This window comes from Muscardinus avellanarius (genome assembly GCF_963383645.1).
Source record: "Muscardinus avellanarius genome assembly, chromosome: 1".
NCBI classification, from domain to species: Eukaryota; Metazoa; Chordata; class Mammalia; order Rodentia; family Gliridae; genus Muscardinus; species Muscardinus avellanarius.
Window position 1 is genome coordinate 30,656,809 of NC_137786.1, and position 72,089 is coordinate 30,728,897.

At 39.9% G+C, this 72,089-nt stretch overlaps 1 protein-coding gene across 2 annotated transcripts; it reads right to left on the reverse strand.

Moving 5' to 3' along the window:
* Positions 1-3,449: 3,449 nt before the first annotated feature.
* PRLR (prolactin receptor) lies at positions 3,450-48,628 on the reverse strand (the record flags this gene model as incomplete). Of its 2 annotated transcripts, XM_080700721.1 has the most annotated exons (9): positions 3,450-4,472; positions 6,430-6,499; positions 6,979-7,078; positions 8,275-8,416; positions 10,873-11,042; positions 15,360-15,529; positions 17,136-17,268; positions 20,071-20,183; positions 48,586-48,628. In XM_080700721.1, 8 exons carry the CDS (start codon positions 20,138-20,140, stop codon positions 3,450-3,452), a joined length of 1,878 nt encoding a protein of 625 aa, XP_080556847.1. The 2 variants fall into 2 exon arrangements, with proteins under 2 accessions (XP_080556847.1, XP_080556848.1); XM_080700722.1 differs by lacking the exons at positions 15,360-15,529; positions 17,136-17,268; positions 48,586-48,628 and having other exon boundaries at positions 20,071-20,140.
* Between the last annotated feature and the right edge of the window lie 23,461 nt (positions 48,629-72,089).

The following is a 72,089-nucleotide window of genomic DNA, read 5'->3' on the forward strand; positions in this document are numbered from 1 at the left end:
ATTTGTTCAAACTGACCAGAGAACATTTTGCTGTTTGAGTCATAAGCTTCTGTAAATTACCTATTGACTGTTTCCATGTGCTTTGGAACTTGATTATTTAGATATTTGTTTATAAAGTATGACTTTTTAAAACTCAGAGCACAAGGCTGTGTGAGCCACCTGGGCAATGATCATTCACAAACTATCACGAGAAGAAAAAAGATAAAAAAGCCAGATAAGAAAAGAGATTTGGGACTGTTTACTCAGCTAGGAATGAACATGGCTACATTTAGTAAAACATTATTTTTCTAAAGATGAGTGCCTCCTTCAATATGTCTCTTTTCTTATACCTCTTGTCTCTACACATGGATTTTCATGTAATCTTAAGACCATTATTCCTGATCTATATGACATAAAACTTATGTGCAATCCATGTAGATCCACTGAGGCTGACGATTTAAGAAGTGAAGTATGATAAGCACATTGCCGAAGATGACTTTGGATTCTATAATTAATGAAAAGCAATTATTTGATAGCTTAATTAAGATATAGGGCATTGCTTCAAATGATCTTTGTAGGAAAATATTCAGTGAGTCATGGAATTAAGAAGTCACAGTTTAAAAGGGCTTAGAAATTATTTGGTCCAACATTTTCAGAGAAAATTGAGATCCCAAGAAAGGAATTTTGGTCTCTCCAAAGCAAAACAGATGGGACTAGAACTCAGGTCTTTTGGTCCCAAGTATTGGTTGTTCCATTCTAATAGATGTCTAATTCATAGAAGTTTTGTTAGGTCATGAAAAAGTCAAGTAAAGAGGGATAACTGATTGTAAGATTATAGTTTTGACTTTATTTAACGAGTGCCATGAGTGCTAACTGGGGATTTTTAGGGATTTAGTTCAAGTCTTTAGCCAGCCATAACACTTTTCATTTATATATAAAATTATATGTCAAAAGCAGATTTTTATGTCTTCAAAGTAGTGATTTATATATACTTATATCAAATTTGTCAGTCATACTTTCATGAACAAATATATATGTGCATATGTATAAATATCACACATATATGCACACACATATATGTTGGAGAAAAAATGGACTATACAGGGAGAGACTTAGACTATAGTAGCTTTGGCGATCACTGTCTTTGGTCAATGTCTTTCAAGGTGGACCATACTCCCTGGTCCCCTTGCCTATACTTGTGCAGGCATTCTCTTATTTGAATTCATTTAAGATTCCCCATTCTGTGAGAATCTTAAACCACTAACAGATTTCTTTTTTTGGCCTTCTTTTTATATACACTATTGTTCATTGTAGGTTAAACAGACTTGATCTGTACTTTCTAAGTGGAAGTTGTTTTGATGCATGAAAATAACCTTCAGTGACCATGGTCAGCTAGGCCAGTGCTTCTCAAATTTCAGTGTCCACATGAATCATCTTGGGATCTTAGTAAAAAGGAGATTCTGATTCCATAGTTCTGGGCTGGGGACAGAACAGAATTTTCAAACAGTACCTGGGGGATGTTAATATAGTTGGTCCTCAGGCAGTGAGTATTGAGCTGTGGGGGACTGAGTGAGCTTCCCTTGCTCACAAGAAGTTGTTTGCACATTGGGAAAATTCTAGACCTTCATATCTATAATTTTTTTCAGTTCTGAAAGAACTGGCAGTGTGTTCGCTTTCAATCATCAGGGAGCCTCTGAATCCTGTTGCTATCAATATGGGCTTGCTGGGGTGGAATATTTAATTAACTGGACGTGAGCTGAGTTCTCTACGTCCAATTAGTGAATGGGTAGAGAATGATTTGCCAAGGTGAAATGAAAAATAGAGAAAGGCAGTTTGCTCAGTAGAGGAATCAGGGACATTCCCATTGAAGTGGAGATCCAAGTGTTTGATCCCTCTCAGGAAAACTGACCTTGGAACTGATGTGTAGATTCTCACCACCGTATCCTGACCTTTGGAGTTGTTCCTAACTCCCTGCAGATGCCTGGTTTTCTAGAACTTTTATTTGCGCACCCCTGATATGAAAGCACTTTCTGCCTCTGCCAAAATTTTGCATATGGATCTATTCCAGAGAGATACTAACTCCTGGTTTTACTTAAAAGTCTTTTTTGTCCAAGATTGCTCAGAAAAACAAAACAAAAACAAGCCTCTGTCTTTGAAACAACATGGTTAAAAACCATGCTTTCTCATAATAGATTTATGAAGTTCCAGAAACAGCAGAGTAACCCTAAACTCATAGAAGAAATAATAATTTGTTGTCTGTGGAGAGTTCTAAAACCCTGTGTTGTTGTTAGTGGTTTCTCAAAGTATCCTAGAGATAAAAAGAACAAGAGAAATTATACTCCATTGTGTAGGAAACTGAATTTTGTCATTTACTTCATATTCCTTAATGAGCTTTGGATTGGTATGGCATTTTACTCCACAAACCGGAGTGTGTATTCTACTATGTCCTGTAAATACTCTTTATAACCTTGTATCAGAAAATACTGTACCCACTGAATACATAAACAGCAGTACTGGGAAAATAGAAAATAGTCTTTTATTTTACCTAAGTGATAGAAAAATAGTCTTCAAAAATACATTGCTAAACTTATGGGTTTGTATTAAAGTAGACTCCATATGTACAGTAAGGCAGTGTTTCTCTTAGCATCCTGCTGTGATTATCTTTTAAATTAGTCTTTTGGGATTTTTTTTTTTTCACTAAGGAAAGACTAAGGTACATACATAATACATGATCTGTCCTACTGCAACAAAGCAGGACAACATTCTAAAAGGATTCTCTGCATGAAATTCATTGGCCTTTTGGGCAAGAAAATGTTACTTTCCCAGATTATCTTCTCTAGAGACTTTGGAATGAAATAAAATTTAGGGGGAGAAATCCATGCTTTACATATTCCAGCTATGTTAAGGAAACTCGGAGGCATTATTTTGCTTGCATGTTGCAATGGAAGGTATAGGAGCTGATGCAAACAACCTGCTAGGTGTTGTGGATTGCACACTTCCTTGAAATGTGTTCTATTTAGTTCACCCTGATAAAGGGAGAGAGGAGTGTAAAGACCAAAAACAATTGTTTTCCAAAAGTGGTTTTCATGGAGTTTTCCACAGATTTGTCACCTTCCCATGCTAAGCTCTTATGACCGTTTCATTTCCTCTGTCACCTACTGAACCATGAAAGGCACTCCCGGAGGATGGACCGTCTCGGCACCGTCCCTCAAGAATACTAAGCGATGTGCTTTGATTTCATTGAACACAATTTTTATGACTACTAGCACAAAGTAAATCTACAAATCACAGGAGACAAAAGGACTGGTTCTGGAAATCAGCTATTGGAGAAAGAGGCCAGTGGTGGGACATTCGAGTGTGAAAAAGGGCCGAGTAGTGCCATTCCAGCCACGCTTGCCAGCGTCACACGTCACTCTGTAGTGCTACCTGAAGAAAAATCGCATGTTACCCATCATTCCATGAGTCAGAGCTCAATGAAAGGAGTGCATGAAGCACGCAGGATCCAGGTAATCCAACCCGCCCTGTCGGAGTCTGCAGCTGCTTGGTGTCATAGTGAAGCAGGCCAGGTCTCTCTCCGCTCCATTCTGTTGAAGTGACGATGATGGAGCCTCTTTGACCGATTCTTCAAACAAAGTCAGGCTTTGTGTGCGCGGATCCGACACCAACACCAGGACGTTGTTGTCCATGATGCTGGACACCTTGGCATACTCCTTACTGGCTTCAGGAGCCCCAGGCTTCTCTGTCAGGTCGCTGTCCTCTTTGTGTTTTGGGAGCAGGGCTAGTGCTCCATCTGCGTTGACCTTGTGAATCTCCACATAATCCAGGGGTTTAGTGGAGATAAAGGGGTTTTTCTCCTGGGGCAGCAGCCATGTTGTGTCTTCCTCAGTCTTGGAAGGGAAGCTTTCCATCTCCCTCTGCTCGGCTGCTGTTTCTTCCCCTCCAGTCTCAATGGTTTTAGAGGATTTTAAAGCATCTTTGCTTGCTTTGTCCAACAAGGAGGCCAGTGCCCCTGCAGGGCCCACAGCCAGCTTGCACATGTCAGCGAGGCTGTGGTATGGAGACCTAGGGTTGTGCTGGCTGGCCTGTGGCAAAGGCCACGTTGAAGATTTGGATCCATCGGCATGAAAGTAGTGGATTTTGCCTTCCGCACTTGTGTTCTGCGGGTCGCAGGTACAGGTATTATTTGCATCAGGATTCTCTAGCTTCTCAATGACCTCAAGAGTGTGGAAAGTGGAGGGATTGGCTTGGAATTCCTCACACTTTTCAGACAAAAGCGAAGGGCTGTCACAGCTTCCCCGGCCAGAGTCCCTGTCGGGATCTAGGTATGTGGGTTTCATGCCTTGACCTGGGTGTTCTTTCAAATGGGTAGGCATTAGCTGCTGGTCCTCGCTGTCATCCACTTCTAAGAACTCCACCAGCAAGTCCTCGCAGTCAGAAGTGGGGGGAAAGTCTTGGCACCCCAAGGCACTCAGGAGTTCTTCAGACTTGCCTTTCTGTTGAAACAGACACAAACAAGGGAGACAGCTGTTAAGCTTCTTGCCTGCCCAGTCGACATCACGGCTGAGTGCAGTCTGCTCATTACGGCCATCAGGTGGGGCATGGGAAGGGGTCACAGACTTTCCCAACCCCCAGGTATCTTTGTGCCTGCCCCCCTGCTGTCACTTTCTGGAGATTACTCATTGAATGCTTTTCTGTGAGTCAACTCACAATTTTAACTTACTCTCTTTAAGCAAAAATGAATGTTAGTTTAGTGGTATATACATATCATAAACATAAAGCTATTAAATAAAAAAAGCCTGCAAAACATCTAAAGCCACAGTGTTCTTGCATGTGCCAGCACTTCAGTACTCACTGGAAGAACCATTTTGAGGTCATCCTCGCTGGCCCCTGACCTCCTCCACTACTTTCTAGAGTGTAGCCAGAGTAAATCCATTCTTGTCTCTTCCTTCTATTCTTCTTCCCTTTCTCCCTCCTCTGCTTCCTAGTTCTTTCCCCTCCACCTCTCTCTTCCTATCCCGTTTTTCCCGCCCCTTCTAACCTGTTTATTCTCCCTCGTCTTCCTCCCCTCTTCTTCCGACTGCACCTCCTTCCACTTCTCTGATTCACCTCCCCTCCTCTTTCTCTCACGTTCTCCTCCCACTTCTCCCTCTTCTTCCTGATCCTCTGATCCTCTGGCTCCAATCAGGTACTGGTGCCCGAGCCTTGGCTGTACCACTTCTAAGGGCTATATGACTTTGAACAAGCTATTCTCTTAACCTCAGTGTCTCCATTTAAACAATGGGCATAATACTGTCTATATGGGAGTGGAGGATTAGAGATAAGGTAAGAAATGAGATAAAAAAATTTAGCCCTGAAAGTAACTACATCATCATTAAGTCTCTGTGGCTGGCAGTTTGAGTTGGGAGCTAGTCAGGAGTCGGTTTAGTTAGCCAAGACAATCATGCTAGTTCTTTAAAGACTGAATAATGGGCCAAACTCTTGGGCTCTTATTTGTGTTCTGATATTTGTAACTAAAGAGAACGTGGACAAGAAAAATTCTCTGGTATTCACTTTACATATTGCACCATCAGCCACAATAACCGGGGCAAGTGGCATTTGCTTTTATATATAGGTAATGACTTTTGCATTCATTACTGTTAAAGTTAAGGTAAAAATGAAACTATATATTACAACCCCAGAGAGAAGTTAAAAATGTTCTAAACTCTCTTTTCATTCCAGAACACAGTTATGTATTTATTTATTTATTGGTATTGGGTATTGAACCCTAAGCATTCAACCTCTAAGCTATATCTCCAGCCCTTTTTATTTTGAAACAGGATCCCACTAAATTGCTGAAGGTCTCACTAAATTACTAAGGTTGGCTTTAAACCTGTGATCCTACTGTGTCAGCCTCCCAAGTACTGGGATTACAGGTGTGCACCACCATGCCCACCTGAATGCTATTTAATTCTCTCTTGAATCACTCTCAATGTGACCTGAAAAACCCCAACAACCATTGTACAGATTTAGAATTCAAATGACTACTCAAACTGAGCAACAGAGACAATAGAAATTTCCATGACTCTGGGCTCTGTAAAGAAATTAAATGGAAGCTTTTACTGATTTCTTATGAAGGTGGTAGTGGTGATCTTTGCTTTGTATTAATCCAAATATTCATCCTCTTTCCAAATTGATTTGAATGAGACAATTATCTCTGTGTTTCTAAGCAGCCTTGTTTTACCATAAGTTTTTACATTTTCTTGGCTTTCTTTCCTTGCCTTCTGACTATCAGTATCTGATAGTTATCACCCTCATCCCTCACATTCTTTCTGTTAACACACATGCTGACCAGGAGGAACAATTGGAGAAGGATGACCGAGGTGACCAGGCTGCATTGATGCTGTGTGCATGTGTGAAGTTAATTATTACAGCACAGTGAATTATACTACAGTCTCTGCCTCTGGCACTTACCTCCAGCAGATGAGAATCAAATCCTTTTATTTTTGGCCCAGGAACTGGTGGAAAGATGCAGATCATCATGCTAGAAAATAATTTGTGAGATAGGATAAATCACTCATTTTCTCACTTTTTAATTTTGAAAGATTATTTCTATCTTCAAGTAGCTGCTACAGGTACTGTAAGAGCTATTGTTCTGGGCTACATGTAACTAACAATAAGTAATAATGATAATAATTACATATAACTACATTAAAATTTTCTCTGGCTACTTTAGAAGGCTGATTTCAAAGCTAATGGGTTATTTGAACTATCTGCTTTTCTTAATTTTAGCTGCTCTGACAGATTTTTACTTTTTCATAATCATGAGCACCTGCTTCAGATGAACTCAGTCTTATACTTTATTTTAGTATTTACATTTTTAAATGGGCAGAAATACTGTAATTAGTGGCTAAAATAAGGTGTTGGATCATCTGTAGGATTCCATCATCTCTGTATATTTTTATGTTTAGCCATTTTCCCAACAACCATATTTGAGAGAAGGTCTGAGAGAGGGTAAAGTACCTATATCCCTTCAAAGCCACTACCCAGACCACAATCAAACAGATGACAGCAGAAAGAACAGCCACGAAGATCCAAACGGTGGTATCTTTCACTGTGAAGTCTAGAAAACAAACAGCCAGAAAGCTTTGATCATCTATAGGATCATTACAAACCAACAAGCCAACCTAATGCATGAAACTTCTCTTTTGACTTGAAGACAATCCAAAGTAGCATCAATGACAGGCTTGATTTTCCCCCAATATTATTAATACTTTTTGTTGTGTATGTTTTACAATACTTTATACAATTTAAAATCTTCTCACATATTCTTTTATTTGATTTTTAAAGAGGAAATCTATGGTCAGTTGTACTACTAATAAAACTAAACTTGTTAAGTTCTTACTAAAGGCCATCAATTACATCAAGCTCTTTGCATATATTGCCTCATTTTATAGATGGGGAAACAGATTCAAAGAGAAACTCACTTGTGGTCATGTCAGGATAGAGTTACAGCCTGGAGCTGAACCCATGCCTTCTGCCTGTAGACCCTGGGCTTTTAGTTACTATAGGTTAGATAACGATGGAATAGATTGGAATCTTTGCTCATAATTCAGTGCTCTTCTGGTATGCCGAGCTAAAATGAAGTTCTCAGGCATTGGCAAGTTGTCAGAAGAGCTATACTTTGTACTATGATTCTGGGAAGACTCCCCAATTTCACTGCATTTCAGTTTTTTTTACTCCTAGTGGAAATTATATTCTCTTTGAATACATGAGGGCTGGGAGCAACAAACTGTGTAGAGACACTGTAAACTGATAAGTACTTTAGGAATGCAAGATCAAGTATTCACCTGTAGACTATAAGACTATATAATATTTAATGGCACTTGGTTAGAACTGAGGAAAGTCTCATAAACTGTTTTATAGCTAAGAGACCAACATATGGTCCTTACCAGAGATTAGCCATCAGTTCATGTCTTTGGGATGTGATACCATGCTACAAATTCTTGGAGAACTAGAGGATGGTTTCACTGGACCTTTGAAATGATAGCAATGAGGCAGATGGAGAAGGAAGAATGACTCATCATTAAGCCTTCTAAGACACATGTCTGCAGTCTTATTCTAGAGGTCTTCACTGACTGTCATCTAGGGAGCAATGCACTCTTCCAAGTATGTTTGTATTGGGTAAAGAGACTATAAACTAATTATACTTATTTTCCTGAATAAGGTTTAAAGTAGTTTCTATTAGTAGTCATTACGTGCAAATTTACCATTTAAAATATTCAGAAATAAAAGCAGACGTATAGTCAACACACTTACCACTAGGTATCTTCACGGAGCTCTCTTGGCTCCACTCACTCCAGTATCCATGGTCTGGCTTGCAGCGAACTTGAACAAGGTATTTCTGTCCTGGATACAAACTGAGAATCTTAAACTGTGTCTGCTGTCCTGCAAAATGTGTCTAAGGGGGAACAAAGAAAAGTGGAGTCACTCTGATTCTCTTTATGAAGAAAAAGACTTTCCCCATAAATGATAAACTATCAGAAGGCTTAGGTTGGATGATCACTGTTAGAGGACACTCTGTTATCACCATTCCATTTTATATTTTCAGATTCATTTTTTCCTCCTCTTAAAAACTGCTCACACAAGCCGGATATGGTGGCATGGGCCTGTAATCCCAGTACTCTGGAGGCTAAAATAGGAGAATTATAGATTTAAGGCTAGCCTCATAATTTAGAAAGGTCCTCCACAACCTTGTTTCAAATAAAAAAACAAAAAGGGATGGGGATGTAGCTCAGAAGTAGCTACAACTGAGTGTATGACCCTGAGTTCAACCCCCCAAAAAATCTCACACAAAAATTCAGCTTGTTTTCTATCTCAGCATTTGGAGCTCTACTTCAGAAAGACAAACATTCCATACTCCTTTGTTTCTAATTTATGAAAGACAGAATAAATACTAATAAATTAACATTATAAATGGAGAAGGATAATAAAATTGGAAAATATATAAGCTCCAGGGAAGTAACAGATTTAAGGATTATTAATTGATGTTTAAAGCCATGTGTTGGAAGAAAACTGGATCTTCATTGAAGCCATTGTGCTCCAATTAAGTATAATTTTATAATTAAGAGATCATGTTGTCATTTCCTCAGAGGTCAGTTTAAGCATCAGTTATGGTGGGTTGACCAGATGGCTGTGTCTCCTGATAATGATGCATTGTGAAGCACAAATTATCAGTACACTGGCCAAAGACTCTTCAGTATGAATTTAATGAAATCTTTAGATCTAATGTCTGGTTGTAGGAAATACAGAAGCAGAAAAATTAACTAAATGACCCCATAGAAGACTAATCAGACAAACGAAGAAGGTGGGATATTCTGAGACAGTGGCCCAGTTTCCTAAGTGCACTGAAACTGAAGGGATATAATAGCAAGGTCCTATGTGTGATCCTCGAATGGATTCTGGTTTGGACAAACCTGATGTTAAAAGATATTTTTGAAATAACTGGGGAAATTAAATTATGGACGTTATTATATGTTGTTGTTGTTGTTGTTATTATTATTATTATTATTATTATTATTATTATTATTATTATTTGGTGGTACTGGGGTTCCTGGAAGCCCTTCTACCTCTGGGCTACACTCCCAGACCTATTTTATACTTTTTTATTTTTGGAAACAGGGTCTCTTAAACCAGCATGGCTGGCTTCGAACCTGCGTGATCCTCCTGTCTCTGCCTCCCAAGGGTGGGGATTACAAGCGTGCACCACCACGCCCGGCTATTATATATTATTAAGGAATTTAAATTAATTTTTCCTCTGGGCGATGCTTTCATTTTGGCTATATTGAAAAATGTTCTTCTTCTTCCTTTTTTTTTTTTTTTTTTTTTTTTTTTGTACTGGGGTTCCTGGAAACCCTTCTACCTCCAGGCTGCACTCCCAGACCTATTTTTTTTTTAATTTTTATTTTTTTAAATTTGGAAACAGGGTCTCTTAAGCCAGCATGGCTGGCTTCAAACCTGCGCGATCCTCCTGTCTCCGTCTCCCAAGCGTGGGGATTACAAGCGTGCGCCACCACACCTAGCTGAAAAATGTTCTTTTTAAGAAAGAGAGAGCCAGGCGTGGTGGCGCATGCTTGTAATCCCCGCGCTTGGGAGGCAGAGACAGGAGGATTGCGCTGGCTTAAGAGACCCTGTTTTTAAAAAAAAAATAAAATAAAATAGGTCTGGGAGTATAGCCTGGAGGTAGAAGGGCTTCCAGAAACCCCAGTGCCACCACCAAAAAAAAAAAAAAGGAGACATATACTAAAATAATTAAGAGCAGAATATCATATGCCTGTAATTTACTATATCATTTCTTTTTGAAATATGAATACATATTTTAATTATTTTTCCAAAATATTGAATGATACTTCCTCATTGGTATATAAGTTCTCTATATAAAATAATTAAATTAATTCCTTATCATAACATGTAAATATATTTCTTTAAAAATTTTATCGGTGCATTGTAATTGTACGTGACAGTGAGGTTCCTAGTGATGAATTTTAAGCAGACTAAGTAATGTTAAAGCATTATTTATTTACATTGAAGACTATTATTTATTTACAAACATAGCCATTGATCATGGACATATTACACTAAGATTTCCCTCTACCTCCTACCCAGCATAATTTACATATTTTCAAAGTTTTAAGATATACTTAGGAGGGTGGTTTGGGGAATTGGGGTAGAAATCTGTTTAGTGCAAGGAACTCCCAGAGAGCAGTGAAAATAAACCCTTCTCAATACCAATAGAGAAGAGAAGGCTTTTCCACATCTGTGTGGGTCATGTCTGTATGGGGAAGCTAACATGGTGCCCCACTAATTGGAGAAAAAATCTGTTCTTGGTTGTGAGGGGTTCACTCCTGTTTGACTTACCTCCCACTCAGCTGCTTTCTCAGGTTTTAATCTAATTTCGTATTGTAGTGTGAGCCAACCAGATCTTACATCAACCAGTGTGGGTGGAAGCCATTTTATCCACAGATATGGTCTTCTGTCTTCTGGCTGTTTTAATTCCAGAGTCAGGTTCTCAGGAGGGTCTGGTTCAACTGTAGATATATATAAAACAATTCTAGCTGCATTAATCACTTTCACCTTTTATTTTCTATCATGACAAATACCTCTTCTTTTTCCATCATGAACTGTATTTTCTACGAATCAGCCCATGCTTCTCAGAATATTCTAAGTCCCTGGGAGATAAGGGTGATACTGTCTCTGTCTTAGTGTGTGATCAGTCATGTTTGTGCTTGAAGATGGAGGTTTGGAGGGTAAAAATAACAAGCAGCCAAGATGTCATTCCTAATATGTTTTTCACTTTCCACAAGCCAAGATCAGATAGATTTTCACAATGGCAAGGACCAGGTGATAGAGATTAGGCTAAAATTTTCAAGTGGAAATTGGGATGAAGGATTATTGGGGGGGGTATTTGAAGCCATTTTCCTCAGTTGGGAGGAAGATTCTCCTTGATGATGTACATGATTTTTGTGAAGCATCCATTCATATTTATAACTTTATAGGTAACAAGTTTATAGATTCCACTTCTGCTTCCTCAATTACAGTTCACATTCAAACATACACAGTACTCCGTGGTGAGTGGAATCCATTCTTTTAGATATTAAATTATTAATTTGTATAGAGGTTGGTAATGATACCTTAAGCAACTCCATAACAGCCTGTTGGCTCATTTACTCATTGAGCAAATGTCTCCCGAATTCCCACTAGCAAAATGATCACTAAAGTTTCCTATGCTTCCTGAATTCCAACTCTGCCTAAAAGGTTCTTCCTGCATCATTTTATTTACTGAATTCAACAACTCTATAACGTGTTAATACTGGGCCCATTCTGCAGAAGAGAAAGCAAGCTTAAAGGAGGAAAAAATTACTTTCCAGAGTTTGCATATTTGATAGAAATGATAATTGAACCATAAACTCCATGACCTAGAATCGTTTCTTTTAGCCATTTCTCTCCACCATGGTTGTGAGACACTCTGTGTTTGATGGTGGGTACTGGTAAGCAGGGTTGGAGTTTGACTGAGACAAGTGAGATGCAGAAGGTGCAGCATTAAGGCACAAATGGCCAAAAGCACATGCAAAGATGTTCAATGTCATTATTTTTAGTCTTCTTGGAAATACAAATAAAAACCACAGTGAGATACTATTTTATACCTACCCAGAAGGCTAGAATGAAAAAAAGTGAAAAATGAGTGTTGCTGAGTATATGGAAAGGGTGGAGCCCTCATGCATTACTGTTGGGAATGTAAACTGGTGCAACTGGTGTGGAAAACAGCCTGAAAGTTCCCAAAATAGTTAAATATAGAAGTATCATGTTGCTCCTCAATTCTACTCCTAGATATATAACCACTCAAAACTGAAAACAGATTTTCAGGTTAAAATTGTATCTGAATGTTCATATCAGCACTATTCATAATAACCAAGAGGTGGGAACACACCAACGTCCATCACTAATAAATGAATATACAAATGTGGCACAACTAGGTATTGTATCATTCTATACATATGAAATATCCAGGCAAACTCTTGGGGATGGAAAGCAGGTTAACATCATGGCGAGTTGGGAGAATAAAGAATGGGAGTAACTCCTTAGTGCAGTGGAGTTTTCATTTAGAGTGATGGGCTTTTTAAGGAAACAATTTTAAACAGCTTGCTCCCTCAGCTGGAAGCTGGAACTAGGTAATGGTTCCATAACATTGTCAATGAACTAATGCTTCAGGGTTTCAATTTAAAATGGTTAATTTTATTATGTGTATTGTGTCATAATAAAATAAATGAAGGAGCCATTAGCTCAGATTTCTCTAAGTACAGGTATGAGAACACCTCTGTGAGAGTGAAGTGCCTAAGGTACTGGCTTGCCTCATCTTAGTCTCACACCTATTGGTCAGTTGCATTTTTTTGCATTTTCTCCATTCATTTATTCCCTCCTCAAATTAGTGTCTATACCACATGGAAAAAGAGTGCATATAACTATCATGTACTGAGAATCGTGGCCTACATTTGCATAAAAATGAAATTTAGCAAATTTTCCATGAATCCTAACTTTAATACCGAAAGATTATTGTGTATACTTCCTAAAATATCACTTAGTAGAATTTTTAAGTTAGATATATATTGAGTAATGCCTTTGATTAAAAAATGCCTGCACAGAAGTCCAAGTAAAATGAGAATGAATCCTTTAAAGCAAGGTTTCTGAAGCTCAGTGCTACTGGCATTGTAGAATAGATGGTCATTTTAGTGTGAGGCTGTGTTATGTACCTGTGTTACCAAATGTCCTGTAGGAGGAAGAACATCTCCCAGCTGGGACCTCTACTTTTTTTTTTTTTTTTTTTTTTTTTTGCAGTGCTGGGGATGGAACCCAGGGACATTCTACCTCCGAGCTACGCCCCCCGCCCTATTTTTTATTCTTTATATTTAAAAAGGGTTTCACTGAGTCGCACAGGAACTCACTAAGTAGCTGAGGCTGTCCACAAACCCAAATCCTCTTGCCTCACCCACTCGAATGCTGGAATTGTAAGCATGCACCACCATGCCTGGCTACCACTACTTTCAAGAGTCCTTAACATAGCTAAATATTACCCCGCAACAACAATCATGAAGTAAATTACTTCTGTGCAATTTTCTGCCAATGTGTAGGTTCTCACTGGATGAGAGTCAAGCTGATGGAGAATGTTCTGTGGTGAAAATTAATTTTTAAGTGAACTTCCATGGTCTATTACCAATACTATGTGCTAGCAATGTTACATGAGAGTTCCATGAACACTTATTTCTTTTATTATTTTGAAAAAAAAAACATGGTTCAATACACATTCTTTTACCAAAGAATGTTTATCAGAGTCAATGCAAATTTTACACATTCTTGTTGATTTCAGTTTTAAAACATGTGACTTTTCTTTAATGAGCCACTTGTCTTATGGATCACCTTCACTGAAATAGTTTCTCATTTAAGAATTTCTTTTCATTGTTCTTCCCCCACATTTTATGACATTTGAAGGCAAGGCAATTAAGAAAGAGCCCACAAAAATTGAAATGCCATTTATCATCTTAAAGACTTTATATCTCAGATGAATTTATCGGATCAGAATTTACTTTATTCTTACTTGTCAATGAGTTTGCCTTTCTGATTTTCTTAAGCTGAGATCAAGTTGAGCTTTTATGACAATGTTCATTACAATGATTTGTTGGAGAATAAAATAAAATATTAAATATTAAAGTGTGTCAGTCAGTTGGTACTGTTTTTCTAGGGTTTTTTTTTTGTGTGTGTGATATTGGGGGTGGAACCCAGAGGCTTTCTACCTCTGGGCTATACTCCCAGACCTATTTCCTATTTTCTTTGGAAACAGGGTCTCACTAAGTTGCTGGGAGCCTCACTAAGTAGCTGAGGCTGGCTTTGAACCTGTGCGATCCTCCTGTTTCAGCCTCCCAAGCCTGGGGATTACAAGTGTGCACCATCACACTGGCCTAAGTTTTTCTAGTTTTTAAAGATCAACCATGAATAACTTGCTTCTGGTGTGATGGGCAAGTGAATAATTGTCTTACTTTTTCTTTGGGTAGTATTATGTAAACTAGAAAGACTTGATCTTAGTTAGCAACTTAATAAATTATTACCCAAGATGAGGAATTATCCTGGTCCTGGCCAAGCCATCTCTTGTCCCAGAATTTCTTTAATTGTCCTGGCTAAACCAGAAGAGCCACTGATGCTCAAATGCCCTGAAGCTTATTTTTGATCATGCAAAGTAAGGGATATCTCCCAGGTTGACTTTGTTCTACTTTGTTAATGGCTTCTCCAAACATTGCATCTATGATCTTAGCCTTCAGCCTGTTGCTCAGATAACACTATTTATTGCCCAATGTTTTACGCATAAAATAAAAGTTCAGGCTGTCAAGAATTATAGATGTTGAGAGCTGAGTTTAGGGCAAAGCAATTGGAGAAATTCCTGTGGATGCAGAACCAGATGAAACCCTTCTAAGAGCTGCTTCTCCATGGAGTAGCTTTGTCTTCCATAAGGAAAAGAAAGGATATTCCAGTCTGTCAAGGAAGAAGGGGATATGGCTTGCAGGGGAGGGCAGGAGAAAACAACTGACAAAGGACACATACATGGAACATTCATGCTGGGTACAAGAGGATGGGAAATAGGGTAAGAGGAAAACACAAGAACACCAAGATCCCAAGTGTTAAACTTACTGCCTTGAAAGACTGAAAATTAATTTGAAATGCTCAGTCAGGATGTTGTGAATTTTCTCATCTTTCTTGTCAGGAATCCATCCATAAGCCAGTAAGACTTCAACAGAGTTTGACTATTGTTAATTATACAATGGAGTAACTGTTTCGTGGCCTCAGCCCTTTCCCCTTACCTATGTAAGTCACATCCACATACAGGGGGTCTGAGGCACTGCTTCCCAGCTGGTTAGTGGCGTTGACCGTCATGACATAGAGTGTCCATATGGAGGTATGCTTCTTGCTAAAGTAGCAGGAGTTGGGGCCACCGGTTTTGTAGTCCGGACATTCATGGATGATGGTCTCTCTGCAATGAGTAATGTGTTAGGATTAGTTAAAAAAGTAATAACAAGTCTGTTTTTTTTCTTCATAGATTAATACCCCTGGTTTTTGGAGATCAGGCATTCCAAGCACAAAACCCAGAGTAGAAGAATAGCTCTCTGTGCTTCTATGTTCTGCCCTTGTCAGCTGGGAGCAAGAAAGAGAAGAGTGCTGGAGAGAGGGGTGCAAAGGATATTTTAGGGCCTCAGTTACCATGCTTCTCATCAACCCTTCCTTCCTGCAGGTGTTTTTGTGAGCTTTGTGATATGTATACCCTGCCAATGAACCCCAAGCTGTCACTAGCCCAGAGACTGCCAAACCCAGGCACTACCAGTGGGGCACCTTAGGAAATTGGGGCTTTTACCTGCCCCTGCTACACACAGTGGGGCCATTCATAGTGTAGCATTTATTGCACATACATGTAGAATTACATTTGAAAAATAAAAAGGATTTAGGAGGATAAAGCTGATGTCAATACACTTCAGATGGTACCATTTCAGCAGCAGAGTGAAGCAACTTTGAAAGGAGAAATTTTAGCCTGAAGTGGCTGAGTAGGCTTCTCATATTTTGACATATTAGCTGCAATATCAGACATATCACACAGGTATGGTGGCTTATTTCATTTTGGTTGCAAGTTTGAGTTTCTAAAATCTGTTTATGACTGGAAATGGGCAAGCTATTACTCTACCAGTATTACATATTGTTTTCTTTACAGGGGCAAGATACAGCTTTCCCAGGAGGGTGTCACTGTGAATTTAACAAAATTCTCATCCAGAGATGCTCTAGTTCAGTTGCCATTTCAACATTATACCCAAATATGCCCTCTAGGGGACCTTGAGTTCTGGATTGGTAACTTGCTAAAGAAAATTTCTCACCTTTTACTTACAAGTATGTATGTATGTATGTATGTATGTTTGTTTATTTATTCATTTATTTATTTATTTACTATTTATACTGGGTGTGGAACCCAGGGGGATTCTACCTCTGAGCTATAGCCCTACCCTTGTTTTATTCTTTTATTTTGAAAAAAGTTTCACTAAATTGCAAAGGCTGTCCTCAAACCTGTGATTCTCCTGTCTCAGTCTCCCAACTATTGGGATTACAAGTGTGTACCATCATACCCAGCTCAGGGTTCTTTATTTTCTTGGATAAGAAATTTGAACAATGTACTACATTTGTCAAAGATTACATGATGCCAATTTATATAATCTCCTTATAGTGCAAAAGTGAACATGTATACTAAAAAATGATGAATGGCACAAGCTTTATAGATAAACATCTAAGATTAATTGCCACTTAGGAAATACTTAGAGCCTTGGGCTGCAATCTAAGCTTGTGACAGGAAATTTGAAACATTGCTAGTATTGTGTTGCCACTGTGGCCGAGATACAGGTATGTAGATTGAGAGAACTCATAAAGAACTTTAACAGGAGAAAGCGGGCCAAGACATTAGACTCCCTTTCCCTAGTGGTAAGAGCTCTCTTGATGTAAATCTAGAAAGGTGGTAATTCTAACTCAGAACCAGTACTACTATGACCTAGAGGGTATGAATACTCTTGATGGGTTTGATAGGAGAGAGGAGAACTTTTTACCCTTCCTTGTGATAAGTCAGTGTGTAATTGGTAGGAAGTCCTCCATCTTTCCCAGGCTTCCACCAGCAAGTGAACGTTTCTTTCTCAGGAGAACGACATCTAAAGATCTCAGGTTTGCCTGGAGGTAATTCTCCTAAAAAAAAAAAGGCACAAACCATTAGAGTCAATATTGAGGTCAATTTAATCATTTGATTATTCTTCTGGCAACAGGGACAGATTGAGTTTACTGAGACCAGTGACTGATGAGGCCTCTGTGACGTCAGTAGTGAGCAGGCCAAGGGCTGCAGTGCTGGGAACCAGCATCCAGTGAGCTGATGCACTATTCTGGTGTTGATAGGTCACTTAGAGAGCTTTGTGTGGTGGTGGTGGTGGCAGCTGAGATTGGAATTGTAGTAGCATATGAGGGACCAGTGACTATCTGGGATATTTCAATGGAGAGTGAGGCTGTGGAACAAGGGGATGAGTATGGACTGAAGAGTGTGGGGCCTTCCTCCCCTGGAGACTAGAAATATGACATTCTCTCACATATGGTCTCTTAAAGCACAAGGGTGACCATACAAAGGATTCTTCCTCAGGGGCAAACATCCCTGTGCACCCCTTGACAATACACTACTCTCTGGCACGTCTCTTAGCTTGTCAATTTCCATCCTTCTATCATCCCCACACTATTAACTCCAGCTCTGTCTATATCTTTAGTTTATTATGTCACTGATGTCCCCTTTATCTGGACATTACCATATCCCCCTCCTTCCTTCTTCTCTTTCCATTGATTCTCTTCTGCTTTGACCTAATGTCCAGTCTTACTGTCTCTCTCTCCATCCTCCCTGTTTCCATTTATGACCCTTGGGTTTTAGTTCCTATTTTTTAATATTTTCTCCCTCTTTCCCTAGGTCCTTTTGTGGTGAGGTGGCAAAGGGTTCCTTATAATTCTATGGATATTTTGAGGGTAGAGGGCACAGCAAAGTGTAGGACAATGGGCAGGTCCTCCTTGAGCTGCTATGGTTATCTAAGAGATGTATCCATTCTCAGGCTAGCAGTTGGAAGGTCAGCATGAAGTGATATGGAAAATACAATGTCAAGGGGACAGGAGTTTTTTAGTGACCTAATACCCAAAGCCCTTTGATGACTGGTTCCCATTTTTTTTTGGCTTGGCTATTATATCCAAAGAGGAAAAGAGTAACCCTAGGTGTTTTCTATGATGCTGCTGGGCTAGAGAGGCCACCTATATAACTGTCTGTACCACTGCAGTCGCTCCTTCTTGTCCAGCCCAAGGGCCCAGGGCTTGTTTTGAGAAAACAGAAGCAGAGAAGAGTTGTCAGAGCTGAATTCAGCAGATCAGGGGGTTCTCCTGTTTTCTACTACAACCATTACTCTATTCCTCATGCAGGCTCCTAGGCCAGAACTCCAGGCTGAGCACCAGATCAGAAAGAGCAGGTCAGGAGAGCTTGGCCAGGGAACATGGAGGGAAGGGGATCTCCAGGTAACCTGGCCAGAAGAAGAATTTAACGGGATGGTATGATATGGTACCCAGGAAGGAGCCAGAGACACCCTGCTGGTCATGCTGATGGGAGCCAAGCTATGCACCAGCTCACAGATCCTGCTGAAACAGTCTGTCAGTGTGGTGCAGTTCTGCCAATATTTGTAATAGTGCTCATTCTCTAGGGAAGATTTCTTCAGGATAATGTTATTGAGAATCATGGCAATAATGCAGAGTTTCTTTGGTTTTTGTTAAGGGTAAGGAAGGTGTGTCATAGAAAGAAAAGCTTATTGAAAAATCCCCAAAGTCTATAGCTTAGTAATGAGCATACTCAAAGCCAGTCAGGGCAATTTTTGAATATTTGAATACTTAGAGTTTCCCTTATGGAGTATTTCGACCTCTGCTTTCCATTTTTTCTCAAAACCTTATCTCTTTCACATTTTTTCTAGTTATTAATAGTACTTTTAGGCAATTCAAGAGAAGAGGATAAAATTGTGAAATTATAATTAGTCATATGTTCCTGCATCCACTTTAGAGAAAATAGTTAATCTTAATGGACTCTCTCAATACACAGACACACAGGAAGGGACAACCACACAGGTACCATACCTACAGGTATGTAGACACAGGGCTGCACACCCACACAGACCCCACATCTGAAATGTACACACACACACACACACACACACACACACACACTACATACACACTTATAATAAATACACAGAGAAATATATACAGGGGCTAACTTATGGCAGTATACTCTGGTATACATACACTCACAGAAGTAGACACCTGTGGAAATTCTCAGAGTACACACAGGCATAAGTCCACACACGTATGCCCACACAGGTACACACAGAGAAGCATTTGAAATGAGTTAGTATAAAGAGTTAATACATACACAGGTACATACAGAAATTTGCACACCCAGAAATGCACTAGGGTTGACACACAGCAATGTACATAGACAGGCACACACCTCGTTTAGCTGTGGACTTTATTTCTCCTACTAGTAAAGGTAATAGAGCCCCCCGCCCTGTGATAACAATCTCTTACGTCCCCTTGTGGTTTTTCAAAGATTATTCACATACGTTATTTCATGTGAGATGGAGGAAAATCATTATCCTTGCTTTGAAAAACTGGAAAGCCAGAGAGATGAAGCAATTGACTCAGGGTCACACAGCTAGCAACTGGCAGAATCTGGATTGGAACTCAGGTCTTGTCATCCTCAGAGCTGTTTCATTGCACCCCCAAGCATGAGGATGGAAAGCAGAAAGCACAATGACAACATTTCACATTAATTTTTTTGCAAAAATGTTGCACATAATTTAATAGCAGTGTGACACAAATATTTTTATCTCTAATAATGGCATTGCAGGAAGATTATGATGGCTTCTCCACCCTCTTGACAAACACCCCAGGCAATGAGAGAGAGCAGGACAGTCTCTTACTTACCGTTCAGAAGTCTGCTGTTGAGAAAAAGTAGCAGAATGAAAACAATTGTGGATGCCACATTTTCCTTCATGTTGGCTCCCTTTTCTTGTTACAGGAAATGTATCAGAGATTCCCTGAAAGAAAAAGCACCACACGACCCTTTGAAATGATCGCCTGGTCAGGAACATGCAGCACTTTATTCTGGGTGTTTGCAACTGATTCTTGTTCCTTGCTTAACGTGAATGACAAAACAGGAGGAAGGGAATGTAGGAAAATGTTGCATGGGTTGGCTTGGCTCAGAAGCATTGATTCACATATGCTGGGAAAAATTCCACCACCAGAGGTCATCAGATGACAGTGGAGAGAGTTCAGGAGTAGCCACAGAAGTTCACTCCTTTGCACATATCCCGCAAGGAAAAAAATTGCTCTCTTTCCACTCCATAGTCATCTAACACTAAATCATCCATTTTATGTGACATAGATTGTGTGCCCTACAAGAGAGTTACTCCGGGAGGGCTCTGGCTATGATCCAGCATCCCCAGATAATCCAGGTTGGAAGGTTAATATCCTCAGAATGACACCATTTAATTCCACTGATCATGCCAAGTTGGGTGGGGAGGAGGGCTTCTTTTGAAGGTTCTGTCTGAGAAAGTTATGGAATTCTGGGCTATGGGCACAGTTGTGAAGCAAGCCCCACAGTGAACTCTAGTGACCTCTTCATTTCTTTTTTTCATTTTGTAAAGTTCCATAAAAAGAGATAATAAGCTCCAGTAATAATTCAAATCCCTTGAGTTCAGAGTATTAAGGAAAATTTGAACCTGCAGGGGTTTGAGAGTTTTGAGCAATTTATTATTAATATTATTATTTTTACCCTTGGAACAACTTTTAAAGCCTCTCAATGCCCTTCTAAGAAAAAAAAGGATTTTAAAAAACATTTAAAAAATAGGATCGTTAGTCTTATTAGACTTCAAACAATGCTCAGAAAAACAATAGATTTGATGAACTAAGTGTAAATTCTCAGAAACACATGGCTTTAATTTCCTTTTAAATTTTAGTTTTTTAGAGGCAGGGAAGAACATGTAGGGAGCAAAGCTGTCTGTCTCAGGCCACTTGAAAGACCTAAGTGTTGCTTGATGAGCCCCTAAAAACATAGCCTTTATTCTTTCTCCTGATCAGAAGGTGATTCTCCATCTACCGCCTGGACATCACTTAATGCACAACTTTTTGAAGGTTTTTCTGCTACTACCTGCTACTACCTCCTGTAAGACATCACTCAGAAATAGAAATATTTGGGACAATTGACACAATCTCAGTGACAATCTTAGACAATAATTTTGGGGTGCACAGGCACTATCAAGTAGCTCCCTTATGTTGAGGCTCCTGGTTCAATACTGGATACAGTTCATTAATGCATCTTTTGAGGTAGCTAGCTGGCGTGCTGTTCTTTGGGGGGTCCAGGATTGTTCCCAAATGCCTCCCTGGTTGTACATTCTCATCCACCTGCCCCAACTAATCCATCAAGGTCATCTAATTTAAATCAAATGGGAAAAGCCCGATTTTAATTAAAAATGATACTTATCACTTCTGCAACACCTGTTATGGACCAGGCACTGGACAAAGTATCTTGATTGTTTGAATTTCATTTTGTTCTCATGATTATCCTCATGATTAAGCACAGATTATTACTATCTATTTTATCAGCCGAGGAAACTGCAGTATGAAGTTTAGTAAATTGTCAGGCCCATGGGAGGGAGCAGTCTGGCAATATGAAAACATGCAGTAAATCATCGGACTTATGGAAAGTCTGTGATAGTGCAATTATCCCTCCTTTTGTTGAAGAGACAGTGCGGATAAAAACAACTGGCTGGACCTGAGCAGCATGCCAAGCCTTGTATGAGTGTGGGGTCCTGAGAATGACCAAGAGAGCCATGGCTAAGATCTCAGCCACTGTTCTACTCATACCAGAGGGTCTCAAATGCTGCTCACCTCTCTCATCTGGTTTCACTAGGTACATACAGGCCAGAAAGAGCTCTTTGTTCTGGTGATCTCAGCTTGGCTTGGAAATAGGATTTCACACACTGCTTGCAGGCTTTTTATACCAACACTTTATTGGAGCTTTACTACTCTTTTGGGCATTGCATCAAAGTGTTTGGGATCAACATGCTGTAAACCACACCTTTGGGGTGAGTTCAGATACTTTTCAGACGGCTCTGTCAAATCAGAGTTCCATGTATTTTGAGGAAGAATGCCGGGATAGAGACCAGGGTGGTCACAGGCAAAAGTAGATTTTGTCATCTGCTCACACTTTCTTATACATTGGCCCAGGATCAAAGAAATTATCCTAATTAAAAATTTTTTCTCTATAAAAATGCTTCCAGGGACAATTTATGGGCTAATAAGAAACAAGTTTTTTTTTTTTTTTTTTTTTTTTCCTGGGATTTCCTGAGACATGTCCTGGATTGTGATCACTACCATGCACTTTCTAAAACTACTGTGCTAGGAAATTAGACATACTCATAGTGATGTCATGACTGTATTCTTTTGAGTTCTCAGCTCACTGTGTATCTTCCCTCCCCAGCAGAGGAAACATGTGAAAACATAAACCTTCAGAGAGAAGATAATGGCAGCCACTCACCTCTGTGGGAGCTCTGCTGCATGTTGACCCTCATCACACATTGGGTGAGTCCTGGTAGTAAGCACATCTCTGCTGGTCCACTGGCTAGTTTCTATAGCAGCAGACTCTAGGCTAGTAATAGATTTGGATTTTATCTTTTCAGGTCAACTCTTCATTGCAAACAGGATCTTGGTCGAGAGTAGACATAGCTTTCTTATTTACTAGACAACTGGGGCTGGAATATCCAATGAAGGTCCACAGCCCGGTTTTCATGATGTTATAGCAGCAAATAGCTCCAAATAGTTGGAGGCCAGTTAGCAAAATATCACTCTTGCATACCCAGTCCAAAGATAACCCATTTTAGCTCTAATTTCTTCCTAGTGGTATGGGTGAGACTGTGGTTAAAACATACAAAACACGAACCTGGAGAACAGGTTTGTAGGAAGTCTGCAGTCCCCACACTGAGCATACACTCCATGACTTGGCTTTCTTACTTCTGAATCCTCAAAGACTCTTCCATCTATCTTGCTTTTCCTTCCCATTGCCCATTCAAATACACCTTCTCACCAAGCTGTTTCCTGTTTTGTTAAGAACTCCAAGGAAACCTCCTTCGCCCTTGGTTGATCTGCATTAATACTTATCCTGTTTACACTTATCTTATTGTTTGGATTTAAAATGTTCCCTAGACTTCATGAAGAAGAGGTAGCCATGTTGGAAATGGGGCTTGGTTGCCTAGAAGGAATCCCTGGAGGTGTGGCCTCAGGAATGGTAGATGGTCCCTCTTCCCCTTGCTCTTTCTTTTGTTTAAAATGTTTGTGATGTGAGAGCAGAGCCCTTGTGCAATTTCCATCTTTACCTCCTGCTTCTATGGCCTGAGCTCCACAGATATGACCTGGCCTAATATATACCAAACTCCTGCAAGCTCCAGAACTGTGAGCAAATAAATCTCCGTCCTCTAATTAGTGTCGGTCAAGTGTTTTGGGTTACAGCAGAGAGAATGCAACTGAAATAAACTAATCTTTCCAAAAACCTCCCTTCGCCACCTGCCTTTATTAAACCAAGTTCATTCTACAGAGGCCAAGGCTGAGAAAGAGGTCCAGCAACCCATCTATGGCCTAGCAGTTTCTTCTTTGGATAAATAAGAACCACAGACAGAAAATCAGGGCTGTGGTCCCATGTCTGGGCTGGTTCCACCACCCACATTAGGGATTGTATACCAAAACATAGGAGGCAGCATGGCTTCCTGAGAGTTAAAAAATAACAAGATCTGAGCTCCCAGCATACCACTTCCTACTGTAAACTCCTTATTCCTTCTGGATAAACTTCAGCTGCATATTTTGGCCCACTCAGCCCCTGAGCAAATCAATCCCTCAGCCTCAGAGAAAATCAATTCTAAATGGCAGTAGTCTCAGTTCTTGGATGTTGTAGGACTTGCTCCCAAGATCTGGCCTTAAGTGGTTCCTGCACGAGTGCAGTTGCCACCCTGTCCTGCCTTTTCTGCCACTGGTGCTCATTGTTTGACTCAGTTTCTCTGACCCTCAAAGTGGATGGAGTATGCTAGGCAGGGATTCTGAGGATCTTTTCACCTTTTGCAAGCCCAATTCCCCAATGAACAAGAAGCCCCCCCCAAGTTTTTCTCTAAAGATTATCATGCATATGGTCTACATACACAAATACTAAGTATTCTGCATTGATTTATTATCATGTGAATATATCTATTATACCACCCAGGTTAAGAAACAGAACACTAATAGCATCCCCGCAAATCCAATTCATGTTCATCCTGGTCTCTACCCACCCCCTCCCAACAGGGCCACTCTCTAACACTACACATTTGTTTTAATATACTTTTGAATTTGATATAACTAGAATCATACAACTTGAATTGTAGGACTGAGTGTGTATGTTTGTTTGGCTTTGCTCATCCTACACTGTAGTGTGACTCATTCTTCTTGTTACATGTAGTTTTGTGTAATTCATTTTCATTTCACTTTATTATTTTCATTCATATTTCACTGAATGGAATAGCATAATTTATTTACATTAATGTCGGCGGACATTTGAATTGTTTACAGTTTTTGGCAGACTTTGGGTCTTGCTGATACTGGTCAAGGCGTTAATGGTGGGGAAGCCCTACACACTTTAGAACCTCACTGACTTCAGCTTTTTACTACAAGTGGTGATTAGTAGCTACCTGTTGCACCTTCTGATTATTAACCTCAATTAAATTTCTAGTACCTTTCTTGATATATATATATATATATATAATTTTTTTGCAAATAAACGTTGAGTCTATTTATTCTTTGTCTTAAGTGCAAGGCACTGTGGCAGGACTTCCTTTGGGGTTTTCTGCTCACTGGGTCTCCTTACTTGCCCTGTTCCACCTGGGTATTAGATGCCCTGAGGCTGAAATATCAGGGCCAGAACACCAAATGTACTCTTTAATTTCCAGGAGACTGTTTTTTCTTTCCAAAACAGAATGCCAACGTTTATTTGGAAAAAATAAAAAAGGACATAATCTGCTCAGGGTGAGGGGAGGTACAGAAGAGATTAGTCATTTCACACCAGGCAAAAGATTAAGACTATTACCCAAGCATTGCCCAAAGTCTATGGCCAATGACTCTAGAATGAATAAGAATTAATGAAGTCTCAAAGGTGAACAAAACATAACAAGACTCTTGAGATATGGCACAGGACACTTGCACACAGAACTGGTCCTACATTAGTATGATCACACACTAGGCTTGGAGCCATGGCTATCTGCATTCTTCAGTGGGAGAGTCTGAAGAGGTTTTAAGGAGATCGTGGTAGCTGCTCTTTCATATAGATGTTGAAGGTTAGGAACTTAGGTCCAAGAGAACTCTGGCCCGCAGGTGGCCTGATGAAGGCCCTAGCTCTTTCTGCTTTGCCAATAAGTAGCTTTGCGTAAACATGTGCCTGGAGCAGTGGCAGTTTATCTGCCCATGGCTCGGGCAGCATGTTTACACATTTGTGAATGTTCACATGAGGGACCTTGCTTAGCTGGTCATCTGTTAGGATCATTATTGTTTATGATGGCAAATAGGAAGTTTGCGTTTTGTTGCTTTGTGAATAAATTTTCATTCTATTCCTTGTTTCTAGATACCTGGAACTTTCCACAGGGATATTCAGAGTGTTTATGACATGAGAGACTATCAGTGTAGCTGGAGCATTGCGACTGTGTGTAAATGATTAGAAATAGAAATGGAGAAGCCAAGCATGGTGGTGCACACCTGTAATCCCAGTACTTGGGAGGCTGAGACAGTAGTCACAACAATGATTGTTGAAGACAACCTCAACAATGTAGCAAGACTCTCAGCAACCTAATGAGAACTGTTTTATTTTTTTTTAAAGAACTGGAGGTAGAATGACCCCAAGTTCAATACCCAGTACCATGCACACATGCAAAATAGTCTGAAGCCTGCTTAAAAAATGACCACCTCTGATTCCAGACACCCCTCTCTCTCACATAAATCCAAGAGGCTCTCTAAAGGTAATGTTGTGCTCTTTGAAGCTGTACCAAAGAGAAGTTCTGTTCTGTGCTTGGTGGCAGCTACATCCTGTGAAAAGTGATGATTAGCAGAGAGCCCATTCTACAAATGGGAGCTGACTCAGCGTTGGTGTTGTAGGGGGACTTTCGTAGAAAGATCTGGCTTCTAAACTAATTGAGATAAATGATTGAACTGTGATGTAGGCACCTCTGTAGTGAAATCACTTTAATAAAACAAATGTTGGATGCTTACCCACAGCTGGAGGCATCGCTTCTAAGAACACCAACTCCACTCACTCGCCACAGTATCCCAGCAACATTTTTATCTGAGGGAGGTTTGTTATTTTGCTCAGCCTTTTTGGCTTAAAGGCAAGAATAGGAACTGGGTGAGTTTCAACTCTCCCCAGCCAGTGCACACTTTAGACAGATGGTGGAAAATCCACGTTGGCCTGATTTCCAGAGGAACTAGTCCCTCGTGAGATCATTGGTCAATTAGCAACAACTAAAAATCATCTTTAAATTATGTTATGCCTTGCAGTTTTCAAAGCAGTCCCACAAACATCAGTGATGCGCGTCACAAACAAGAAAACGTCTTTAGAGTCTACATCATCTGCCCTGTCTCTAGAGGCTCTGATGATGGTCAGCCTTCCATATTCACAGGTTTTGCATCTGTGGGTTCACCAACCCCACATCAAAAAATATTTGGAGAAACAATTGTGTCTATATTGAACATGTACCAGCTTTCATGATTATTCCCTAAGCAATACATAATAGTAAATATTAAGCTATATTTACATTGTGTTGGGAATTATAAGGAAGCTAGAGATGATTTAAAATATATGGGAGGATCTACATAGGTTATATTTAAACACGATACCATTTTATTTAAGAAACTCTGTTATGGTTCGATATAGAACATCCTCTAAAGAGCTCACGAATCAATTAATGTTCAGAGTTGATATAATTAAGTCATGAGGGTTGTAATCTCATCAATAGGTAAATCCACTGTAATGGATTTACTGGGTGGTAACCTAGGTAGGTGAGGTGTGGCTGGGGAAGGTGGGTCCCCAAGAGTGTGACCTTAGGAACTGTGCTTTTGTCTTTTGAGTTCCCTTGCTTGTTTGCTCTTGCTTCTAGCTTCCGTGATGTGAAAAAAAATCCCTTGCTCTTCTCTTCTCTCTACTTCTTGTAGCCATGCTCTGAGCTTCATGGATCTGGCCTGACATGGATTGAACCCTAAAATATCCAAAACCTGTGAGTAAATAAATCTCTCTTCCTCTAAATTATGTAGTCAGGCCTTTTTGAAAACAGCTGTGAGAATTTTGTGTCTATAGGGTTCCTGAACCCCATGTTCTGTGGATACTGATGAACAACTATAGACAGAATTAGGCCCACTGGGAAATGGACATTTTAAAAAAGGTCTCTAGATGATTCTAATGTGTAATCAGGGTCGAGAACTATTGATGGACATAATGTCTCCTAATTTATGTAATGCTCTAGAAGAGGAAACTGAGGCTCAGAGGGGTGACAGGCTCTGACCACCTTCTCATTGGGCAGAAATGTGAATCCTGCCTTTGGACTCTGAGTCAAACATAAAATGACACGACTTGTATTGTTCATGATGACTTACAACTTATAAAGTACACTTTGCATTTTATTTATACAGTAATTCTGTATAGAGGGCAGGCATCTATAATGTTGTTATTAACATCAACATATTATTGCTCCCGTTCAAAGATGAGGAAACTGAAGTTTGAAGAAGTGGTTTAAAGCAACAACGTTATCTTAAAAGCCTCCAGTGAGCTCAGAAATGTGGTGATAAAATCAGCAAACCCTTACATAACACTTGTTGCATGCCTGCACTGCCTTGTGGACTTGCTTACCCCTCACAACAATCTCCAAACGTAAGTTGTATTATTATTCTCATCTCACAGACAAGAATACTGAGGCCCAGAAACCCTCCACGGTTTCCCCCAACATCACACAGCTACCCAGCTGGAATATAGAGAAAGATAGACTCAGCTGTTGAGCTCTGGGTTCTCTGTTGTTAACCACACACTTTCTACTTCAGGTGGCTACAGGGAAGTGATGGCCCCTTACCTTCAAGAAGCTCCAGGAATATAAAATTTCTGGCTATGAGGATCAGGGGCAGGTGAGAGGATGTTGAGGCCACAGCTTGGGAATCCTCCAAAGCATTTTTTCTCCTGATGGTGGGCTAATTCAGCACACCTCATTACCCAAAGGTATGCTCAGTGCCATGGGAATCCAGAAATGGCACTTTGATAGCACTGGATATCTGGGACATTGATGCTAGAGAGTGGTCTGCACATCTGCCCACTGCAAATTGAATGGGTCAACATCCTTGGATGGTGGGGGTAAAAAGGGGCATTTCCAGTGAGCACTTGGGTGATTTTTTAATCAAGCTAAAATTTGAGAGCCCCATTTGAGCTTAAAGAAGTGGGGAAGGAAAAGTCTATGGAGAAGGTGGGGTGATTGCCTCTTAATGTGAAGAGCTACATTTAGAATTTGGATGGAAACAGTGGGACTGGGGACTCATTGCATTACTGTCCCCAACTATTTTCTCTCTCCCAGTCATAGGATCACATATTTCCATCTTTTGTCACAGGACACATGCAGCATCTAGCTGGAAGGGCACACATCTCCACTCCACAGCCATAGACTTGGCCATGGCAAAGGCTTGAGTCAGCAGGATAGGAATGGTTACCACTGCTGTGGCTGTGTTCAACCAGAAGCCTGAGATGCAGTTTCACAGTATGTCTTAGGCTTCTTGTTTCTATTCTCCTTGTGGTCTTAAGGGTGTTGCCAATGGTGACTACCCACAGTGTGGGTTCCAAAGTAGAAAGACAGGTAGAGGTAGGGCTCAGAGGAGGGCATCAGGGTGCAGTCAGCTGCAGCTGACCCCATTTCCCTCCGTAGAGTGACTAAACAACCAATGTTGTTGTTGTAAGCCATCTCAGTGTTATTATGGCAAAACTGGCTAATACAGGGCTCTTCCTTTAAGAGTGATAGGAACAGGACGTATGTTTTGCAAGATTCTTTAGACAAGATTATTTTTTCATGTAGGTGTGTGTGTGTGTGTGTGTGTGTGTGTGTGTGTGTGTGTACTATTCAATTAAACACAAAAAACTTTGCCATAACAATGAATCGCTATTGTATTAGTAACAAACTTATGTATTAGATATACTTTTAATTTCTCAAAACTTTGGTTAGGGAGGTGAGGAGGATATTTCAAATGAATATAAAAGATAAATTATTAGTTTTTTTGGTATTGTCTTTCTGGTTGCCTTTTTATTTGTCTTAGGAGAAAATTAATGGCACAAGTTAAAAAATAATGAAATTTTAGATATGAAAGGAACCAAAAAACTTGAAAGGTATTCTGATCTGATCTCTTACTTCTTTCATTTAAAAAAATTAAAATAATTCTGTAGTATTAGAGATTTAAACTCTGAGCTATACCCTCAGCTATTTTTATTTATTTTTTACTTTGAAACAGGGTCTTGCCAAGTCACCACACACTGGCCTCAAATCTGATCCAGTAATCCTCCTGCCTCAGCCTCCCAGTATTGAGGTAACAGATATAGTCAATCTTAATTTAAGGGTAGATTCATAACAAAGCTCATGGGGATGTGGCTAATAAAAATACCAGTTAATAAAAAATTCAATACCAGAAATCAAGGAAATGAGAAGGCCTTCGAGAACAGGCAAAAATTTCAGTTGTAAAACTGTCAAATGGCAAGGACATAATAATCTTTAGACAATTCTTTCTTTTAATTTAGTGCATTTTCCAGTGAAAACACTTTTGGGGAGGATCATACATGTCTCAATATCTAAAACATACCATTTAGGAAACAAATTTTAATTAATTGAATACTCATTTTTAAAATTACTTCCTTGTCTTCTTCATGTAAAATTTCCATGAAGTATTAAGGTTTTTTTGTGAACATATTTGTTAATGGTGATATGTGGTAGATGTAGCATACCCTACAGAAAATAAATACAGACCAAGCTCCTGCAGGCCAATAACTATGCTTAGATCAAACAGCTAGGACCTGAGCCTCTCCAGCTTATTTATCTTCTTTTGCTAGCCTCCTTTCTTTTCTCCCTCCCCCCTTCATCTTTACATACTTCTCTGTTCTTTTTTCTTACATTTAATTTGGCAGGTGATAATTCTCTTTTATTAGCACTCTTCTGGAAGTCTTGATGCCCTACTGTTTTACTCTGCTGTTGGTTCTGCTTTTTTTGTGTGTGGTACTAAGAATTGAACCAAGGGTCATTCTACCTCTGAGCTATACCCCGAGCCCTATTTTAATTCTTTATTTTGAAATAGGGTCTCACTAAGTTGCAGAGAGCCTCACTAAGTAGCTTAGACTGGCTGCGAACCTGTGATTTCTTGTCTCGGCCTCCCAAATTTTTAACTTTGAAACAGGGTCTGGCCAAGTTACCACACACTGGCCTCAGATCTGATCCAGTAATTCTCCTTTCTTAGCCTCCCAGTATTGAACTCATAAATCCCATTACAAATTTTTAGAAAATTAAAGTGATTTTAAATGAGAATAACAACCACCACCGCAACCACCACAATCACCACCACCACCACCACAACAACAACAAAAAAATGAGAATAACAAAGGTTGTGAGTGAGGCATGAAGATATTTTCTACCTGTTGTGTAGATGAATGGATTTTTGGTCCAGATAGTTAAGGTTGCTGAATAAGTGAATTTTAAATAGTGGTGCTTTTCTGTATCTGAAAGTAAGACAACTGTGCTTAGAAAAATATGACATATTAAGCCTAACATTTTAAAAGGTAAGTGCTATTGTCAGCTACACTAGAGTCTTAAGAAGGTCTTAATAAATTCACTATGCCTCTAGTCATATTGGTAAGTGGTAGGCCTAACTCTAACTGGTTGCCAGCTTCCTGGGCCAATGGAAGCAGAGTGGGTATGATATTAAAATGTCTGCACATTTGTCTTCCAGAAAATTGTCCTGACATATCCCTGGAAATCACTGTCAACTCACTACAACAGTAACACTACCTTGTCTTGATTAGACAGCATATAAGTGATGGTGCCTTCCAGATATCCCTCTCTGAAACTCCAAAGGGGGGAAAAGATCGCAGGCAGAGTCACTGCTCTGAAAATTAGTCAATTTTTGCTTATGGGGCACTTTCTTGGCAGTGTATCCATAATGATTTTTCAAACATCCTATTGTTACATTTTCATTCTTCTCAACTCAGCTTTAGAGACAGAAATTAATTTTAATATGGCAAGAGCAATATAATTTGTACAGGAAGTTTGCTTGATTCTGACAATGGCCAAATCATTTGCAAGTCAAAATATAATGGCAAGGATGCTTTTCATAGGTGTGTCTACGCAGAGGGGCTGACTCACACCTGAGTTTCTGGAACGTATTTGGAATGTCCTTGACTGTCTAAAAGATTTCATTATAATCCCCACCTTTTCTTTAAAACTGTTTGATGCACGTGCTCAGCACCTGGTGCCCAGCGAGCCCAGTGGGTGAACACAGGTAGAGCAGCAGGTTACGCACACTTTCATAAGCTAGCGCTGCTGGGGAGATGAAGGATTTCTGGTTTAGCACAAGTGTTTGAGCAAACAAAAGTTTGCAAATGCTTGCAGAATAAAGGATGAATAACCAAGCCTGACAGCCTCTCCTAGGAAGCCTTTGTTCTCTCCCTCCACCCCTCTGGGGGACAAACTCAGCCCTTTGTCACTCCATATATTAACAAGAATAAGGATTTTGTGGTTTGATAGAGGTGAAGTGGTCTATAACACATTACATGACAGACACTTGACAACATTCCTCATTAGGCATCTGTGTCTTCCACTCTGACAGTGGCTGTATTTTGCCCCTGTATCTTTTCTTTCTAAAATCCCTTGTGTGGTTTCAAACAATTATACAATCAGCTTCACTTGCATATCTCATTCAAAAAGTACCAAGCTGATCTTGAGAGAAACAGTAACCAACATACCCCTTGGGGGTCTTCTATTATGTGGCCTCTTAAAGAACTCCACTCTCAAAACTGGCTCTGTGTATGCAGGAATATGACTGTTAGGAAGCTGTGATTTCTGCAAATTGTTTCAGAAGCAGTAGGGATTGGCCCATGGTCACCCTGTGGAAAGCCCTGCTGCTGCTTCAGCCTCAGCTAGCTTCAGCCTTCTCTCTTTCAGGCAAGGATTTTTTGGGTTTCTGAAAGCTGGAAAGTGTCTGGCCTAAAACCTAGAAACTAGCATACCTAGCACTGATGGGGAATCTGACTAATCTCTTTTATCTACCTTGCTGCATCTCCCACACTTACACCCCTCCCCCCATGCTTGTTCCCCTGCACCCCTCCACCCCCACTACCATGTTAGAATGTGTGAGTGTGTGTGTGTGTGTGTGTGTGTGTGTGTTTCATATCCTCAAACTTAATACAAAATTCCACATCAAGTAGGTATTCAATAAATGGTTCTGAATAAATAAATGTATTGGATGTCTGCTACATTGAGAGGGAAATTTGTCAAGATTTTGTGCTCTTAAAGAATTGTCAGCCAGGCATGGTGGTGCACCTTGTAATCCCAGCATTCGGGAGGGTGAGATAGGAGGATCGCAGTTCATGGACAGACAGACTTACCTACTTAGCGAGGCCCTCCATAACTTAGCGAAACCCTGTTTTAAAATAAAGAATAAAACCAGGCATGGTGGCGCATGCTTGTAATCCCCGTGCTTGGGAGCTGGAGACAGGAGGATCGGGCAGGTTCGAAGCCAGCCGCGCTGGCTTAAGAGACCCTGTTTCCAAATAAAAAATATAAAATAGGTCTGGGAGTGTAGCCCAGAGGTAGAAGGGTTTCCATAAACCCCAGTACCACCAATAAAATAAAATAAAATAAAGAATAAAAAAATTAGGACAGGGAGTATAGCTCGGAAGTAGAATGCCCCTGGGTTCCATCTCCAGATCCACAAACACAAAAAAAAATGTAAATCATTGAAATACCTAGTTGAGGATGGTACTTTTCATCTTGTGTGGTTTAAAAACATGACTTCTAATACAATTTTTAGTTTCAAATTATTTTTATATAAAATATTTTATTTCATTCTTTCCCTAATCCTGGAAGGTTTCAGAATGGTATGGTATCATAAAATTTGTAAACACTTCTGGCTTCCAGATAATATGACAGGCCCAGAACCTTGTTCTTTTGAAGGAAAATTTATATAACTTTGCCATACTATATATTAAAAATCTTAAGGATGTTAGGCATGTTTTGAATCAGAAAATATACTTCCAGAAATTTACCCAAATAAACAAATGTACAAAAACATTTCAGAATTAAGATTTCCCTTTTGGTGCTATTTTAAAATGTAAAATATTGGGGAAAATGTAAGTATTAGATTTTTTAACTAGGTCTCAGCCTAGGCATACAAAATATTGTTATATCCTTAAAAATAATGTGATAAAATTTTTTTGTGTGTGGTACTGGGGATTGGACTCAGAAGCATTCTACCTCTAGAGAGCTACACCCTCAGCCTTATTTTATTTTTTAATTTGAAGTGGTCTCGCTAAGTTGCAGAGGGCCTCATGAGATTGTTGAAATTGGCCATGAACCTGCAATCCTCCTGTCTTTGTCTCCCAAATACTGGGATTACAGGTAAGCAGAACTGCACCCAACCTAAAATTTTTAATAATATATAAACACGCAAACAAGAAGAAATAGATACAGGAAGTAGATATATTTAATTACAATTCTAAAATATGCATGTGCACAGGAGAAAGACTGAAAATATGTACACACTAATATATTAGCAATAGTCTATGGCAGGATAATTCTAAAATAAAAATAGTTATTTTATAATAAAATAAAATAAACTATTTCTAAAGCACATAAATTAAGCAAAAAGGACTTCTGGGAGATGGCAACCAAAGGAAGCAACACGTACCAGTTTTGCTGACACCTGATCTCCATTGCCTTAAAAACAGCATTCTACAAAGCCAGAAAATACTATCAGTAGAGAAATAAAACAATAGGTACAAGATGGCAGGAAAACAAAAGGGAAGAAGGCTGATCAGAGAGCAGAAAAGAAACTTGCCGGCCTTGTGGCCGTGGGTGCCATGGTGGCACCATTTGCCTCACTGCACCTGACTCCAGGGATGATAAGGAAAACAACCAAGGACCTGAAGTGAGCAGCTGCAGATAATCGGAATTGCAAGTCATCAGTTCCTCCTGCACAAACACTGGTTACAACTTGCAGCAGTGGTGGCCAAGCTCACCACACTCTCCAGAGATCCAGATCTGTGCACAACAATGCCAGAAGTGAAGCTGTGGTCCCTGTAGGAGAAGCCCAGCATGGTGTCCCCAAAGACTCACACAGCCTCAATAAAACTCCCTGGGTCAGAGACTTTGCAGTTCAACCAGGCGAAGGAGGGGTTAGAGTCTACAACTTGCAAGAGTGGCAGCTGAGCTTACCACGCCCTCCAAAGATCCAGAGATGAACTCAACAACACCTTAAGTGAAGCCGCGGTTGTTGGGAGAACATCCAGCGCAATGTCCCTAGAGACTCATGGAGCCATAATAAACTCCCTGGGTCTGAGACGTTGCACTTCAACTCAGAGAAGGTGGGGATAGAGTCTGCTGTTGAAAATAGTAGAGGCTCAAATAGACTAAGGCTCTGATCAGTGGAAAGTGTGGGGGGACACCAATGCTTAACACTAGACCCAAATAGTAGGATCTCCTGGATCACCAGAAACCACCCAATCATGGTGAATGGGCTGTGGAGAACAGAGACTCTTACATTGAGTTTGGTCTCAGAGGCATATGCCACCTACAGAGGCAGGGAGAGACCAAGACTCCATATCTGTGGAAAGCATGGAGGGTGATCTCTGCTTAAACTAGATCCAGCCCCATTGATACCGGCCATCTGCATAGACTGAGAAAGACTCAGAGAACCAGGCTTGCAGTAGGAAAGGTGCTGGTGGCATTTGGTGTCTTCACACAGAGAGACTTCAGAGGCCCAGTCTGCTGAATATTAATATATTTGTAGGGGTACATTATTTTTGTTTTGTTTTGTTTGTATTTTTTGTGTGTATGCTTGTTTTATTGCTCTATTCTCAACCTACTCCCAGCTTCTTTCCTTGTACATGCCTACTCTCTCCTCTCCATCCCTTTTTCCCCCTTTCTCTCTTCTCTTCTTTGTCTTCTATTAAATCCACTTCATACAACTATACTAAAAACTCTATATTGCCTACTAGAATACTGATAAATATTCACTACCTCTATTCTATACTATGCACTACCTTACCAAACTCACACTCTCATTCTATTTGACCTTATCTGTTGCTTTGACCTATTCCTGCATTTATGACTTCACTTCTCTCTTCACTCACCCTTCACTGTTGAATACAATACACCTTGCTCTTGGATATACCAGCTGACACCTAGATACTGAGAGAAATCTACCAAAAACACGACATGCAAACTTCTGAAATCATGAGGAGGAGGAATAAGAAGGGAGCAATGAGCTCCCACAACCCCACAATAATAGAATCTGACAACACAAAATTGCAGAAATCTCCAGAAGGTCAAATAAAAATGTAACTGTAGAAATAATACAATACTTCCAAGGAGAATTTAGATTAAAAACCAGATTAAAAACTAGAATTCATCTATCTGCTGCCTGAAAGAAACATACCCTACAATACAAGTAAAGGTCGTAACAAATTTAAGGGAAAGGGCTGGAGCAAGATAATCCATGCCGATGGAATTCAAAGACAACCAGGAGTAGCAACTGTGATATCAGACAAGTTAAATTTCAAGCCTAAACTTCTTAGAAGAGTCAAAGCAGGTCATTTTTACTGGTAAAAGGAACAATACAACAAGAAAAATAACAATAATCAACATTTATGCCCCAAATGTAGGTGCAACTACTTTCATAAAACAAACTCTTTGTGACATTAAGTCAGACACAAATCCCAATGCAAGAATACTGGGAGACTTCAACATCCCTCTCACACCATTAGACTGATCTTCTAGACAAAAGGTCAGTAAAGATGCTTCAGACCTAAAGAACATCAACAACCAAATGGACCTATTAGACACATATAGAATATTCCACTCAATTACAGCAGAGTTCACATTTTTCTCAGCTGCTCATGGAAACTTCTTCAAAATAGATCACATCCTGGGCCACAAAGAGAGCACTAGCAAATTTAAAAAATGTGACATACTTCTCGGTGTCTTTTTAGACCATAATGGAATGAAACTAGAAATCTACTATAAGAAGACCCACAGAAACCACATAAACATGTGGAGACTGAACACCACACTGCTGAATGAAGAATGGATCATAAAAAAAGTAAGGGGTGAAATCAAGAAATTTCTAGAAAGAAACAAAAAATAAAGATATAACATATCAAAACCTCTGGGACATTTTTAATGCAGTATTAAGAGGAAAATTCATAGCACTGAGTGCTCTCATAAGAAGAACAGAAAATCATCAAATAACCTGATAACACATATCAAAGCCCTTGAAAAACAGGAACAATGTAAACTCAAAGCCAGTAGAAGACAAAAAATTATTAAAATCAGAGCAGAAATCAACAAAGTAGAGAATAAAAAAAATACAGAAAATCAACAAAACCAAAAGCTGGTTTCTCAAAAGAATTAACAAGATAGATAAACCACTAGCTAACCTAACCAAAACAGGAGAGAATCAACTGAAATTATTAAGATAAGACATGAAAAAGGAGATATCGCTACTGAGAGTGTAGAAAAACAGATGATTACTAGAAACTATTTTGAAAAACTTTACTCCAACAAAATAGAAAGTCTTGAGAAAATTGACAACTTTCTAGATAAATACAACCTTCCTAAACTGAGTCAAAAAGATATAGAAAATTTAAACCAACAAATAGCAATCAAAGAGATTGAAACATCAATAAATTGTCCACAATCAAAGAAAAGCCCAGGACCAGATGGTTTCCCGTGAATTTTTATAAAACTTTTATAGACGAGCTAATCCCAATATACCTCAATCTATTTTGTGAAATAGAAAACAAAAACAAAAACAAAAAAAGGACTCTCCAAAATACATTCTATGAATCCAACATCACATTAATACCAAAACGAAATAAAGACAGCTCAAGGTAGAAAAACTACAAGCCAATATCTTTGATGAACTTGGATGCAAAACTGCTAAACAAAAGTCTAGCAACACACATTCAAAACTACATCAAGCAAATCATATACCATGACCAGGTAGGGTTCATCCCAGGGATGCAAGGCTGTTTCAACATACAAAAATCAATCCATGTTATTCCATCATATAAAAAGAACCAAAGACAAAAATCACATGATCATTTCAAAAGACATTGAAAAAGCATTTGACAAAATCCAACATCCACTGCTAAAATCTCTGCAGATAATTGGAACAGAAGAAACATACCTCAACATCATAAAGTCAATCTACAATAGGCCCACAGCCAACATCATATTAAATGAGGAAAATCTTGGAGAATTTCCCCTAAAACCAAGACAAGGATCTTCATTATTACCATTTCTTTTCAATATAGTACTTGAGACTCTAGCCAGAACAATAAGGCAAGAAAAGGAAACCAAAGGAGTACAAATAGGAAAAGAAGAGCTCAAACTTTCACTATTTATAGATTGCGACAGACTGGCTCAATCGGGAATAATAAATCCAGCACTGAATATGGCCACTGAGTCCGTTCGGGACCGAGTTTTCTCAGAAAGGTGGGCAAAGGCTTTGGGTGCAGTTCTGCAGCCACTTATCTGCAGCGATTTTTTCCCCTTTTTATGAAATAAACTCCTTTAAGTTCCTATACACGGCGCTAAAAGTGGAGATTCCTTTCCGGGAAAGAATCTGACATGGACAAATGCCTCTAGGTGTAATTGACCACTTTATTCTGGACACAAGATTTTTTATATTTCTCTATTTCCCTGTGATTCCCTAGTAGAAAAGTGCAAACACCCAAAAAACAATAGTGAAATATACATGTAAATCACCAACCCTGAACAAGACAAAAGTAAGGCTTGGGACATCACAGGTCTTTGTGATTGAAATCAGTCCCATGACCCTGCAGGTGGGACTTGTGCTTTAAGTCAGTCCCTTTGGCCTTGCCTTGGCCTTGCAGCTGCAAAGGCTTTTAGTGGGCAAATTCCAGAAGAACAAAAGTCACACCCAAAATCACTTGCAGAATTCAGTTTTTAAGAGTTTTCTTTAACCCTTTCAGAACCTTTTATTCCTAGGGCTTAGTCCAATGTCCTCTATCTAGCAACCTCCTTTGAGCTGAATGGGGATGAAGTCAGAGATTCCATCTTTCATACATGTAGTTGGCATAGGGAAATCCATGTACATTTATGATGATTTAGAGGATTTCAACAAATGTCTGCTGGATTTTGTCTGCAATACCATCTGCTGTCTGAACGCTTCATCCTATTAAACACTTAAAATATATTTTAGTAGACAGGGCCCAAAAAACAACATGAAGTTTTTATTATATGTCTTTTGTTCTGTCATAACTATTTTAACCAGGTGGTGTCGCCCTGTCTCCAGGCAGTGCTAATCACTAGGTGCAAAGGTCAAGATTCCTTCTAGCCCTGGCTCTATTGTAATGATTAGAATGAAGGTCAAAGATAGGGAGGAATTTTGCATTTGTAATTGCTGTAGCAGGAATGCTTCCACAGTATCTGAATTCTGACTAGAATCACATCTTGAACAAAGCCAAGGGCATTTAGAGGCTTAGACAAATTACTAGAAAATTTATTTTCCACGGACTCAGTTTCTCCCACAGTCCTGATCTTACATCACCGGAGCAATTCGTGTGGAAAGTTAAAAGAATCATTACCAAAAGAATAATAGTTATGAAAGAATATCTAAGAGTGGGGGAGTACTTTGGCCAGAGACAACACTTCCCCTCGGGGCTCTGCTTCCTTTAAGCTTAGCCAATTTCTTGCATGGAAATTACACACACAAATGCCAAGGAAAAGGTGGCAATAGATGACATGATACTATACTTAGAAGACCCAACAAACTCAACCAAAAGGCTTATAGAACTTATCAACAAATTCAGCAAAGTGTCTGGATACAAAATCAATCTTAAAAAATTGGAAGCGTTTCTGTATACCAACCATAAATCCACACTGAAAAAGAAATCCAAAAACCATTTCCATTCAGGATTTCTCACAAAAAAATAAAATACTTAGAAAGAAACGTAACCAAGAAGGTAAAAGACATCTACAAAGAAAATTATAAAACACTGAAAAAAGAAATCGAAGAAGATCTTAGAAGATGGAAAGATTTTCCATGTTCATGGATAGCCAGAATAAATATCATTAAAATGGCCATCCTTCCAAAAGTGATCTACAGATGCAACACAATGCCCATTAAATTACCAAGATCATTCCTCACAGACATAGAAAAATCAGTCCTTAAATTCATTTAGAACAACAAAAAAACCAAGAATAGCCAAAGTAGTTCTCAGCAACAAAAACCATGCAGGAAGAATCACAATATCTGACTTTAAACTATACTACAAAGTCATAGTAATAAAAACAGCATAGTACTGGCACAAAAACAGATATATAGACCAATAGAGCAGAATAGAAAATTCAGAAACAAATCCACACACAGCCAATTGATTTTTACAAAGGGGCCAAAAACATATACTGGAACAAAGAAAGATAGCCTGTTCAACAAATGGGTTTGGCAAAACTGGTAAATCATATGCAGAAAAATGGAAATAAATCCCACTTTTATGTATTTTAATTAACAAGAGTCAATTCTAGATGGATCAAAGACTTGGAAATTAGACCAGAGATTTTACAGCTCCTTGAAGAGGGCATAGGTCCAACACTGCAACAGATAAGCACAGATAAAAACTTTCTCAACAAGACTCCAAAGGCACAAGAAACTAAAAGGCAGATGAATATGTGGGATTGCATTAAACTGAAGAACTTCTGTACAGCAAAGGAAACTATCAAGAACCTCAACCAAGAGCCAACAGAATGGGAGAAGATTTTTTTGCCAACTACTCTCCAATAGAGGACTAATATCTAGAATATACAGAGAACTCAAGAAACTTAGCACTAAGAAAACGAATAACCCAACTAAAAATGAGGAAATAAACTAAATTCAGATGGCCAATAGGTGTATGAAAAAATGCTCACCATCATTGGCAATCAGAGAGATGCAAATCAAAACTACCCTGAGATTTCATCTAACTTCAATTAGAATGACAATCATTTAATACACAAACAACAATAAATGTTGGTGATGATGTGGAGAAGTGAGAACTCTAATACATTCTTGGTTGTATTGCAAATTACTGCAACCACTTTGGAAAACATTATGGAGGATCCTCAGAAGAATGGGAATAAAATTACCATATATATGATCCAGAAATATGACTTCTGGGTATCTACCCAAAAGGATGGAAACCAAATTATCAAAGTAATGTATGTGTATCTATGTTTATACTTGCACAGTTCACCATTGCCAAACTATGGAATCAGCCAAGATGTCCATCAACAGATGAATGTATTACAAAACTATAGGATATGTACACAATGGAATTTTACTCAGCCATGAAGTAAAACACAATTATGGCATTTATAGGGAAATGAATGGAACAGGAGAACATTATGCTACATGAGATTAGTCAGTCACAAAAAATAAGAAATTGAGTGCTCTCCTTAATATGTGGAAGCTAGGGAGAAAAAGAGTCATAGGAGGAACTCCTGATGAAGAAGGAGATTCTATATATGAGTAAATAAGGTGACCTAGCTGAGGAGATGGGAGGGGGAAGAGGGAAATTCTCTAATGCACATGATGTACTTTAACAAACATATCAATGTCAATCACCAAGCCAAACATGAGAAGCAGGGAGGGGGAGGGAATGGGGTGGGAATTGTGTAAGGGCTAACTGGGTGATGTGTGCATGTATGTAGCCACCATCATGTATCCCATTAAGATGTATGACTACAATGTACTAATGAAAATTTTAAAAAATAAATAAAGCAAAAAGTATTGCTTTTATAATTGAGAAGAAATAGCCTGATAAAACTGCTAACATTCCAAAAGTAACTTCCTAATGAGAACCTGGCATTTAGTGGTACAAACACGTGGACCTGGTCCTCACTGGGATAGAATGTCAAAGTTACTTGTATGCTTGTGGCAAAATGTTCAGTGGTGGCTGACAGCTGATCACATACTCATCATTATGTGTAGCTGAGCATGTGCGGTCTCTCGTGCTGTAGTGAAGGATTTCAGCAGTTCTCCATGTCCCACAGCCTGCTCACTCATTATTAAGAGCTCCTTCCACTTCTCTGAATTCTCTCACTACATCTGTCTGAGGGTTACTTCAAACACCCAGAGGCAACCAGTTTTTATTTGCCATTCTGCTTTTTGACAAGTGGCTGAAAGGTAATGTCACAGATGAGGCCCCAGAGAAGAAAGGGGTGGGTCCTCTTCTTAAAGAGGAGTTTAATAAGTTCAGTAGGAGTCTCTCTGAGAAGCCGGTGCTTGTTTTCTCCACTTCTGTTGGTCATGGTTATGCAAAGCAAGAGGAGTCAGACATTCAGAGTGTTGTTAAATGGAACCAGAGTAGAAAAAGCTGGAAGTCTGAGCCTCTCTGCTGTGTCCTAAATGACACCGTCAGTCTCACAGCCCCTCTCTCTCACTTTGCTCCGTCTTGTACAAGCACATCCTGTCTCTACCTGATTGAGTCACTCTTTATCACTCATGTACAAGATGTTCTTTCAGACTTGCTTCTTCATTCAAAACATCTGGGCTACTTATGTAGCATGATAATTGCTTGCTTGTCTCTCTCACTGGCTTATAGTCACTTTTTTCCCTTTTTACTCAGCCCTAAGAGGCTCCCTCTTAGCAGAAAAGCCACATGTTAAATCAGAGAGATAATAATAAGGGCCCTCAGTTAGGCTAGGTCTGAAAGTGGGGCCATAAATACTCCCAATGCAGACTCATTGAGAGAGAATGGAAGGAAGGGGACCTAAGACTAAGACCTTTTGAGCAAATTTTCAGAAAATTATATGATTGAGCTATTTAGTGGCTGAAGTGTCCATCCATCCATCTCTCCCTCCTTCCATTCGTCCATCCATCCTTTGATGCAGGAGGCAAGGTAGGTGCTGAGAATACAATGCTGTGCTGAAATAGCCTTCTTGGTACTTTCAGTCTGGTAACGAGATAATCTAGTTAAGAATTTAAAAATAAGGCACAGAAGTTCTAGGAACAAACTCTGCAGGGCTCAGTGGAACCAATAGTGGGCAGATTTGAACCTGTCAAAGAGAGGCTTTTTCCAGGTAGTCCTGGGAGATGAGGAGCAGAGGGCCCCTTTTCCTTTTCTGTCACAGTCCTGTGTACAGCTGGATGTGGAAAATGCCACTTTTCCAATCGTCTTTGTAGATCCCAGTTTTGTAAGACATCTGTAGTCTAGCCCCAGGAGATAAACAAGTATCAGGCTATGATAGTTGTGGTAATGTCATTCACCTTTAGTCTATGATTGGCTTAGGAGTGGCAATTCTATCTACTTCTAGTCACTGAGACACAGAAAATGTTTGATGGGGGCTGCTGGTAAAGATTTTCCTCCCTGGTAGGAAAAGGGTGTGGGGGGGAAGACATCACCCCCAAATTAAAAGAGACTGGCTCTTTGGAGATAACATGAGATGTTAAATAAAACCTGAAACTCTTCTTTTTCAGTACTTCTTAGGCAAGTGCTATATGCCCAGTTGTTTAAGGTACTTTTAGCCAGAAGTGCTATTACAGCTCAAAGCATCCTAACTAGGGCTTGGGGCTGCAAGAAGCTAGAGGAGCTGGGCTTGGAATCTCTGCTTATTCAGCCCTGGATGAAAGTAGAGGTCACAGACCAGCATGGCCGATTCACCTTTGGGGGATCAGTTTGGCATTGATAGCTCAGTGGCCTAATTTTGAAATCTAGTGGTTTAGAGGTAGAGAAAGGTGGATATTGACCAAAAAATATTAGTGTGTTGCTTTAAAGGGAAGGTAAGGAGTGTGTTGCTAGGGGTACTGCTTCAATGGGGTATAGTGAAAGCTGGCATTTCATTTTTCTCAAGTACCTTTAATATTGCTTTTTCTATTTGCTCATCCTTTTGATGATTTTCTTTTCAGTTTTCTGGACAGTGATAGATTTAGAATTAGAGCTCATAAGAAGTAAAGCTCAACAATAACTCTACATATATGTTTATTTATGTGCATGCTCTGTCAAAAGAAAATATAGAATCTGATATGTTATATAGCTAATTATGTAAATGGCTCCTATATGCTGTCAATGAGAATAAGTCATAAATTTTGGCTACAAACTATTGAAAGTCACACACATGAGTCAGCATGGTGGTTCTTGCCTGAAATTCTCAGGAAGTTAAGATGGGAAGATTGTTAAGTTTGAGGCCAGCCTCAGTAATTTATCAAGGCCCTATGAAACTTAGTGACATCCTATTTTGAAATTTAAAAAATGAAAATAGGGCTGGGGGATAACTCAGAGGCAGAAGAGCCCAGAATTCAATCCCCAGTAAAACACACACACACACACACACACACACACACACACACACACACACAACACAGAGAGAGAAAGAGAGAGAGATCCTAAAAATAGACTGATTTAGTCTTATAAATCTATTTTCAGCAAACAAAACCCACTGAAGACTATTTTTAGAGCCAAGGAAGCATCATTCTCCTGATGTCTTTCTCCCAGGAAACAGATTCCGTAGACCTGGTGCTCATGGTTGTGATGAACATCATTGCTTCCCTGCCATTAGCAGAGCATCAGCATTTCTTGAAAAGGGTTCTGCATGGGGATTCCACATCAGCAGAGCCATATGTCTCTGCTCTCTCACTCTGCGGCTCACATGAGTCATGGCGTAGGAGTCCATGAGACTTTCAGGGGCTTGGCTATTGACTTGCGGCTGGAAAAAAACTGAGTTTAGAGCATAACCCATGGGGAGGTCATACACTCTGGGGCTGAATTTGACAGGTACTAAGGAACCTCTATCATCAGAGAGAGGTGACATGAGCTGCAGACAGAATAAGTGGGTGATTTCTAAGCGGTTCTTCCATGTATGTCAACATTAATTTGGGCATGTCTCTTCCTTTCTCTGAGCATGAATTTCTTATATAAAGCAGAGAGGGTCACAAATGCTCTACTTCCCTTATCTAACTCTTGTGAGGAAGAGATAAGTGATTTTTGTGTAGGTGTTCCACATAGCCGCAAAGGGTTATGCAATTACCAATGTCATTGGTAAAGGGTGACAATTTACCTACCAGTTTGCCTCCACTGTCACCAGTAAGAGGTGATCATTGCTGTATAAACCTTCCATGTTCTTCAGACTCTGTGTAGAGATTTAATTCCATATGGAAAGAGAGGATAGTCCATTCCCTTTAAATGTCTTTTGATTTGGAAACTCCCAGCTCTAAGAGGACTCTTGGAAGATGCCCAGCTTCTTGGTGTCACCAGTCATGATTTTCTTTGGCTTCCTGTGTGGGGATGATGTTCTGAGTCTCTCTCCCTTGGATTCAGGACAGAGTTTTTTGCTTCAAAAGGAGCCCACAGAATCCAGAGGCCAGATGATAGAGAAAATGGGCTCCAAAACCAACCCAGTCACATATTCTCAAGAGTTTTGTGGTAAGGCTGATGAGTATTCACTCAGGGACACACCCTTGGTAAAGCCCACAAAGTTTGTCTCTGTCCCTCTTTCACCTTGCATTTAGAATTCTGTTCCCTCAGCCTGGCGTGGTGGCACACACTTGTATTCCCCGCGCTTGGGAGGCGGAGACAGGAGGATCGCACTCGTTGGAAGCCAGCTTTGCTGGCTTAAGAGACCCTGTTTCCAAATAAAAATATAAAATAGGTCTGGGAGTGTAGCCCGGAGGTAGAAGGGTTTCCAGGAACCCCAGTACCACACACACACACACACACACACACACACACACACACACACAGAATTCTGTTCCCTCTTCTGCTCTTCTTTATCCTTCCCCACAGAGCCTCTGATGTTGAGATGCCTCTCCTTTCCAGAACTTCCCATTTGCAATACCAGCAAAGTCCAGAGGATTGAGAAATTTCTGTGATGCTAGAATTATTTTAGACTTGTCATGTCCAGTATGGCAGCCAGTAGCCCAATGTGGCTATTGAATATTTGACATGTACCCAGTGTGACTGCAGAACTAAATTTTAAATATTATTTAATATCAATTGCTTTACATTTAAACTTGCCACATGTGGGTAGTGGCTTGTATATTAAATATTCTAGATATAGAACTCCATATCCCAATCATTTAAATCTCTCTGTTGCAACTAAAATCACCTAAGTTCCAATTCAAACACCCTGTTTAGAGAAACAGCAGCAAGCCAATCTCATAAACAAATTGCTATCCAGACATTAAAGTCTTACCTCTTAGGTAAGTGAGCAGGTTGTGAGTAATGTAATACCTTAGTCAAGTCGGTGTCTCACATGTTCGAGGTTTGAGAGACTCTGGCAGATGAGTGAGTGGGTGAAAAGATTAGGTACATAGAGCTTTAGAAGCACTTCACAGTGCACTAGATGGACATACACATCCTCCCCACTGCCCTAGGCTGCTTCTCAGCTCCTCCAGCCTCCTGTAGTCTGCAGATTTCTAAACACAGAGGTGTGTGGATGGGCACATGGAAAAGGACCAGAGGTAGGAGAACCGGAATGTGCAGAGCTTGAAGGATGCCAGAGCGGTTGCAAAAGAATCTGAGATGCCAGGCAGAGTGGTCTGTTGCACCACCCTAGGGAGAAAGTGCCAGGGAGTGATTGCTGGGGAGCGATCATTACCATTGGGTCAGAACTGGAAAGTGAGTAGGTAAATCAAAGAAAACAGAAACCAGATTAAAGGGCATACAATGCGACACTCTCGGCCAAGTTTTGGACACAAATCGCAATTCTACGGCGGATTTCAATCACCCTCTGTGGGGAAACACCCACCCTGTCCTCTTTTATGAATGTTGCTTTTTGGATGTTTTTTTCCTGCTGGAACTGAGCTGTGTTTCTATTTCTCTTGGCTGATCTTATAACTGCTTTCAAGTTCCTGCCTGTGTTTCCACAGATACTCACTGGCATCAGAAGCATCTTTGCAAACCAAACACCAAGGTTGGGGGAAAGGTGGAAGATAATGGGGAGTCGATGCTGGGGGAGAGGTGAAGAGGTCAACCGTGGGGGGGGGGGATAAAGCCCCTGAGAAGCACGTGGAGCTGAGCAAGAAGCATGCATCCCAGCCCTCGTAATTGGAAACTCGCTCTCAGGGCCGCGGTTCCTCACTTTCTACCACCACTGTGCGTCTCTTCGCTATTTGGACAGTGGAAAAAGATTTCTAGTTCAGCCCCGCCTTGAATGGGAGCCTGCTTGTTTAAAAAAAATTTCAAATCAGATAAAGTAAGTTGGAGACAGTTTTAATTTGTGTGCGTGTATGTGTGTATGTGGGCGTGTGTGCAAACTTGACCAGTACGTAAGCACATAAAGAAAGAAAAAAAAAAATAGCAGCCCAATCCCTTTTATACCTTGCAGTCACGTGAAGGCTACACGGTGCTTTCTGTACCTCTTGGATTTCTTGGAGGGAAGACCTGTCAGAGCACTCAGCATTATGTTGTTCTCCCCCTTTTTGTCTTTCTTTCCAGCAAATAGTATGGGGCACTTGGCAGCAAGGGACAGAAGCCCATAAAGGAGAAAGAAACCCCTAGAAGTCTGTCTGGCTGACTCATCAATTTGATATTCTCAGATATTCCCAGGCAGGGCTATTATGCCACAGGCATAATTGTGCTCAAAGCATTTTGGTGACTTATGGTATTGTTTCTGTAAGTATTTGCTAATGTTTACTCTGAACACTATACATTAATGTCTGTTTGCATGAAAAGTAAAAACCTATGCTGGGCTGAGGTAACTTAGAGTGGTAATTTTTGATAGGGGAAATTTTGCCCCTACCAAAGGACATTTGTCAATGCCTAGAAACGTTTCTATCACTCTTAGGAAGGAGAATTTTGTCCCTTCTAAAGCCTTAGGCAATGTCTGGACATTATTTATTAAAGCTGAGTCTGGCAACTCTTTTTTATGGTACTGAGATTTGAACCCAGGGACATTCTATCCCTGAGCTACATCACCAGCCCTGTTTTATTTTCTATTTTGAAACAGGGTTTCACTAAATTGCTAAAGCTGGCCTTGAACCTGCAATCCTTCTATCTTTGGGAAGAGCACTGGGATTACAGCTAATATTGTCACTGCGGCATGCCTCCTTCCTCCTAGCCCATACGGCAAGGCTCACATTCAACAGGCTTCACATCTTCCCTGTCTACCAGGAGCAACTGTGTGCCACCATGCAGGGTGAAGGTGGGTTTGGGATGGTGTCTTAGTGGGGATGGACATGGAAGCTGCTACTGTTCTAGAATACACAGAATAATCTTGGACAAAGAATTATCTTGCTCAGAATATCAACAGTGTTTGAGAAACTCTGGCCTAGAAATAAAAAAAAAAAATATTTGGATTTTGTACCAAAATGGCACATGGCTTTTAAAGGGCTATCACCTTTTCCTGGTTGAAAGACTAGTAAATAAATACCATGAGGTTACTTTAAGAATTGCCAGGATAATTTTGCCTAGAATTATCTTCAACAAACAGGCCAGACAGTTCCCTATCTTCACGAGTTCTTAACTTGCTCTGAAAGGGAGTATATGTAGCCTCAGGGTTACAGGTGTCAAACTTGTCTCAGTGGGTCCAGATCCCATTGACTGTATTCCATCTGACTATAGTATATACAGAGGCAAGCCAAGGGGCTTGGTTTCCCCATCTGTAAAATGGAGTCATAATAATTTATGACCTATTTACCAACTGGTCCTGGCATCCTAGGGTTTTCTTGCTGCTTCTAGATGGGGAAGATCTGGAACCTGTTGTATATGAGTTTTGCCATATGAGTGGAGAGTGATAATAGGAGGGAGGCAGAGAAGGGGTTCAGAAATCTGTAAAGCTTCTTGGGAAAATAAAAGTAAACACAATATTTCTCTTTCTAATTATAAAATAGTACGGTCACTGTCACAAAGCCTCTCAAATACAGAAAAACATAAGGAGAAAATAAGAATTCCTTAATTGCACTACTAGCAAATGTAAACTGTCAATAACTTTGTTTTGGCTTTGAGAAGAGCAATGAGAGGGATGGACATCAGATTTCCGGAGCTGGGAAGGCTGGGAGATTGAATGGGGTTTCGAGAGTAGCAGAATGCCAGCCACAGTGTGGACACTGATGGGTTTGAGATGACCACTGAACCAAGCCAGTTGAGTCCCTGCCCTGTACTGTATGAAATTGTCAGTGGGGAGCTGTGACAGAGAATCAAGCCCTCCTTACCTTCAGTGTTCATGTGCATAGCATCCTTGGTGCTGGCCTCCATGAATAGGAGAAGAGCTGAAAGAGGAAATGACTCATTTTAGCTCAAACACTACAAAGCGGGAGATGTTGTTTCCCTGAGTTCCACTTAGCATGGTTGAACGCTGTCACTTCAGTGAAAGGCATATGACAGTTCTTGTTTTCTGGAATTAATTTTTTGGCAATGTTATTATGAAGTCATTTCTATCTTATGAAAACACTGCAACTATGGTAAAAAAATTGATATACCATTTGCCCAGATACCCTAGTTATTAATATTTTGCCAAATTTATCATTCTCTTTCTTCTCTGTGTACAAAATTATTTTTTCAAATCCTCTGAAAATATAATCATGATATCTCTTTCTCTCCCTAAGTATTTCAGTTTGTTTTTCGAAGAACAGGACATTCTCTTACATAAACACAGTTCAACGATTAAAATCAGAAAATCAGTACCAATCCTCTATTATTATCTGATTTATAGATCTTACTCAAATTTTGCCAGCCAACTTCCTTGAGATTAGATTTTTATGACATTGGATATTGGAGAGCTTGATGAAAGATATTGACAAATACTAATATAGCTACAGCGGAGCTGGGACTTTGGCCACTTTGACTTAGAGCTCAAGTTTGATTCTCTCTCAATGGTTCCTACGTGCCTTGGCAGGAGAATGCTTATTTCTCTCTCTCTTTTTGACTGAACATCAGGGTTTAATAAAATTAATAAATTTATTGCTACATCCAAGACATTGTTAAGATAAATTACTATTTGTTTATGTGTTCATTTATTTATATTTTTGGGATACTGGGAATTGAACCAAGAGGCATTCTACCTCTGAGCTATACCCCCAGCACTATTCTATTTTTTATTTTGAAACAGGGTTCTGCTAAGTTGCAGAGCGCCTCACAAAGTTGCTGAGGCTTGCCTCAAACCTGTGTTCCTCCTGGTTCAGCCTCCTAAATACTGAAATTACAGTTGTGTGCTACCATACCCAGTGAGAAATTAGATTTAAAAAAATGACATGTCATGGAAAAAATTATACTACCACTGTGGGGTTGTGTGAGAAGTTTACCACTGCTTTTGTGACATCAGTATGAGTATCCACACAGTGAAATAGACTGGTAACATCACAGTGTTCTTATGAAAATGGATTTTACCTGTGGACCCTAAATAGACTGTAAAGACCCTCTTGAGATCTGTAGCCTGCCATTTTCAGGAGAATGCTTTTAGAAGAATGAGTAACTTTTGGTGAGAAAGAGGTTGCTCACTGGGTTATGGAAGGTAGGTATACAGCAGTTGGCCTGTACCTACCAGGAACCAAGGTTCCTGTCCTGTTTCTGTTTGTATTTCTAACTCTAGGTTTTGGGTAAATATTTTTAGCTTTTCAGATTGATTGGCCTAGGTCTTTGGGGCATGACAAGAATGACTGTTATGCTGAGATTCATTAATGAAAAAGCTACATGTGTCTATGTGATGTGAACATAACACTGCTAACCTGGATACTTGGCATCAAGAGGGAGGGAAACGGGGAAGGGGTCACCGAGTACTGTGTGAATATATACCTTTGCCAACATGACCCAGACTAGAGTGCACCAATAAAAAAGAATAAACAACTTATTATTTTAAAAATATAGATCTGAGTTAGAAAATCTGCTTTCAAGACTTAAATAAAAAACAGGCTTATATATGTCTGCAGCTTTTATATATGAATAGCAATTCCTAATTTAGTGTTGTTTTTTTCTTGTATACTCTATGAAAAAGCAAACAATCTAACAAGAGTAGGTGGCTGAAAGAGGCTTTGAAATGATTTCTAAGTCTTCAAAATTCAGAATCTTAAGAATTACCCCTTGAGGAAACCAGTGTGGAGTACTCTCCATGGTAACTCAGCTAAGAAAGGAGGAGGCTCTGGGCAGGAAGCGTGGATGGCTACCAGTGGCTTCCTACCCTTGAGCCTCTCTCTCTCACGTACAGTCACAGCTTTCTCAACATTGCTGCTATTGGCATAATGAGTGGGAAGCCCAGGCATCGTTGCAATTAAAGCCTCGGGTGTGATGAGGGCCACTGTGCATAGGACGACGTCCAATCCCAAGGCTTTCGGTAATGAGGTGTCTGGTGAATCCACTGCCCGTGACACAGATGTCTGGGGCAGGCTTCTTAGAAGCTGTCAATTTTTCTTTAGAGGGTACAGTGACACTGAAGTTTCATTTCTAAAACTCTGAATATTCTAGAATGCATTTTAGATTCTGGGAATTACTTTAGCTCTCTCTTTGATAATGTCCTGGTTCTTTTCAGAACAACTCCTGTTCCTCTCTGTTACATCCCAAGTAAAATTTAAACTCCTCTTGCACTTTTGATGGAAACCCTGAGGAGTTAGCAAAGGGTAGGAAGGATGCAGAGGGAGTGGGTGGGGTGCAGAAAGAGGGCTGCATTGAGAGTGAGGAATCTGAGACATTGAACAGCTGCGACAAGGTTTTTGAGGGCAGAAAGGCATAAAGGGGATCATGATTCCTGCAGTTCAACAAACGCTTATGAAGCGATAGGCCTTATCACTCATATACTATTCATCTGGCATGTTCTAAATGCTGGGTGCACCATTCAGCACAGCTCATTCTCTGCCCTGGCTCCATCCCTGTTTGTTATCCATGCTGCGCCCCATGGGTCTGACACCTATGGCTTCCTTGCCCTCAGCCTTAAGTGGGGTTTCACTCGTGGCAGGAAGAGGATGGGAGACAAGTATGTCTGGTATCTCTTTCCCTCCCTGCTTGTCTTTTATTGGCTTGGATCTAGCAGTGGTTGGGTGGCTCCTACTATGTCTATAGTTGAGCGGCTCCTCTTCCCTGGCTCACTATCACTGGGCCCCAGCAAAATTCTTCCCCCTCCATTCCTCCTGTGACGACAAAGTCCCTGTTTTCTCAGTGCTGCTCACTGCATTCTCTTAAAAATCCTAGCCTAGCCGGGTGTGGTGGCACACGTTTGTAATCCCAGAATTCGGGAGGCTAAAAAAGGACAGCCTCAGCTACTTAGTGAGGTCCTTTGCAACTCAGTGAGACCCTGTTTCAAAATAAAGAATAAAAAAGAGAGCTGGGGATATAGCTCAGAAGTAGAATGCCCCTGGGTTCCATCCCCAGTACCACACACACACACACACACACACACACACACACACAAAATCCTAGCTGAGCCAGATGTGGGGGTGCATGCCTGCAATCCCAGCACTTGGAGGCTGAGACAGGAGGATTGTAGAGCAGAAACCGGCAGTGTGTGGTAAATTAGACTTTGTTTCAGAATAAAAAACAAAATAGGGATGGTGGTATACAGGGGTAAAATGCACCTGAATTCACTTTTTAGTAACACACACACACACACACACACACACACACACACACACACACACTATCCTTGTCCCTTCTGATGCTGAGATAGCCCTTGAATATATATTGAGCTTCTTTGGGATTGCTATGGACAAGCTAGAAAGAGAAAAGGTTTTGTGCATTCTGTCCAGTACTAGGGTTTACAGATCCAGGAAGGGGAGACACAGCTTAACAGAAGCTCCTGGGAAAATCTTTCAGAGATGTAGTCTTTCCTACAGGCCAATATTATGTGTCAGTCAGAGACAAATCCAACCTCTGGTCACATTATTGGAAGCAAGGAATCAAGAACAAGGAGTTGATAATGTGACTTCATTCTGCCTCCATATATTTCCACTTGTAGTCCTGTGCTTAGTTCTCTGCTTCTCATTTTAAAAGGGGACATGTGAGTTAACTTTAAGTTCTATTATATAGGAAAAAGTCAAAAGAGGTTTTTCCCAAATGCTGAATAGTAAATATTTTTAGGTTAGTAGTTCATGAGTTATATGCTATTGTAGTACAATGGCAACCACAAACTGTATGCAAATGAATAGGCTTGGCTGTGTTCCAATAAAACTTTATGGACAAAAATAAATAGAGGGCCAAATTTGGCTGGTAGGCCTTACTTTGCTGACTTCTGATACAAAGAGGAAAAATATAGATTTATTCTGAATATATGTAGAAGGCAGAAGTTGGATCAATGTGCAAAAATCATATGGAGGTAGATTTGTACCAATTTTAAGACAGATTTATTTTCCTAATGGTGACTACTGTTCTCCAATGGAATGAACTATTTCATGAGGCAATGAATCTCTTGTCATTGTAGAATAATTTTCTGTAGAACATGGAGAGTAAGTCAAGGAGAGGTAGCAATGCCTCATATTTCTGTACACACAGCACAGCACGGCCTATCCAGTAAGTCTTCCAGATTTTATGTTCCTAGAGGGAAGTGGCTGCACCAAATCTATCTTTGCACCTTCATTCCTCAAATCCCAACAGAGTGCTTTAAATATGGTGGGTGCACCCGATATATATTATCAATTCGACTGTTTAAGATATTACTGACAGATTAATTGAACTCATTTGTCTTTAGTACAATAATCACTACTAGTCATATTAAACTAATCCAATTACCTCTTAGAAGTTTCAACATTCTAAGATTTTTATTGAAAATAATAGACATAATAATCACTATTTACTTAGTTCTGAAGATATGCTTGATACTGTACTACAAATCTTAAATGCTCTATCCTATTCAGTTTTCCTCCTAAACCTAGGAGGTAGGTCCTGTTATTATTCCCATCTTCTTTTCTTTTATTTCTTTTTTTTATTCTAGGGATTGAACCCAGGGACATTCTACCCTTGAGCTACACCCCAGAATGATTTTATTTTTCATTTTGAAACAGGGTCTCACTAAGTTGCTGAGGCTGGCCTTGAACCTGTGATTCCATTTTCTTATAAAAAATTCAGAGAATTTTCATAGCTGAGGAGTAGCATAACCAAAACTTGAACTAAAATTTTATTGATACAAAAGGCTGGGGTCCAATCGCAGCTCCACCTGGCCATCCATCCATCCATCCATCCATCCATTTATCCATCCATCCATCCATCCATCCATCCATCCATTCATTTAGTATCTGATAAACACAGACTGGTAATTGTTATTTGCCAAGTACTGTTTTGGGTTGTGAGGATAGAGTTGTGATTATAAATAGATCAAGTCCAGACTTTAAAGGAATTCACATTCTGGGTGGTATAAAGTGAATGTCAATATATAATTAACAGATGAGAAGATAATAAATGAAAACCCATTGAAAAGCAAATATAATAAAAAGATGATAAATAATTTTTTGGTCCATACCAGAGCTGCCAGTATAATTCTAATTTACTGACATTAGCTCAAGTTTAGTCTTCAGTCTTGACAATTTTATGGATACTCAGAAAATGAGAAAAAAGCTTCAAGCATTTTGGCAATTGATAAAGAACACACATGGCAATTTATAAACATGCTCATGAAGCCCTTCAGGAAAAAGAACAAGCATATTCAATAAAGTGCTTGGGAGTCACTCTCAGTGGGCAGGCAGAATCTCAGCACCATCTGACTGGGAGACTAAAACAATAGATGGAAAAGGGGAATGGGAGAAGCTAGTTCAGTTAACACAAAAATAAAAGAAGAAAAAACTTCACTTGGCAAAATTCTACTTTTGTGTTTTTTTCTCTTGTGTGTGTGTGTGTGTGTGTGTGTATGTGTGTGTGTGTGTGTGTGTGTGTGTGTGTGTGTGTGTGTTACTGTGGGTGGAACCCAGGGGCTCTTCTACCTCCGGGCTATACTCCCAGACCTATTTTATACTTTATTTGGAAACAGGGTCTCACTAAGTTGCTGAGAGCCTCACTAAGTAGCTGAGGCTGGTTTTTGAACTGTGTGATCCTCCTGTCTCAGCCTCCCAAGTTCAGGGATTACAAGCGTGCGCCACCTTGCCAGGCCCACTTTTCGTGTTTTTTTTAAACACAAACACACACACACACACACACACACACACACACACACGAATGAAGAGCCTAAGTTCTATCACCCAGTGTCAAGTATCAAAACTCAATATTTGTAACAACTGCTACAATATGAAGAGTGGCTGACCCTTACAAAACAAAGGCAAACACATCAATTTGACATTTGCAGGAAAATGGACAGAACCAGAGAATATCATTCTAAGTGAGATAAATCAGTCTCACAAAGTAAAGGGCCACATGTTTTCTCTCATATATGGAAGGTAGAGAGAAATTGGGAAACAACAGGGACCTGATTGAGGGGAGATACTAGAGTGGAGGAATCGGATTTGGGGAGGGAGGTGAGAAGAAGAAAAGAGAGACTAATGAAGGGAGCATTTCAAAGAGTGCTATCTGCATATATGAAGTTATCAATAGCAATTTCAATGTTGTGTGTGGAGAGGAGGAGGAAGTGGGGTAGGATCTGGATGGAAACACACCGACTGTGTGTGAATGTATGCTTCTCTCACTCTGAACCTCATTAGAATGCATGATTACAATGCACTAATGAAATTACATATATAATAAGAATATATATATATATATATGTATATATGAAATAGGGCTACCACATGGCTTGGGGTGGAGAGAATCAAAGGAGAATTCCACAGTCTTTGTGGGGGTTGATATTGAGAGAAAGGGCACAAGAGCAGGAAGGGTCAAGTAGGGTAAAGTCAATTCATAGTCAGGTTCAACAGGCAAGTGAAGACTGAGTGAGTAGGAGACAGGGCACAAAGGTCAGGGGCTGAGTAAACATAAGCCCAGAGGAGGAAGTGAAAGAATCCAGAATTTTGTTTGTGTCTTACTGGGTCCCAACTAGAAGGGGTGGGTGTGGGCGACCCAGTTAAAGGCACAGGATAGGAACTGACAAGTACTAGCAATGCTTTGCAATTCCAGAACTCCTTTCATTAGTGGATTATAAAATGATTTTCATATTAGTGAGTCCTGACAGTATCAGCACAATCTTATGTAAACACAGAAAGAGAATAATTAGTTAATATTTATTGACAGCCAGACACTGATTCTAAGCACTTTAATGCATGAGTTCATCTAATCTTCATAAGTACATTTTGAGAAATAAGCTCTTTAATAGAGAGCTAATTAAACAATGATTAAAAATGTAAGCGAAATTTGAAGGGAACCTTTAAAAAGTCATCATTAAAAATAAAACCAGTCCCGTCACTCACTCATTCATCTTTGCACTCACATATTTATTCAGCCATTAGTTACTGAGCAGCCCCTAGCACTGGTCACTAGCCTCAGGCCTTTGCATAGATGATTTTTATTGATTTCATTCTTTAATAGAGAGCGGAGGAATCAAGGAATTGTGAGTTGGAAAATGTGGGTTCTGTTTCTAGCTCTGCTTCTAACTGGACCTGTAGCCTTTGGAAAACTCACTTTTCTTCTCTTGTTTGCTGGCCTCTAATGTGAATCAAAGAGCTAAGACTTCATGATACTGGAGGTCTTTTAGGATTAAATACTATTCAGTAGCTTTACACAGCACATTGCAGTTTATAATGAATGTTCACTTATAATTACACCTTCCCACCTGCATCCAGTAAATCACAATATTTATGAGGCTTTAGAGTTGAAAACTTGTCAGGGCTGGAACCAAATTCTTCTACTCTTTTCCCTGAATTCCTCTACCTTCTTCTAGGGAAACTGTAAGAGAGCTAGATGTTGATGTTAGAGGAAAAGGAAGAGATACAGATGATAAGAATTCCAGGAGAGGGTGAGGGTAGGAAGTATAACATGCTACCTTCTCAGGAGTTTTATGTGTTGTTCTCTTAAAATCTTCAGGACTTTTGCAATCTCCACGAAAATGTACCCAAAGGACAAGAAGAGAGACTCTCAGTCTTTTTGTGTTGCTACAACAGAATACTGCAGATTGGATGATTTATAAAGAAAAATAATTTGTCTTGTACAGCTCTAGAGTGTGGGAAGTCCAAAGCTGAGTAGCCTGCTTCTGGAGTCACCCTAGGTGGGAGGTGAAAATACAAGAAAGCATGTGTAAGAGAGGGTGAGAAAGGGCAAGACAGGGCACTAGCTAGAGAGAGGGGGAGGGAAAGGGGACAAACTTGCTTTTATGACACACTCAACACTTCCATGAAAATGCTTAATCTGTCCATGAGAGCAGAGTCCTTGATACCCAGTCATCACTTCCTAGGCCTCTCTTCTTACCTTCCAGTGCAGTTACATTGGGTATTGAATACTGAATACATGAGCTTTCAAAGATACTTGTTCAAACCACAGTGCTCTCTAGATGATGGAAATTACATGGAGACAGAGCTGGATTCAATGAAAGGGCAGTGGAGTCTTTCAGTGAACATTCCAATGGCCCATTACTAGGCAGAGTTAGAGAAAATGGATCATGTTATAAGGCAGAATAACTTTTTCCTGATTACTATGGCCACAGATAAAATGGTCACTTGTATAGAAAGTGTGCTCCTTGTCACCATGGATGCCTATGCAGAGGTCATATGAAATCCTATATGGATTAGCAACTTGAATTGGGGCTGTAAGACCCATAAGGGGACTTTTGACTCTGAAATGCTATGATTCTAGGAAGTTTAAGTCAATCTGTAATTTATAACCTTTGCTCCAGAGTTTAAATATTCCTATGATAATCTGCTGGGAAAAATTCAAGGCCCTTTTCTAGCTACTGACATCTAGGCCAAATTCCTCCATTCGTTTCTTTCCAAGAATTTCTTTGTATGGATGCTTGTCAGAGTACCCACCCTGACCTTTGGCTTTTGGCATTTTTGAACCCCCATTCTTGACATACATCCAGGATGGGAACTTTTCTGGAAGCCAAGGTTGAAACCAATGATGGACCATCACATTAAAACTCAAGTCATACCAGCCAATAGATTAGCAGAATTGTGTCTGCATTTGTCCATTGTCCTCATTTTCCAAATGTTTCCCACCTGCTGGCTTTATCAGATGCATATTGACTAACTGATATTGTCTGAGGGCAATAACTTTAATCAGAGAAAATATATGAAAGTGTTTTTGTAACAGAGGAACATTGACAGGCTGGAAGTTTTATTATTGTTATAACCTGGCCAGGGACCCAGTACTGATTGTTATCAAGCCACACCTGAAGAGGGTTACTTCAAATCCTTCTGGGAATTAGTGTAAAGCAAATGAAGAGGACTACTGATAATTTAAAAGAACCGAAGTCCAGGTCTCTGTGATTGCCCAGCAGGGAATGCTAGAATTTAGAGCTGGTTTGAAAGTGTGAGAGCCCCTAATCAAGATCACTTAAAAGCTGCATGGTTGTTTTGGTCCAATGAATAATGGTGACATGAATGTGATTCTGTAGAAACTGGTCAAGATCATCTTGACCAGTTGGACAAGGGGATGAAGTAGTCACCAGCCATGGACCTGAATGAAATGGCTTTCTGCTCACTTTAGCTCAGAGGCCATGAGCGTAAATACACCTTCCTAGAGACAGTGAGGGGCAGCTGCAAGCCAGGGTTATAATGTTAGTTTGTTTATTTTTATTTTTTTTATTTTTGTGGTGCTGGGGATTGAACCCAGGTTGTTGTGCATGGTAGGAAAGCAACTATAGCTATATCCCCATCCGTTTTATTACTAAATTAAAATCAGACTAAGTTAAAGTATTATTTAAAGCAGATTGGGAACTTCTGTCATTTACAAAGAAAAACAAACAACGATGAGGATGACAACAACAAAATCCCTCCAAGTTATGAAAAGACATTATCTAGATTGCTCAAGGAATTGGTTTAAAGAAATAATCCCCAGAGGCTGGGGGATGTAGCTCAGTAGTAGAGCACATGCTTAGCATGTGTGAGGTTCTGGGTTCAATCCCAAGAAGCAGAATAAAACCAAACTAATTTTGACAAAAGTAATCCCCAGTTGATTGCAATATTAGGAACATTCTTAAATGTTAACTTTGTCCTGATCTCTAAATCCTCATGAGGGCATTTATGAAAAGTTTGTTTAAAGCATTGGAAGCCACTAATACTGAAAGTGGAAAAAGAACACTCTTTTTTAATTAAAATTGATTGTTATGTTCATGGTGAGCTGAGCTGAGAACATCTTTTTACCTAGAAATATAAAGAAATACCTATTTCCTGGTCTTAACACCCAAGGTTAGACTTGTTTAGGATTAGCAGCCAAAACCGTTCCTACGTTACACTGCACAATAAGGGCCACTGTGTTAGAGGGGACTGTTAGCAGGGTGATTCGTTTTCATTTTCCTGTTACTTTGGCCTCATTGGGGCCATCTAACTGCAATTTGTCTCTGGCCCTTGAGCTGTCTTCTCCCTCTCGGGGCAACATAGCTAATGACCCTCATGCAGCAGCAAATTAGAAGCATGTGTGAGGGCTGACTACTAGTTTAGTTATTCTCTCTCTCTCTCTCTCTCTCTCTCTCTCTCTCTCTCTCTCTCTCTCTCTCTCTCTCTCGTTGCCTTTGTAATAGGTAGTTGAAATCGGCTGTATGAAAAACTGTCTTTCTGTGTACTCTTTTGTTTCCAAGGCTAATTGAAAAGTGCTTCTGATAGGTGAGTTGTAATGGCAATAAGAACATCTTAAACCACTGAGAACTGAAGCATCAGCATGGACACCAGGGACTAAATCCTCAGCTGACACAAATGAATCAATGTACCAGTGTTTTGAAGCTGGCTAGTGCCACATGCCATTTCCTTTGGTCCCCAATATACCATTGGGTCTGGGTCTCCAGCTCTGGGAAGACAGAACATGGGAGCAGATAATTTGCTTCACTTTAAGGTTGTTTGGCTTTCAAATTTGTTCCCAGGTTCTCACTTCTGTTTATCCTTCATGGTTTTGGTGATATTTCCCAAAGTTGCCCAATTGCATCAGTCAATCAATTTTTAAAAAAAATTTAAAAGATTTATTTTTCTTGCGCATGTTGTAGCTGTGTCTCCATATACAGAATGCTGGTTCACCTGATTCATTACGGATGGGTAGAGTATTTTGAGTCAGAAAAGAATATAAATATAATTTGTGCCACGTTCTAGCCATATGATCTTGAGCACAGCATAAAGTTCCTTGAGTTTCAGTTTCTTCACCTATAAAGTTGAAATCTATATAGAAACCTCTTTGTTTTTATTGTGAGGTTTGATGCACAGTATCCAGTAATTAGGAAGTAATTAGTACACGCTGACATTAATAGCTAATATTGATTACACATTTGTTATGTGTCAGGAGTTATGATAATCTACAAAACATTTCTAGGAAATAAAACATTATTATCATCATTTGGTGATGAAAACAAGAAAAAAGATAGGTTGAGTCTTTGCTTAACCCATTAAGTCCTAATATTTTAATTCTGCAAATATTTCAATAAAATTGACACGAGCATATTAAAATAAGTTGGAAATGTAGGGCTTATAATAGCCTTTGTTATTAAAGATGAAAAATAAGCCAGGCATGGAAATGTACACCTAAAATCCCAGTACTTGGGAGGCTGAGACAGGAGGATAGAAGGTTCAAGACTAGCCTTGGCAATTTATCGAGTTCTGTTTCAAGATAAAAAATGAAGAGTGTTGGGGGTATAGCTCAGAGGTAGACTATTTTTAGGTTCAATCCCCAGTATAGAAAAATTAAAAAGAATAAATATACAGCATAGTGGCACATGCTTGTAATCCCAGCATTTGGGAGGCTGAGACAGGAGGATTGTGGTTCGCAGACTTATTTCAGTTACTTAGTGGGGCTCTTTGCAACTCAGTGAATCTCTATTTCAAAATAAAGAATAAAAAAATAAGGCTGGGGGTGTAGCTTGGAGGGAGAATGCTCCTGGGTTTCATCCCAGTGCCACAAAATTTAAAATAAATAAAATAAAAATAAAAATATGGATTATTCTATAAAGAGAACACTGGAACAATATATTTTTTTCAAGCATTCAGAAGAGGTGTTTTCTCTAACATAGTCTTTGGAGTACAAAGCATAGGTCACAACTTGTCAACAAATAACTACAGGTAGTAGTACATCAGAGTTTGTGAGGCAGCAGTACAGTATATTACACATCTCCATGCTGTATACATTGTCCTAGTGTCTTATTTATAGGACACCGACTATGAACATTGATTATTTGAAATACGGTACATTCCTCCAAATAAAATTAAAACTGAGTTCAAGAAAGTGCTTTCACAAATACATTTCTTATATGATCTTCAGTAATGCATGTAATATTGCATTCAGTTGAACATCTAGAAACTTTTGCAGTAAGGTTTATGCCATTTCACAATGAATTTTAAGATATTTTCAATGCTCTAATCATTTCCTTATTGCCTTTCTCAAAATAATAGAAATATAAAAACCTAATACTTATTACAAAGTTGCCATAGTGGTATATTTTTTTTCAATTTAAGTTTTTCCCCAATGGGACAAAATGGGTTAATTCCCCGAAGATATTAAGAAGCTTTGGACTCCTCAGCCTTCAGCTGGCCATGACTCCCATGCACCCCAGAGTGGGCATGAGGTTTTTGACACTTTAAGAACTCCCTGAATATCGATCCTAAGGTGAATTTTAAGACCTGTGAAGCTCTCTTTGTTTCCCAACCCTCCTCTTTTTCATGCCTCTTCACCCATAAGGGGCCAGAAGCATGGAGAAGGTGAAGCAGGGCCACCGGCAGGGCTGGAGGTCAGTGGACCCTTGGCCAAGCAGCTCTGCAGCCCGACCGTAGACACAACTGTGAACTTGTCTGCAGAGCACACAAAGGTGGGGGCTGTGTTCCATGTGCATATCATTACAGAAATCTTAATACATCCTTTTATTAGAAGAGGAGAGTGAAGAATCTTAAATGCATTAGCCACTCTAATAAGATATGTAAAAAACACAATTATAATATCATGACCTTATTATGCTATTATTATTACTCTTAGGGTATCTTGCAAATATACACTCTCTGTGAACTTCAATAGAAGTCATTTTTGCTATTAATACTGACTACCCTTAAATCTAAGGTACTAAATCTAGGAACTATTGTATTAACTCATACACTCAGATAAATAAAATGGTATAGATTTCAGATTAGAGAGATCATGGAAAATTTGTCTTTTAATTAAAATAAAGTGTGTTGTCCACTTAGTGATGAATTGTTTAAATAAAATGTGGAATACCCCTATGATGAAGTTATCATTTAGCAATAAAAAGGAATGGAGAATCGATACCTACTACAAGATGGATAAACCTCAACATTACCTTAAGTGGAAAAAAACATAAACGAAAGACCATGTAAGTATGATTACATTTAAATTAGATGTTCAGAAAGGTACAGAAACAATAGAATAATGATTGCCAGGGACTGGATTTTGTGGAGAGAGAGGGGAATGAGAAATGACTTCTAAAATGTGCTTCTTGAGGTGTTAATATGCTCTTTTTTAAAATAAACATTTACTGATGCACTGTAGTCTTAAGTCATAATGTAGGTCAGAGTGATAGGGACACACAAGCACACAGCACTTGGTGGGCTCCTCCTTCGACCCCCTTGCCCCGCTTCACTCCCTTTCCTTCCCGTACATGATACTGAGATGGGCTTTGGTAACTTCACATATGTATGTAACTTCAGTGGAAGTTTTCCATTGAAGTGTTTCCTTCATTGAAATATGTTCTAAAGTATGATGACGATGCCTAACTCTGTAATACTAAAATCCACTGAATCGTATACTTTACATAGGGGAACTCTATGGAATATAAGTTGTGTCACAATAAAGATGCCTTTGTAAAAGTCTGTTATTTCTCTTACTTACTTGCAAAAATAACAAAACATTTTTTTCATACTCAGCATCCCTTTTTGAATAAACAGAGATGAATGAGAAGATATGTTATCCACTCCCTAGAGCCTTGGTAATTACTCTTGTTTTTTTCCTCTTCACTTTTTAACTTTTCCATCATGTATTTGACGAGTGAGAAGTTGGAGTTCCAGAAGTAATTTGTTCTCCATTTAATAAGTACAAAACCTTCAAATTAGCCTATATTCCTGGCCCTTTCTCTATATTGTTTTTTTTTTTTTTCCCTTCAAAACCTTGCTGGTGAGAACTCTGTGTCCCAATCAGCTGAATCCACCCAGAGCAGGGACTTCTGTCTCTGAGTCTATGGAGTGCAAAGAGAACCAGAGCCATTTGTTAATGAATAAAAAGCAGAAACTGGTGAAAAGCAAAAAAGAAATGGTGTCATAGTCTCTCCTTTTGGCGTGCTGGCAATGGTAATTTAGGCAGAAGAGAACAAAGTTTTCTTAGTATTGCTTATGTTATTTTACAAGCAACTAAGTTAATGGCAAATTGTATCCTTTGGATTGAGATGCCAATTATTTTGGTCTGGGTGTTTAGATCCTTCAAAATTCATGTTTAAACTTAATTCCCAAAGTCGTATATTAGTGATATTTGGATGTAGGGACTTTGGGTGGTAATCAGAAGGTAACTGGAAAGCAATTAGGACGAGATAATGCTGTGAGAGTGGGGTCTTCATGACTGCATCAGTGGCTTTATGGAGGAAGACAGCCAGATGTGGCAGCACACACCTGCAATCCTAGTACCTGGGAGGCCAAGACAGGAAGATTGCAGGTTTATGAACAGTGATAACTTAGCAAGGCATTGTTTTAAAATAAAATAGGGCTGGGGATGTAGCTGAGAGGTAGAATGCCCCTGGGCTCAATCTCTGGTAGTAAAACAAGAAAAAAAAAACCCTGTGTATGTGTGTGTGTGTGTGTGTGTGTGTGTGTGTGTGTGTGTGTGTGTGAGAGAGAGAGAGAGAGAGAGAGAGAGAGAGAGAGAGAGAGAGAGAGAGAGAGAGAGAGAGAGAGAGAGAGAGAGAGAGAGAGCGAGCGAGCGCGCTCTTAGTCAGTTAGCAAGCTTGTTCTGTCCTGTGATGCCCTGTGCTGCCTTGGGACTCTGCAGAGTACTCACTGGCAGGAAGGACCCCACCAGATGCTGCCCCTGCCTTTTCAATTCCCAGCCTCCAGAACTGTACGAAAACATTGATTTTCTTTCTTAGTTGTATAGTTCGTGGTATTCAGGTGTGGCAACAGAAAATGGACTCAGGCATCCATCCAGTTTCTAACTCCCCAGCGAGCATTGTTCTCTGCTCAGTTTTCTACATTCATCAATTAGCTACCAGGGAAGAGTCACCATGGAGTTGGTACCCCTGACAGCACTCTTACTCTGTATTCCACATCTCTGACCCAGCAAGGTTAGGGAGGTTTTACACGTAGTCAAGGGATCAACCATGGCAAGTGTGGGATTAGGACTCGAGTGATTTCAAGTCAGGAAGAGGCTGTGAAATCTGAAGAGTCCAGCCCCTCCAATATTCAGAGATATGAATACACCCTATAATGACAAGTTTTAATCATTTTAACCAATGTTAATATCTTCCTTCCAGTCCTCTGATACCTGTTTACCCTCTCTTCCATTTTGTTTCTCTTTTCTTCCATCCTCTGCCAATGATAGAGCAATTGGACTCCTACCTTCATTTTACCGACCTCTGAAGGCATGCAGAGTACCAATGGGGGGTGGACACATGCTTAAATTCTGCAAACACACTGTGCCTGGTTTTCCCATGCCCCAGAGGACATGGGAGAGAGAGAGGGAGGGAGGGAGGGAGGAGAGAGAGAGAGAGAGAGAGAGAGAGAGAGAGAGAGAGAGAGAGAGAAAAGATGGAATTTGTGGCATAAGGAAATCAACCCAGACAGAATACATAAAGCCCATACTTGCTTCAGAAAGCAGAAGATGAAGGCACAGAAATTGCCACATTGTTAAGGTTTCTTCCTGGCTCTGAACCCCCTCAATGACCAGTTTATGCAGCTATAATGAACACCAAAATGTCTGCTGATTGCTATTGGTGAGCTGACTCTTTAGGCAGATTAATATTTGCCTTGAGATATACTAAGGCTTTCTTATTTCTCTCTCATTGCAAAATAATATACACATTATATATAATATACTCAGTAATTCATAAACTCTATAATATAGTAATATTGTATAATTATATAATAGAGAGATTATTATTGGATGACCTTCTAGTGAGGGGGTCAGATTGCTTTGGTTTAGCTTGATTTGGTTTATAGCACACCTGTCACATCTAAAAGGCCAGATTCAAAGCAGCTGGAATTTCAGCAAAGCAGAGAGAATGAGCCATATCGAAGTGCAAGAGCCAAGAGGGTGGAGATGAAAGGGGCTAGAGCCAAGCTCTGGGGGTGAGTCACAAATCTGTGCCACTGAAAGGTTGAGTCCATTCTTTCTTGACCGTGTTGGCAGAATCTTCTCACTTGGGCTTTGTGGAATGTGTCCCATGGGATGCAACATGTGTTTATGAAGAGGCCAGCCCTGGCCATTGAGCTTGGGCTATTTGCTCAATTCTTCCTGTCAAAAATCACTCTCCAGATGGGAACTGAATTTTTAGCTCTAAAATTTTGTAAAGTCTAGCCACAGCCATTGATGCAAATGGAAAACTTCTCCCAGTGTCATTTGTTTGTAGAGGGCTATGGGTTGAATTGTTTCTTCCAAAAGAAGATGTCCAAGTTCTCTAGTACCTCGAAATATGAGCTTATTTGGAAGTAGGATCCTTGTAGATGTAATTAGTTAAGATGAAGTCGTACTGGAATTGGCTAGGCTGTTCATCCACTGTGACTGCAGAAGATGAAGGCAGTCACATGGTACTTCTACATAAGAAGTAGAGAAGAGACACACTGGGAGACCATGTGATAACAGAAATTGAGCTGATGAGCAAGTCAAAGAGTACCAAGGGTTCCTGGCCATCAGCGGAAACTAGGAAGAGGCCAGGAAAGAGTCTATCCAGCACTGCAGAGGAAGCATAGCATTGTAGAAGCCTGGGTTTCAGCTAGCTTCCAGAATTGTGAGAAAGCTTTAAGCTACCTAGTTGTGGTACTTTGTTGTAGCAGCCTTAATATACCAAGGCAGCCGTAACATACTAATGATTTGTATCTGAGTGGGTTGGGTTTGCTTATAAAGGACCTTCTCTGTAACCAATTTATACTTCTTGTAGGCATCAGTGAAAAAAATTAATAGCAATTTAAATCCATGAAAATAATTGCAATGTATAGGTCTTAATTGACCTGACCAATGTGGACAAACCCATATCCTGTTCTAGTGTAGCTTGATGCCCACTTTACTGGGAAAGTTGCTAATGTCCCATGAGAAGCCAGTGGTAGTGTTCTGAGTTCTCTGCTACAATGTATTGTTGATTTTTACTTAAAAATGAGCTCTGATCACTAAAAGAAACCTTAAAAATGATGGAGTAGTGGACAGACACAAGAACCCACAGGACAAGTGGTGCCAAAGGACACTCAGACCTTTGGTATTTTCCCGGGAAGGAGGAGTGTCAGGGAGGCAGACAGCATCTCACCCTTCAGTCCTCATCCTGGCTTCCATGTTGCCATTAGAATGCATCCCCAGAAAAATCATTTAAATCTCTCAGGACTTCCATTTTCTTTGTGAGAAATTGATTTCAGCTTACTGATGAATCCATACAACAAGGAAAGAAAAAAGGTAGTTAATTTCCATATCCCAGAAGAGGAAGATTTGTGTGGCTTCTAAAGCTTCTAGACTTTTGCTTCTATGCCCTGAATTCTCAAGACTACCATCAACATCTGCCTCCTATAGGCCTTGACTCCTCTTTCCAGAACAAAGATTCCATGTTCAGAAAAGTTTCCAGCCCAAAAGGTACTTTATGAGAGCTGGATATATATTATTTTATTATTTTTGAAAAAGCAATTCCCTGACTTTATACTATTTTACTCCTATTTTTTTCAGAATGTATTTCTAGCAATTATTACTATGTTCTTACATAACCATAGCATTATTTGCATATCCAACAAAATTAATAATTCCTTGGTATCATCTAATATGAATCTGATTGTACTTTTGCAATTAAAAATAGAAAACATTGATGAATTATTCTATCAATTGTTGTGATTGAAGGGACTTGGGGTAAACTTCTGTTAGTGCCAAACTGCTCAAGGCAGCAGGTTACATGTCTTATGTTAAATATATAGCATTAATGGAGATCATCTAGCTCAACTTTTCATCTCACAGATGAGGACCTTGAGCCTTTGTGATGGTAAATTTTATGTCAACATGACTAGGCATCAACTAGGGTTGCCTGGATAATTGGTAAAACATAATTTCTGGTGCATCTCTGATGGTGCTTCTGGAATAGAATAGCATCTGCATCAGTAGATGGAATGAAGAAAGTGTGCTTACACAGGTGTGGTTGGACATTATTTCATCCATTGTGGCCAGAATAGAACAAAACCATGGAGGAAGGATGAATTACTTTTCTCTTCTCGAACTGGGACATCCACCAATTTTATCCTGCTTTGGGACATCAGAATCCTATTTATTGGGCCTTCAGATTCTTGGACTTGTGCCAGCTACCGCTGGTCCCTATACTTTGGCCTTGGAGTAGAAGTTATTTCCCTGGTTCTCAGGCCTTCAGAGCCAGACTGAATCACACCACCAGCTTTTCTGGGATCTTCAGTTTTCAGATAGAAGAATCATAGGATTTCTTGGCCTCCATGATTTCTTGAGCCAGTTCCTATAATACATCTCATGTATATACTGTTGGTTCTACTTCTTTAGAGTACCTTGACCCATGCAGCCTCTGAAAGGTCATGTGATGTGTATAGTCACATGGCAAACAGAAGCCAAGGCAGGGTTGTAACCTACCTATTTCTCCAAGTCTCATTCCCAAGCAGTTTGTTTAGGAACTGGGATACCACAAGCTTTTTTGGAGCCAAGTCTATTATGTAACTCTGAAGTTATTGTCCCTGGCTCCCTCTACTGCCGGTTAGATGTGCTTCAAGCTCATTTGCTCTGTGGAAATAGAGACCAAGTCACTTGTATTTTCTTTCTGCTAATCTGTTATACTTTTGGAGACTGGCTTTAAGTTATATGTTAGTCTTTCCTTACCAGATTGGGGAAACTTAAATATGATCCTTTCCTCATAAGATTTGCCATGTCCTTAAATACTGTGGTCAAAAAAGGACAAATCTTAGGCTACCAAAATGCTCAGTCACTGAGAGCAAAAAAAGTTCACGTACTCATTTTTGCCAAGTGTTTGCCAAGTGGTTGTAAGAATATGCCAGCAAAGTAAACAGTACTCAGAAACAGGCCCTCTGGAGCTACTGTAGCCTGGCCTTTTCAACCATGTTTATTATTTTATACTTCTATTGGTAAGCAAATATCCTATTGAGGTTTAGTGTGATAGAAACATACACAAACACAGAACTTGATACATTGCTCTCTGGATCCTGCTCCCTCCATCTCCCCATTCACAATATTGAAATTGCTATCGATAGCTTCATGAATGTACACAGGATTGTTTGGACTTTTTCCTTCATCAAGTCTCCCCTTTCACCTCTCTACCTCCCTCCCCCAAATCCCATTCCATTATTCTGCTGGTATCTCGCCTCATTTATCTCAAGTCCCCTTTGCTTCTCAGTTTCTTTTCAGCTTCCACATATGAGAGAATACACAGGACCCTTCATTTTCTGAGGCTGGCTCCTCTCATTCTGCATAACATTCTCTAGTTCCATTTATTTTCTTGCAAATGACACAATTTTGTTCTTATAGCATCGCAAATCGCAATTGTCAAACTATGAAACCAACCTAGCTGACTGTCAACAGATGAATGGGTTATGAAACTATGAATGGGTTATGACACACACACACACACACACACACACACACACACACACACACTGAAACTTTAGTCAGCTATAAAGAACAAAATTATGTCAACCATGTTTATTTATAACCAGCCAAACCCTTCACACATGAAGAAAAAGAAATCAGCAAGCCGAGAGTTGGAATCAGACGAGCTGATAAAATATTTCCTGAACTTGAACCTGTTGCTCTGAGGGACTTGGTGGCCACTTTCTCCTTGGACTGCCACACAAAGATCTGGGACCCAGGAAACCATATTGCCCTCTACTTGGGATCCAAAGTGGTATCTGGAGTAACGGAAACACTGAAGTCTAAACTGAATGATTAAACTAACAGCTGAGGCTGGGCGTGGTGGCACACGCCTGTAATCCCCGCGCTTGGGAGGCAGAGACAGGAGGATCGCTCAGGTTCGAAGCCAGCTGCGCATGCTGGCTTAGGAGACCCTGTTTCCAAAAAAAAAAAAAAAAAAAAATGTAAAAATGGGTCTGGGAATGTAGCCCAGAGGTAGAAGGGCTTCCAGGAACCCCAGTACCACCACCAAAACAAACAAACAAACAAAAAAACAAACAAAACAAACAAACAAACAAAAAAATTAACAGCTGATACTCATTGTTCTGGCAACATTTTTTTTTTTTTTTTGGGTGGTACTGGGGGTGGAACACAGAGGCTTTCTACCTCCCGGCTATACTCCCAGACCTATTTTCTATTTTATTTGGAAACAGGGTGTCACTAAATTGCTGAGAGCCTCACTAAGTAGCTGAGGCTGGCTTTAAACCTGTGCGATCCTCCTGTCTCAGCCTCCTAAAAGCGGGGATTACAAGTGTGCGCCACCACGCCTGGCTTGGCTACATGTTTTTTTTAAAATTCTGCCTTTCCTGCTGTTGCTGTTTTGAGTGAAGTAAGCCATATCCACCCAGTCCTATTCTGGCCGGAAATGAGAGCACAGCCTCAATGAATTGGGATTTTATTCAGTTCATTCAGTTAACTGATAAAAGAAAGGTTTTTTTTTTTGTTAAATTCCACTTACTTGCAAAATGTAAAGTGGCAAAATAAGAAGGTAGGATCAGCTTTTGTTAAAACAACCTCTGAGACAGTACTTCCCAAATTCTGTTGCACATTGGAATCACTTTAGAAACTTTAAAAGTACTGATGTCTGGTTCCCACCGCCAAACATCCTGCTTTCCTGGCATCCTGGCATAGAGTATGTCCCCAGCTTTGGAAATATAATATGTAGCAAAGTTTGGAAGTGCTCCTCCAAGGCGTTTCTTAGGGTTGAAATAATGCAGCCCAGTTACTGAAATCATCTGTATGTAACACTGGGTTGAGGGAAGTATCTTTTTGTTTTTGCCTTTAAATCTACTGGCCCAAAGAAGAACAATCCATTTAAAACTATATAAATAAAAATATAGTTTAATGTGATTGAGGGTTTTATGTTATTTTTCCTTAAAGAATTTTAGTCTGTTGCTTTTAGAATTAAGAACTGGAAAACAAGTCCTCCTTTATCATTCAGACAGAAAAAGAAAATAATTCTGTCCCGGTGAATTCAGCCTTGGGAAAACCATAAGGAAGAGAAGGAGAGGAAGAGAGAGGGAAGAGAGGCAGAGAGGACCAGAGGCACAGAAGACAAGCCGATCTCTCAGAGCTGCTTTCTGCCCACCCGCACCCCTTCCTCCATACACAAGGCATTTCATCTGTCTCGTCCTCCCAGCCTCCTCTCCTGGATTTTGTGTGTGTTGAGAAAGGCTTTTGGCTTCTGTTGAGAAAGGAGGGAAGTGAAGGCTGTGAGACAGACACAAGGCCCCCTCACCTTGGTGCGCAGTTCAATTTTCCTAAGCTTTTATTGGTACATTGTGATTACACATTGCAGTAAGACTCGAAGTGATACAAACATACAACCTACACATCACTTGGTGGATTTTTCTCTGCACCTTCCCTCCCCTGGTACATTTAGTAAAATTGGTAGCGATATCTTTATATATGAATATAACATTGTTTGAACAGTTTCCTTCTTCAGTCCTCCTCTTCCCTTCCACACCTTCCACCCTGAAACCCCATCCACTGTTCTTCTGGTCTCTCTCTTCATTTTCCTGAAGTCCCTTTTGTTTCTTTTTTTCCTTTCTGGCTTCCACACAGGAGAGAAAATATAGGACTCTTGACTTTCTGAGACTGGCTGATGTCACTTAGCCTAACCTTTTCTAGTTCCATCCATTTTTCTGCAAATGACATAATTTTGCTCTTCTTTATAGCCACACACAGCCCTCTTTCTAAACCTTGCCACACATACATATGCACAAAATATATATACAAAGACAATATTTTGTAAGCACTCCAGCGACTATACTGGGCCCTCTGAGGTCCACCTGTGGATCCCCACAGGGTTCACGAAGGCTAGACTAAGAGCTTTCAGGGCACAAGGTAAAGACTTCATTGGTGGTGGGAGGGAAAGCAAGTGGATGAGGACCAAGGCCTCTGAAGTAGGTTTCTTCCACCTTGTCACAAGAAATATTTTGGGCTGGCAATTTTACAAGTGTTTGTGTGTGTTGGGGAAGTTTCTTGTACATTGCAGGGTGTTTGGCAGCACTCATGGACTCTCCACATTAGATACCATTAGCAATTCCCTGGTTATGGTGATAAAAAAAAATATCTTCTGGTATGCAGGGATGTGGCTCATAGGTACAGTGCTGCCAAGCATGTGGGAGGCCCTGAATTAGTTCCTTAGGCATCCCTCCCACCACCCACCAAAAAAGGAAAAAGTATTAAAAATTATGAGAAACAGATAACCAGATATTGCCAAATTCTACTGGAAGGCAATACTGTACTTAAAGTAACTGAGCCATGCACAAGACATACAGCGTCAGGATGAAGATCCGTCAACTGCCTTGTTGAGATCCTTGGACCTGAACTTGGATCCAGTTGCAGAGTTTGAAAGGCCCTGTCTGTGACTGACTATCCTGCCCCAACCTTGCCTGCTTCTAGGTTATTGGGCTAGTCCCTGTGAATCTCGGATCTTTACAGTGATTCTCAGGCTGTAGCTTGCATCAGAATCATCTGGAAGGCTCCAGAAAACAGATCTCTCAGTTCCAGCATTTCTGACTGGTGGGTCTGGGGTAGGGACCACCATTATGCATTTCTAGTATATTTCCAGGGGATGTTGGTACTGCTGAGTCAGGGTCCAGACTTTTAGAACCATTGCCTTAGAAGGAGGAGGAGAGAAAAAGAAATAAAAACTTGCCCCAAATATTTTGAGTTCTTCTAGCAGAGGCAGATAGGTAGAAGGAGACAGAGAAGAAAAAGAAAAAGAAAAGAAAAAGAAAAAGAAAAAGTGATGCTTCTAGGCTGTTCAGTACCCTGCGGTTCCCAACAGAACACCATCAACAAACATAGGCTGAGGCACCCTTCACACCCCTCTTTTGAATCCTCATAGACACTGGGAGATAGCAGTAGATAATATCTTCACCTACTCATAAGAAAAAGGAGTTTGGAGAGAGTTAGTGACTGGTATCAATACTGTACAGATTTTCAGTATTTGGGCTTTAATTTGTCTAGCGTGTGAACTTTCTTCACTTTGCAAAAAGACATTTTTTAAAAAAAAACTAACATGACTTTCATTTTTTTTTATAGAAAATGTTATGTGAGATCCCAAAATATAAAAGAGAGAAGAGTAGCTGAAAGGGGATAAGAAAGAATGTGCAGCCTAATCGACTCAAGCTCCACCTGGCCTCATCCATTTGGCCTCTATCCCTCCATTGTCACCATAGGGCAAGGGAGAATCTGGCGAGAAACCATTGTCTTACACAATTCTGCCTTCCTGTTGGTCCATAAAATTTGGAATATCATTCAAAAGGATACACTTACAGGATTCATTTAAACATTTGAATGCCTGCCATAAAAGGCTAGTCACCGATTTCAAAGAAGCATCACT